This window comes from Lithobates pipiens, unplaced genomic scaffold, assembly GCF_037356315.1.
Source record: "Lithobates pipiens isolate NorthernLeopardFrog02 unplaced genomic scaffold, aLitPip1_a1.2 Scaffold_8, whole genome shotgun sequence".
Lineage (NCBI taxonomy): Eukaryota > Metazoa > Chordata > Amphibia > Anura > Ranidae > Lithobates > Lithobates pipiens.
In genome coordinates, this window is record NW_027507903.1 from 623,129,551 (window position 1) to 623,201,639 (window position 72,089).

Sequence of the window (72,089 nt, forward strand, 5' to 3'; positions counted from 1 at the left end):
TCAACAGAATGCCTCAGGGCCTGTCTGGAGCCCCTGCTACCTTTCAACGCCTCATGGAGAAGACCGTTGGAGGCATGAACCTCATAGAAGTCCTTGTGTACTTGGACGATGTCATTGTCTTCGAGAAGACTTTGGAAGAACATGAGGCCAGGTTGAGAAGACTCAGCGAAGAGGGACTCAAGCTTTCTCCCGAGAAGTGCCGGTTTTACCAATCCTCGGTGAACTATCTGGGACACATAGTGTCTGAAAAGGGAGTGGCTACAGACCCTGAGAAGTTGGAGGCAGTTACCTCTTGGCCAAGACCGACAACAGTCACAGAGCTCAGATCTTTCCTGGGGTTCTGCTCCTATTATAGAAGATTTGTGGATGGGTTTGCCCGGATTGCCAAGCCACTAAACGAATTGCTCAAGACTGAAGGAGAAGAGGATGGCTTGGGACCCAGGAGGGCCGGTGAGTCGGTTCAAGATCAGTGGAACCCAAGGTGTGAAGAGGCTTTCCGAACCTTGAAGAGGAGCCTTACCACGGCCCCAGTCCTGGCCTATGCCGACCCCACCAGACCATATGAGCTACATGTCAATGCCAGTCATGAGGGCCTAGGCGGAGTGCTCTATCAAGAGTATGAAGGGCAGCTGCGACCAGTGGCCTATGTGAGCCGGAGCCTGACTCCCTCGGAGAAGAACTACCCCACTCATAAATTGGAGTTCTTGGCCCTCAAATGGGCAGTAGTAGACAAATTGAAGGACTATCTCTATGGGGCGGAGTTTACCGTAAAGACAGATAACAATCTTCTGACCTACCTCTTCACTACTGCAAAGTTAGATGCAACCGGACACAGATGGTTGGCTGCATTATCCGGATTCAACTTCAGTCTAAAGTACAGACCAGGGGCTGGAAATAGGGATGCAGATGCCCTGTCCCGAAGATCTCATGTCATGGTCAATGACTGGGAAGATTGGACCCAGGTAGCACCGGAAGGAGTGCGAGCACTCTGTCAGGGTGCTGAGTTTCAAGCAAGAGGGGGCCCCAGAGCAGAGGAGATAGGAGTCACCGCAGTGGGAGTCCCTCAACCCTACTGTGGGGTAACTCAACTAGCAGAGGAACTCCTGCCATAGCTGTCCAGAAAGGATCTGAGCTATGACCAATTGGAAGACCCCATGGGGAGATTGGTCCTTGAGGCTTTGGAGAACGAGAATCCAGAGGGGCTTCGACATCACCCTTCCAAGGAGGCTCGCCTGCTGAGGAAAGAGTTGGATAAGCTACAAGTACATCAGGGAGTGGTCTACCGAAGGGGCCCCTCTGATAACTCAGAAGATAAGTGGCAGTTGTTTCTCCCAGAGAAGCACCGAGAGACGGTACTAATTGCCTTACATGACCAGCATGGCCATCTAGGGGCGGAGAGAACTTTCCAGCTTGTCAGATGCCGGTTCTATTGGCCCTGTATGAGGGCAGAAGTGGAGGAATATTGCCGTTCTTGTGCACGATGCATCTAGAGGAAGACTCTACCCCATCAAGCTGCCCCAATGGGCCACCTACAGAGTCAGGGTCCAATGGATCTGGTGTGCATTGACTTTCTCTGCCTCGAACCTGATTTGAGTGGATTGGGAAATGTTCTGGTGGTAACCGATCATTTCACCCGTTATGCCCAGGCTTTCCCCACCAAAGACCAAAAGGCCTCCACTGTGGCCAAGGTGCTCATGGAAAAATACTTTGTCCACTATGGATTACCACAGAGAATCCACTCAGACCAAGGAAGGGACTTTGAGAGTCGTCTGATCCGGAACCTACTGGACTCATTGGGAGTAGAGAAGACCAGGACTCCACCTTATCATCCACAAGGAGATGCCCAACCTGAGAGGTTTAATCGAACCTTACTAAACATGCTTGGAACTCTAGAGACAGAGAAGAAGCAACACTGGAGCCAACACATATCAGCTTTGGTGCACGCTTACAACTGCACCACAAGTGATGTGACGGGTTACTCCCCCTACCGGCTCATGTTTGGGAGGGAGGCAAGATTGCCGGTGGATCTGGCCTTTGGCATTTCCCTAGACCATGCCTCTGCTACCTCCCACAAGGGATATGTGGATCGACTTAGACACAATTTGAAAGTGGCCCATGAACGAGCTCAGGCGGCCTCGGACCAAAGGGGAGCCCGCAACAAGAGGAACTTCGATCTGAAGGTTCGAGTGCAAGACCTGCAGCCTGGGGACCGTGTACTGCTACGCAATCTGGGGATCCCTGGGAAGCACAAGCTTGCTGATAGATGGAGATCGGAGCCCTATGTCATTTGCAGAAAGCTACCTGGATTGCCTGTGTATAAGCTAAAACCAGAGGGGAAAGTGGGGCCCTTGAAGACTTGGCACAGGAATCATTTGCTCCCGCTTACTGAAGCAGTCAGAATACCTCCAGTGAGAAATCCACCTGAATCTGTTTCCATTCTGGATACCCCGGGACCCAGCACTCGGTCTCAGACCTCCCGGGTTAGGGATGGACAAGATCCCCAACGAGGTGAAGGTGGAAGAGGAGAGCTTGAGTGGCTATGGCCTTCATCAACTCCAGAAAATTCTGCCATAGATCTCCCACCTACTGAGGATACACAGGATGGGATACTGAACCCAGAAGCTACAGAGTTCATTCCATCTAGTGGTGTGCCTGAAGGCTGGGAAGATATCCCTAGCATTTACTCAGAAGAGGAAAGGACCAATGTTCCAGAACCAGTGATGCTGTCAGAATGTGTTCCTTTAGTAGAGCCTGTGGCACCAGAGCCTGAAGTCCCAAGAGAACAGAGAGCTCGCCGAGTTGTGAGACCCCCCAAGAAGCTAACCTACTCTCAAATGGGGGAGAGCTCTGAGGACTCTGTTGTGACTGCTAGAAGAAGTGCTGAACGCTCTAATCCCTCCACTGACCATTTGGTGGAGGGCAACCCCAGCTCACTCTCTGGCACAGTTAGGCAGGCCACTCATGCCAGTGTGACCTGTGGGACAGGGAATCCCACCTCTGAGTTCTGGTGGAAATTCCCTGTACCAACATCATACCCAGCACTTTCAAAATTGGTACAGGATATGTGTTAAAAGTTTATCTTTGGGGACCAAAGAGTTTAAGTGGGGGGAGTGTGTAGCGGGGTCTCTTTAAGGAATATAAAACTACTGTTCCCAGAACCCCGCTGGTTAACAGGATGTTTGGAGTTATGCCTCAGAGACTCATGGGGGAGGATATATAAGGAGGGGGAGAGGCCTAGTTCTTTCTCTTTGGACACCCCCCCTCTCCTAGCAAGAGGAGATCTGTGCTGGACTGCTGGTGGCACAAGGCCTGAAGCCTGGGCCTTGTGCTCTTTTCCAAAGAGTCCTCTGCCAGCCTAGCTGTACCTGAGAGACATCTTCTCATCCTCGCTGCAGTACACCAGAAGGATTGAAGACTCGGAGGTCGGTGGATTCCTGTTCCTAGACGAATCGGACTTGGACTTGTCCGGGTGGTGAGAGCTGTTTAAAGACAGATACTTTATCTTTATTATTCGTTTGGATTACAAAGTTGTTCTTCAAGTGCACCACCGAAAGATTGCTCAGGACCCAAACCAAACTTGCGGCCCTCTTAAGTGAGGTTATCGCTATACATAAAAAAAAAAAAAAAAAAAATATCAAAATTAAATAAATTGCATAATACAAAAAAATTATATATAAAGTAGAAACATGTGTGATCAATGAATATGAATCATCATAATATTCCCATCAATCAAAATTGGTTTAATAAAAGTGACTCTTATAAGGCAACAATTCATCCACAAGAAAGGAAAAAAAGTTGCAGGAATACAGTCCTTTATAGTAGTTCTTATCAGGACACCACAGTGATTCCACACAAAAATAGCAAGCAAGTGCCCGTCACCGAGAAGTGAATGCGCTTACCAGACAACAAAGCGAATGAGGCTTTTAAATGTGAACCATCTGTATCATTAATCATACACCAGAACTTAGGGATCAGCCTTAAACAGGACCTCTGTGACGTCACTCAGATGTCCCAAAGTCAGCAATCCAAAACAGATGTTGCACGATTGGTAGCTCAAAAAGAGGAGGAGACCCTCATAGTATAAATCCAATTGGACATTTATTAAAATAAATAAATAATTGCACTTACAAAAAAAACTTGCATCAAACGCATGTAACAAACAGTCAAAAAAGCCGGCCGGCTTTCTTTCGGGAGCCACCATTATTTTCCAGCACTGCCTTAACCCTCTTGGGCATGGAGTTCCCCAAAGCTTCACAGATTACCACTGGAATCCACTTCCACTCCTCCACTGCAGCCTTACTCACATTTATAAAAATATTTGATCCCTCTAATGAAAATCCAGCTCATTGTGTCACCGTTTGATTGTGACACCTACTCCCGGGTTACACCAAAATGGCCGACCGCCGTGCGTTCCACGCCTTCTTATCATGCCATAACACCTACTTCCGGGTTACGCCAAGGTGGCCGCTGGACGTGCATTCCACGGCTCCACATCACATTATGATATGCATTCCATAAGGTGCTCAACTTCTGGTTTCTATAGAAAAGACGGCCAGACTGTGTACCAAGCCTCAATATGAGAACCGAGCCTGCGTTCCAACAGCCTGTCTTTGCATAGAGCTATGTACTGAACCTCACTAATCTATAGCAGAAAAACACACGGTGTCTTAGCCCTTGTACACACGGTCGAAGATTCCGACAACCAAATCCATCGGATTTTGTCAGTCGGATTTTGTCCGACGGATTTTGTCCGAAACTTTTGCATACACACGGTCGGAAAAAGTTGTCAGAAGATCCGACGTGATGACGTTATTTCGTTACGTCGGGACTACGTCCACGCTAGTAGCCAATAGCTTTGATGTAGGAATTTGATCTGAGCATGCGTGGCACTTTGTCCGATTGGAATTCTCTACACATGATCGGAGCATGTCCGATCGGAGCATTTTGTCAGAAAAATTTTCCAACAAGTTGGTAAACTTGGTCCGTTGGATACTCCGACGGAAACAGTCCGATGTAGACCGCACACAGTCGGAATATCTGACAAAATGGTCCGATATGATCACATATACACAGGCTTAGAAGTCCCATGCACATATTCTCATTAGATACAAATTAGATAACTGGAATAAAAATATGAAATATGAGTTACCCAAATATGTAAAGACCCACCACTATGTTATATATAATGTCTGAAAAGTTATAAAAATAAAAAAGAAAAAGGAAAAAAATCCTTGGTAGCTAATTAGTATAAAAATAACAATGCAAATTACAACTCCTAGGATTCATTAATAAAAGCGTTAATGTCCCACTCCACATTCATTCCGAAAGGGGAGTGGGACTGGAGCTCATAAATCCAGAACGTCTCCAAACGAGACACACCTCTGGTCATGGCACCCCCTCGCCATGGAGGAACGTACAGTACTTATCTATAGCAAGAAATTGTGAGCCCGACGGATTACTGTTGTGAAACTCTTTATAATGTCTGGGCACAGTGTGTTTAGAGTCCCTACTTTTAATAAGGGCAATATGTTCACCCACTCTCACAGAAAACATCCTGATTGTGCGGCCAATATATTGTTTGCCACAAGGACAGGTTATTAGGTATACGATATATCTAGTGCTACAAGTGCAGAAATGTTTAATCTTGTACTTCTTCTTCGTTACTGTTGATGTAAATTCTAAGGTCTTACATCTACCCAAAGTGTTGTTGACACACAACACATTTCTTACAAGGAAAATAACCTATTAAATCATGAAAAAAAGAGGGGCAAACAGGCGGATTCACAATATTTGGTGCTATGCGATTTTGCAGAGAGGGTGCTCCCCTTTAGATAATCTTGACCTGCTCAGGTAATGATATACCAAGAGTGGCATCATTTTTGAGAACATCCCAGTGTCTATTAACAATAGTTTTATTTTATTAAAAAATATGCTAAAAATGATAAAAACCGGCCCAAATAGCACACTGCTCCGCGCTCTTGGATGCCAATATGCAAACTTAAATACAGTACTTAAGTGGTACCCCACTTACGTAAAAACCACACTTTAAAGCTGCTGCTTTTAAAACCACAGAAACATAAGCATATATAAAAATTGTAACTTAAATAAAAAGTCCACTTTTCATATATAGCAGCGCATGCACACTTTTCCCAAAAAGTGAGTTAATCAAAGTTCTATTCAGTGTCCAGAAAAGATGGCGCTTGTTCTATCCGTTCCTATTGTGATTTAGGTACAGCTTCCACCATGTAGTTCACCACTTGTGGAACACAAACGATCCCCCTTTGGGGATGCACTCACCGAACACTTGAAATCATAAGCCTTTACACTGCCATTACACCATCCTTCTTTGGCCACTAGATGTCTCCCTTATTGGAATCCGATTTTCTCATATAAAAGAACAAAGATGTCCAAACATAGCGTGATACTGTTTAACATTATTTATTATAAAAACCCAACATATAAATGCGTACCAAATAGAAAAATGTTCAAGCATTAAAACATTAAAATTAATGCTTGAACATTTTTCTATTTGGTACGCATTTATATGTTGGGTTTTTATAATAAATAGTGTTAAACAGTATCACGCTATGTTTGGACATCTTTGTTCTTTTATATGAGAAAACCGAATTCCAATAAGGGAGACATCTAGTGGCCAAAGAAGGATGGTGTAATGGCAGTGTAAAGGCTTATGATTTCAAGTGTTCGGTGAGTGCATCCCCAAAGGGGGATCGTTTGTGTTCCACAAGTGGTGAACTACATGGTGGAAGCTGTACCTAAATCACAATAGGAACGGATAGAACAAACACCATCTTTTCTGGACACCGAATAGAACTTTGATTAACTCACTTTTTGGGAAAAGTGTGCATGCGCTGCTATATATGAAAAGTGGACTTTTTATTTAAGTTACAATTTTTATATATGCTTATGTTTCAATAGTTTTAATTTGCTTGTATTGTGTTGAGAATGTTGTCAACATGGCCCATTTAAAGTTCACATCAGGTTCTTGTTTAGGTTTAACTACAAGAAGAGACTTCCTATCCAAGTTCGTCACTCTCTGAATTTCAGAGTCCAAGGACTTATTGTCATACCCCTTATCTAAGAATCGCTGTCTCAAAATATTAGCCTGTGTGTTAAATGTGTCCGTGTCTGTGCAGTTTCGGCGGAGCCTAAGAAACTGACTACCTGGGACCGAACTCAGTCACGATTTATGATGACAACTGTCATCAATTTTAAAATCCAGAAAATGTATCTTACTCGTACTAGCCTCATATGACAATACAATGCCCCTGTCGTTAGAATTAAGATGATCAAAAAACATTCCAAGAGAATCTGGAGTACCACTCCATAGGAGGAGGATGCCGTCTATATACCTAGCCCAAAGAACCAATGATGGGTTCTGTTGGGCATAGACGACATCCTCCTCCCATTTGGCCATGAAAAGATTCGCAAGGCTCGGAGCGAATTTGGCCCCCATTGCTACGCCCCCTTTGTTGGAGATAGTAGCGTTCATTAAACCAGAAGTAGCTATGTTTAGTAGCAAATTCCAGGAGTTCAATAAGATACTCACATTGAAAGGGCGCCAGAGAGTTCTCGCGACCCAAAAAGTGGCGGACAGCCTCTATGCCTCTCTCGTGCGGTATACAGGTGTATAGGGACTCCACATCTGCTGTGGCTATGATGTAATTGTCCTGTACTTCAATATTCTCTAATAATCTAATAGTAGAGCCTGTATCTTTCAAATATGATGGAGTTTTTATAACCAAGGGCTGTAAATAAAAATCTATGTACTGGCCTATACGTGATGTGACCGAATTGATGCCACTCACTATAGGTCGTCCAGGAGGTTTAACTGGGTCTTTATGGATTTTAGGTAAGTAATATATGGTGGGTATTCGTGGGGCTGTAGGTATCAAAAACGTTTGATTGTGACCTTTAGTAATAAGATCAACAAGTTGTCTTTTGTATGAGCTGGTAGGATTATTGGGAAATTCTTTATATGTACCTGGTTCACTGAGGATTCTGTACATTTCCAATTCATATTGTTTTTTATCTAAAATAACAATGCCACCACCCTTTTCCACAGGACGTATGACCAGATCCTTTCGGTCACGCAAGGATCTGAGTCCCACGTCCGAAACAGGCTGATTGCGAATGGGTTTCTCTGGAAGTTTGGCCAGATCTTTAAGTACAAGATCTTTGAAGATCTTAACAGCTGGTGATAATGGAACAGGAGGGATAAAAAGGGACTGGTTAGACAGTCCAGAATGGACAGTCCCAGTCGCAGCTTGGTAGTTAGTTCTAAAAGGGTTCAATACTAAGTACCGCTGAATGTTAATTTTATGTATAAATTTGTGAACATCAATGAAGGTGTTAAATATGCGCCCCCAAAAAAATTTAACAAATTTAAGGCCTTTATCTAGGACCGATATCTCTTCCTGAGTAAATTATTCGGTACTCAGATTGAAAACACCTTGCCCTGCTATACTCTTCTTCTCTTTCCTCCTTTGTATTCTCCTCCCCCCTCTGCAACCTCTCTTGGGTCTGGACTTCGCTTTTATTATACGGGTCCTGGTGAAAACCCTGATTTACATAGGTGTCTGAATTACGCCGGTTTTGTATATAGCGGTATGGCCCATAATTGTTTCTCATGGGTTCAAAACCACGTGTGTCCCTAAGTGGATAAAAACTATTATGAGTGGAAACCAAAGGTGTATTATAATATTGGGATTCAGTGTGAATTAAGACAACCCCGATCCCTTGATGGAGAGGGGTAATAGGATTAATTATATAATACAATAATGACGTTGGGGATGGGCGCCATAATTATAGGGATTACCCTTAGATTGACCTCTTCTCCCCTTCTTTCCCCAATGGTTACCCCTACCTCTTGTAGAGTTATTCGGGATATGGGGACTGTAATGATGTACCCTTGGTTGTGAATATTGGGAGTCATTACTATGTATATCATTCCTTCCTTGGACTGCTCCACTATAGGAAAGTGACGATTTTAATCCTCCCTGTACAGATGCAGAGCTAGAAGGAAATACAGACTCTGTACCTACAGGGGGAGTCGTGTCCATTGGAGGGGAGATATTCAGAAGTTTTTGCCAACCAAAAACTGTGCCAGTTTTATAATCCCCTACATCTCTAGAATATTTTTTCTGTTACTTACATTTCTGATCTCTGTCCTCTTTCTCGAGATAATTTAACAAGTTAGAGGAGAGAGATTTGTATTCCAGGGAGTTTTCATTTACCGGAAGTTTCTCTTTAAGTTCCTTGATTTTTTATCTAAAGAAAGTAACCTGTTATTTTTCTTTGAAATCAAGAAGCTCAAAAAATTTGTACCGGCAACGTTGAAATACTTGTACCAAGAATAATGGGATTGTAGATGAGGCTTCTTTCAAGCGCTTTACAGGCGCTTTTTTTAACGCTAAAGCGCCTGAAAAATGCCTGAAAAACACCCCAGTGTGAAAGGGGCCTTAGCAAGGCAGTGATCGTCTTGGAGGTGTGTTTGGGGTCATTATGTTGGAATACTGCCCTGCGGCCCAGTCTCCGAAGGGAGGGGATCATGCTCTGCTTCAGTATGTCACAGTACATGTTGGCATTCATGGTTCCTCAATGAACTGTAGCTCTCCAGTGCTGGTAGTACTCATGTAGCCCCAGACCATGACACTTCTACCACCATACTTGACTGTAGGCAAGACACACTTGTCTTTGTACTCCTCACCTGGTTGCCGCCACATACGCTTGACACCATCTGAACCAAATAAGTTTATCTTGGTCTCAGACCACAGGACATGTTCCAGTAATCCATGTCCTTAGTCTGCTTGTCTTCAGCAAACTGTTTGCGGGCTTTCTTTTGCATCATCTTTAGAAGAGGCTTCCTTCTGGGATGACATCCATGCAGATTAATTTGATGCAGTGTGGGGCGAATGGTTTAGCACTGACAGGCTGACCCCCCTCCCCTTCAACCTCTGCAGCAATGCTGGCAGCACTCATATGTCTATTACCCAAAGACAACCTCTGGATATGACGCTGAGCACGTGCACTCAACTTCTTTGGTTGGGCATGGCGAGGCCTGTTCTGATGGAACCTGTACTGTTAAACCAATGTATAGCCACTGTGCTGCCTCTCAGTTTCAGGATCTTGGCAATCTTCTTATAGCCTAGGCCATCTTTATGTAGAGCAACAATTCTTTTTTCAGATCCTCTGAGAGTTCTTTGCCATGAGGTGTCATGTTAAACTTCCAGTGACCAGTATGAGAGAGTAGACATGTGCATTCGTTTTCGTCCGAATGCATTTCCGTCCGAATTTCAGCTATTTTCGTTTTCGTTTTGACAAACGATAACGAAAGCACAAAATCCGAAAAACGAAAGATCCGACATAAATAAATGCTTTATTTTCGTTTTCATTGCTTTATTTTCGTTTTCATTGTTACAACAGTTTGATCTAGAATAGGAGATTCGACATGACTCTGACAACAATGTGTCTATAGAACCTGTGACCTTACCTCTATTAGTCCAAGATTATATAGAGAAAATATCCGACAGAGAAAAAAGATTTGACAGAGAGAAAAGATTCTGCAAGTTACTGTCCTAAAAAGTGTTTGGGGACCCGGGTCCTGCCCCAGGGGACATGTATCAATGCAAAAAAAAGTTTTAAAAACGGCCGTTTTTTCGGGAGCAGTGATTTTAATAATGATTAAAGTGAAACAATAAAAGTGTAATATTCCTTTAAATTTCGTAGGGGGGGGTTGTCTATAGTATGCCTGTGAAGGGGCGCATGTTTCCCGTGCTTAGAACTGTCCCTGCACAAAGTGTCATTTATGCAGGAAAAAAAGTCCTTTAAAATCACTCGCAGCTATAATGAATTGTCGGCTCCGTAATACAGAGAACACTCATTGAAAGTCATTGATAAAAAAATAAATAAATAAATTTAAAAAAAAGCGTGGGGGTCCCCCAAATTCAATTACCAGGCCCTTCAGGTCTGGTATGGATATTAAGGGGAACCCTGCCTCAAATTTAAGAAAAAAATTGACGTGGGGTTCCCCCTAAATATCCATAACCAGACCCTTCAGGTCTGGTATGGATATTAAGGGGAACCCCGCGTCAAATTTAAAAAAAAAATTGACGTGGGGTTCCCCCTAAAAATCCATACCAGACCCTTTATCCGAGCACGCAACCTGGCAGGCCGCAGGAAAAGAGGGGGGACGAGAGAGCGGCCCCCCCTCCCTCCTGAACCGTACCAGGCCACATGCCCTCAACATTGGGAGGATGCTTTGGGGGTCTGTGACCCCTCAAAGCACCTTCTCCCCATGTTGATGAGGACAAGGGCCTCATCCCCACAACCCTGGCCGGTGGTTGTGGAGGTCTGCGGGCGGGGGGCTTATCAGAATCTGGAAGCCCCCTTTAACAAGGGGACCCCCAGGTCCCGCCCCCCCCCCCCTGTTTGAAATGGTAAGGGGGTACAAAAGTACCCCTACCATTTCACAAAGAAAATGTAAAAAATGGTTAAATAAAATAAACACACTTTTGAAAAATTCCTTTATTAAAAATAAAAAAATAAAAAAAAGATTCCAGCGGCGGTAATCCACTCTTGCTATCCAGCGACGGACGGTCATCTCTCCAGCGATGTCTCATCTCATCCAGCGCAGCGATCCATCCTTCTTCTGTCTCCTCCACGGAGACACTACAGGCATTCCGGCGGCTGGCGTTTCTTATATACGGAGGGCGGGGCCACCCGTCACCTGACCCCGCCCCCCTCTGACACAAGGGGAAACCCGGGGTTCCCCGTGGCGTATGGGTGACCCCGCCCCCCTCTGATGTAACGGAAACCTGCCTGTGTTACATTTTTTTATTTTTAATAAAGGAATTTTTCAAAAGTGTGTTTGTTTTATTTAACCATTTTTTACATTTTCTTTGTGAAATGGTAGGGGTACTTTTGTACCCCCTTACCATTTCAAACAGGGGGGGCCGGGATCTGGGGGTCCCCTTGTTAAAGGGGGCTTCCAGATTCTGATAAGCCCCCCGCCCGCAGACCTCCACAACCACCGGCCAGGGTTGTGGGGATGAGGCCCTTGTCCTCATCAACATGGGGACAAGGTGCTTTGAGGGGTCACAGACCCCCAAAGCATCCTCCCAATGTTGAGGGCATGTGGCCTGGTACGGTTCAGGAGGGAGGGGGGGCCGCTCTCTCATCCCCCCCTCTTTTCCTGCGGCCTGCCAGGTTGCGTGCTCGGATAAAGGGTCTGGTATGGATTTTTAGGGGGAACCCCACGTCAATTTTTTTTTAAATTTGACGCGGGGTTCCCCTTAATATCCATACCAGACCTGAAGGGTCTGGTTATGGATATTTAGGGGGAACCCCACGTCAAATTCTTTCTTAAATTTGAGGCAGGGTTCCCCTTAATATCCATACCAGACCTGAAGGGCCTGGTAATTGAATTTGGGGGACCCCCACGCTTTTTTTTTTTTTTTTTTTATCAATGACTTTCAATGAGTGTTCTCTGTATTACGGAGCCGACAATTCATTATAGCTGTGAGTGATTTTAAAGGACTTTTTTTCCTGCATAAATGACACTTTGTGCAGGGACAATTCTAAGCACGGGAAACATGCGCCCCTTCACAGGCATACTATAGACAACCCCCCCCCTACGAAATTTAAAGGAATATTACACTTTTATTGTTTCACTTTAATCATTATTAAAATCACTGCTCCCGAAAAAACGTCCGTTTTTAAAACTTTTTTTTGCATTGATACATGTCCTCTGGGGCAGGACCCGGGTCCCCAAACACTTTTTAGGACAGTAACTTGCAAATTAGCCTTTAAAATTAGCACTTTAGATTTTGAACGTTGGAGTCCCATAGACTTTAATATGGTTCTAAAGTATGCTATATAGTTAGCTCCGTCAAATCTTCTTTATACATTGACAGACACCATAAGCCTTCCAAGACAGATTCGACCGTAATTCATGTGGATTTTCGGACGAATGCAATTTTTGAATGAAAAACGAAATAAATAAAAACGAATTTCGGGAGTAACTAAATAAATTAAGTTTTCGGACGAAAACGAAATTCCGAAACGAAATATTTTACTCTGCACATGTCTATGAGAGAGTGAGAGAGATAACACCAAATTTAACACACCTGCTCCCCATTCACACCTGAGACCTTGTAACACTAATAAGTTACATGACACCGGGGAGGGAAAATGGCTAAAGGGGCCCAATTTGGACATTTTCCCTTAGGGTATACTTTCTTTTGTTGCCAGTGATTTAGACATTAATATCTGTGTGTTGAGTTATTTTGAGGGGACAGAAAATGTACACTGTTATACAAGCTGTACACTCACTACTTTACATTGTAGCAAAGTGAAATGTCTTCAGTGTTGTCACATGAAAAGATAGAATAAAATATTTACAAAAAATGTGAGGGGGTGTACTCACTTGTGTGAGATACTGTGTATATATATATATATATATATATATATATATATATATATATATATATATATATGTATATATGTATGTATGTATATATGTATATATGTATGTATGTATGTATATATGTATATATGTATATATATATATATATATATATATATATATATATATATGTATATATATATATATATATATATATATATATATATATATATATATATATATATATATATATATATATATATATATGTGTGTATATATGTATGTATGTATACATATGTGTATATATATATATACTTTTTTTTATTATCTAAGTTTCCCCACAATTCTTTGGTGATATTTAAGTACTGTGTAATAAAACTAAAGAGTAAATATAAGGCATTGATGCTGATATTGTTAGACATTTATTGCCATCATGCACAAAAGCTATCATCAATTGTAGGCTCTGGGGATAGACACAGAATTATCATAATTACCAATACGTTCCCCAGTCACATCTACCAGTATAAATAGGAGTAACACCTGAGAAATTGTACAATTTACTAGCACACCTTACAGATGAGTAGCCCATGAGAGAGACACATAATATTGTAAAGAAAATATTAGTATTGCTACAAAATAAGTTGCTATTTCTTTTGATTTTCATCCTCGTGCATCTAAAGAATTCTGAAAACATGTAGGAATGTAAATATTGAAATACACGGCATATTTTAAAGATATGCCAGCTGTCAACATCTGAGATGTATTAATATAGGGACAAAATTGGTATTTGTCTCCGGATCCCACAAAGATGCTGTCCTTTTAATGGAGTACAATTATAGAACTCCTATCTCGAACCAAAGGTGCTGTAAGTCAGCAATTATTTTAAAAAGGAGAGTTTAAAATGTCTAATTAATGGGCCTAATGTGATTCAATGTATCTTTTCTGCATTACAAAAATATAGAACAGAGTGATTTATCTATCTAGTCCTACTAAGGATTCTAAATTGATATTTTGTATGATAAAACAGAGCTGTTGTTTGTTAGATGCAATTAAAAAGCAAACTAACAAGATCATTGCCTTGGGTAAGCCCGTGTTTTAGAGCAACACTGGCTATACACTAGTAGAATTTAGGTCAAATTTTTAAGAACTATTTGTTTAATTTTCGTCAAATTGACATTTGAGCAAAATCCTTTTCTCAAACAAACAAATGTATACCAGTATGTGTGGCTTTCATTCATTCCAAAATTGAATGTTGAAAGCAAACAAAATGTTTAACTACTTTTGAATGATATTCCTCAAGCCGTTGTGTGCTGAGAATTTTTGTGCAAACTTTTGTATGAGTTTTTATATAAATTTCCATTTGGAAATATACTAGGGTATAGCCAGCTTCACTCTGGTCAGAATCTAACCTACTAAGCCCTCATACATCTGTGCTTTCCAAATATGCCCTTGTTAGTTCCCAGACATTCTTTTGATACAATCTCACCACCCAACTTGCCCTCTCCTTGGCTGCAGCCCCTTTCTTATTCTTATTTGTTTGTTCCATTCATTTTTATTGAAGAATAAGTGTAGTATCATATGGTACAACAAAAGAATGAGTAAGTAGTACCCCAAGGCGGTGAAGAAGACAAAAAACTTTAAGGAACCCGAAATTGGATCCTAATATCAGGTATGTGGTACATGTTGCACAGGATGTAAACAACAGTCCAGGTGAGGAATGCCAAGAGGATAAAACAGAAATAAAAACACAAAAACAATAAAGCAATGAAAGAGCAGGATAATAAAATAGTGGAACAGCAGAAAACTGAAACATTATGTCTGTAACAAAATTTGGTCTAGCCAGGTGCAGTAAGCAAAGAGCAAGAAGATACTTAGCATATCATACAATGCATATTCAACTATTAACAGTTTTGACGATTAACGGCTTTTGGCCCACAAGGTCCATTGACAGTCAAAGAGACCTTTATTACCGTGTCTGTATGCCAGTAAGCTTTCAAAAGTAAAATGTTGCCTTACCACAGGGGTACTCAACCTTTTGAAGAGCGAGGGCCACTTAAGCAAATTGGTAACTGATCGTGGGCCACAATGAATGGAGCAGGAGGATGACAGGTCCTTGTCCACGGACACAGCCCACTCTACTCTATGGGCCCTCTGATCCAATCCAACTCACACGGAAAGGGGCAAATCCCTTTCTATTTTTTTTAGGTAGGCGGTTGTAAACAGACACAAGTCCGTTTACATCTGCTGCTCCATAGAGTAGTAAGTGCGATTGGGTCGGACCAATCATGTGAAGGGGGGGGGGCTAAGGTTGCTTTCACACTGATGTGCTACGATTTGTCCAAACCGCGGGTGTAACGCAGTGAGCCTGTGGATTTTCTGCGGGTTAGCTACATTTTGCCCTAAACTTCTATTATATCCTGCAGGTGTGTTGCACTTTCTGAAGGAGCAGCAAACCCAAAGGTAATAACAGAAATCTATGGCTCAATGCAGGTAACCCACAGCTGCATTGCACCTGCAGATCAGTTTGAAAGCAGCCCAGTGACCACTGCAAAACAAATATATCCATATATACTATGAATTTAGTAGTGAACTTACCTTTAATAACCGTCTTCCATTCTGGTATCGTTAGCTGTTGCTGTCCCAGGCGGAGTGCATTTGGTATCACTCCGCCTGTGACAGGAGCGGGCACTATGCAGGAAGCATTGGCATATGTGGCTCTGCTCCACAGCCACTTGCTTCCACTACTTCATTCTCAAAACTTCTGCTCTGGGATGGCAGGTCGGCAACCCGTGATCTGGGCTTGACAACCTGCCATCTTAAAGCAGGAGGTCGAGGGCTACATCAGACATCTCCACATGTGGCCCCCGAGCCACTGGTTGGGCACCCCTGCTTTACCTTATCAATCACTTCTGATGCATTAGGTGATAAATAGGATTTTCCTCTTCTAGTAATTAACATCCAAGCAGCTAGCAAGATGTGGGTGACAATTCTGCGACACTCAGGGAAGAAGAGATCTATACCTATGTTAAGAATCACCAAAGCTGGAGAGGCTGAGGTGATGATCCCAGTGATCTCAGAAATCGTACAGAATAATTTGTTCCAGGAACTGGTTAGGTGTTTACGTGACCAAAAGATGTGCATGAGCTGTCCTACCATTACGCAGCCTTTCCAGCATAATGGAGATTTTGACATAAGAAATTCTATATGGGGCAAGGTACATTCGTAGGGCAATTTTGTGGGACAGTTCCCAATGGTTAGCACATTTGGAGGCCTGGTAGATAGATTTAAAAAGCTGATTGCCATTGGTGGATGGTGAAGGATGTCCCTAGGTCTGTTTCTCAATTCAAGTGGGGTGGATTTGTGAAATATGAGTTTACTTTGTAAGAGTTTAAAAAATAGGGAGATTCCTTTAACAGAGGGTGGTGCATTTAGAAAATATTGCCAAACTTGTTTGTATACAACTATTTCAGGAGAGGCAAGAGAGTTCAGCAAATTAGATCATTGGAGGTATAGGTAGTGATCTGTGGACGGGATATTTTGGAGCTGCACCGAGGGTTAAAGGGTTCTATCCTTGAGTATGTGCTCAAAAATTATTATTCCTTTAATTTTTCACTTGTAGAGGGACAAATTAGGAATAAGAATTTCCAATATATTTAGTGGAATAGGTATAGGTCCTCTGTACTTGAGGGAGACTTGAGGGAGACGAAGGAGCAACAAATTCCTTTCCTATTCTTTTATATCCAAGACTTTGCGAAACATCCAGTCTTTGCTGAAATTTATTTTAAATGCTGTTTAGCCCTACACTTAAAAGGCCCACTATAACAAAGTGTATTGTATTCTGATGACTGTAGAGAGTTAATATCTGTAATAATATTATTCGTTGTAGGAACCCATAAAGGAAACTACCACTGTACCAAATCCAAAATGTCAATATGCATCCAAAGAGAAGAAATGCAGAAATGATTATACATCATTTTTTTTTACTTTTAAAATCAATAATATACAAAACATTTTTTTTCCAAGATTAGCAATATCTCCTCATAGTTGGCAACCACCATTTTTGAATATACATTCTTCATTGTATATGGAGAGCAATAATTCTAGGGCCATCATTTACAGCTTACTCTAAGCTGATTAGGTGTAAAGGCATATTAATAATTTTCAATATCATAATTGTTTTCACCATTTAAAAGACACAAGCAGCTTTGCGGCCAGACACATTTGGTATATATTTTTTCTACACTACTTCAAATTGGTGATAAAATTGTGTTTGTGTGCAATAAATTTCATTGTAGTGGTGTTTTTTTCCTCTTAAAATATTTTAGATTTGATAAACAATTGCAGAAATTTCGGGCAACACAAAAAAATTGCAACCACCATCTTTTTTATTCTACAGGGACACTGTTTCCAGAAATTATAGTGTTCTGTAGGTTTTAAGTAATTTTATAGCCAAAAATGTGATTTTAACATGTTAGTGTAGCACCCTGATGTTTAGGTAGGGCTGCTATCAAATTTAGTTGCCAGGTGATAATTGATTAATTGTTAGGATATCAATTGATTTTCCCCTAATTCTGTAATTGCTGCACTTCTCTCTTCTATCACTATGTGGCAATATAGCTGGTCACATTGGATAAGAGAAGGGCATAGCAAGGACAGATTTTGAATGAACGAGGGGTGTCTCAGCCAATGGGCAGGGTTTTTTCTTTGGTCTCTTGGCCTGCTGGGAGCACCTATTTATTTAGGGGGAGTCACGTGATCGGGGTTCTGGGCCACCTGGACGGCTGTCTGGGTGGACGTGTGTTAGGCTTCTAGGCCACAAGCCTGAGGCCTATCCCACAGACATCTGGCTGCTAGGCTGTCTGAGGCCTATCCAGAAGCAGTGCAGGGTTGGGACTGCAGAATTGGTGTCCAACCAAGAGTAAAGTTTCAGCCGGATGGAGAACCAGTTGAGGTCAGAGGTAGAGGGGAAGCTGTCACCACTAAGGGACCATCCACATTGTTACTGGAGACCACTGTGAGTGAGCTGGAAGCAGTACCAGAGCAGTCTTTTCATCAGCTGGGAACGGTAAAGAAGTGGGAAAACTTCAGAAAGTGCCAAGTCAGGGCAGCAAATGTGACACTTAAGGAGCATCAGTGAGTGCCAAGCCAGGGGCTCAGCAGGGAAGGGGGTGACGCTTAAGGAAAATACTGAATAATAGAAGTGGAAGAGCTCAAGGTATCCAGTGGCGATTGGGTCTGAGAGTCTAATGACCGGGGGCTCAGTGAGTGAAGACCTAAAGTGAGAGACTGTAGCGTGTGAGGAGAACTATCTGTGTTACCAATAACAATAAAAGCGCAAATACTGTTAGTGACTGTTACAAGATTTGTTGCCATAGGAGACAGCGGTCCTACCTATACAGACGTGGTATCCGGCTGGAGGCTTTCCACAGTAGTGTATAGCTGTCTACTTGTAGAAATCTTGGAGTCTGCCAAATATTATTGCGTCTATTTAAGGGTCTCCAAACCCTTACCCTCTCTCCAACAGTTCTTATTCAAGAGACAATAAATCTCATTGCATTCAAAAAGTGTCTAACGCCCATCACTTCAGCTTGTATTACACCCACCATGCCTTGTAACCCACTCTACTAAGAAGGATGTCAGCTCTCCCTGACTCTGGAGGTCACCATTAGGCCTCTAGGGGATGCAGGACTTTGTTACATGAGCAAAAAATTAAAAAAATTGCCTTGGAGGGGAATTGGCTAAAGCCTAATTCCTGGACAAATTCAAAGTTACTCTTGTAGAGGGGCTGTCTCAAATAGGTTTTATTTACCTTATGCCTCTCTATCCAAGCAGCTGTTGTCCTCCTCTTGTTTATTAATTGTGGGCAATCCTTTTGTGTCCTCATTTACAATACAGGCCTGCTATTCATGCATTGTGTGGGATCATTTTGGAGTGCCTGTGACCGGTGGAGTAGCAAAGAAAAGCAGCTTTAGATGGCCAGTGGTACAGCTGGGGAGAAGCCTACAGGAGTGAGGGATGAGGTAAGTAAAACAGTTTTTTGATGTTCCCCTAGAAAACAAGAAAGCACATAACCCATAGAGTGTGGGGGAGATCCACTTCAAGGGTCATTTTTTTATGACCTAGAATTCAGCTTTAAAAATTTTTCAAAACTATGATATTCATCTAACACTACCCTGGCCCAGAGGCATAATGCCCACTATGTTAAATTGAAAAATACACCTGTATTTGTGACATAAGTGACATATATAGACAGCACACCTCACCTTAACCTGTCTGGTTAGTGTAAAATATAAAAATGTAATTTATCAGAAAACTACCAATATTGGCTTCTATTATGCACATTGTTTTAAAGGCTAAGTTCACCCAAGCGTAATAAATGCACAATTAGTGGAAAGGAACCTGCAAGGCATTGCGGCCACAATCAGTAGAACGTGGGTGCAATGACATTTGTCAGGCTCCTGTAGACACTTCCTACATATTTCTACCCATACCTTTGTAAGGCATTTCTTTTAAGGAGCTGCAGAAGTGTCAATGGACTTAGAGTGCATTTACAGTATCAGCACTCTCATAGTCTCGTGAAAACTATAAAGTCCATTTTCCACAGTGAGTGGGGATTATGGTTGGAGCTCTTAGGAACATGTAAGCCCCTGTACACATGGTCCGGAATTCTGACGGAAAAGGTCCGATCGGACCATGTTGACGGATAATCCGACCGTGTGTGGGCTACATCAGACTTTTTCCATCGGAATGTCCGACCAACAAAGTTTGAGAGCTGGATATAAAATTTTCCGACAACATGATCCGATCAGACTTGTCGTTTGTAGAGAATTCCGATCGGACAAAGTGTCACGCATGCTCAGATCAAATTACGAGACCACAGCTATTGGCTACTAGCCGGCAAAGGAAGTTCCGTCATCACGTTCCGAACGATTGGATTTTCCGACAACTTTGTCCGACTGTGTTTATGCAGCACAGTTTCAGGCAAAATCCGTCGGATGGATTTTGTTGTCGGAATGTCCGACCGTGTGTACAAGGGCTAACACGTTCCTAAAAGTCAGCCTAGCATTTCATTTCTGTTTTAACATATCCGCAAATAAAAAAATAAATATACAGTATCTCACAAAAGTGAGTACACCCCTCACATTTTTGTAAATATTTTATTATACCTTTTCATGTGACAACACTGAAGAAATGACACTTTGCTACCATGTAATGTAGTGAGTGTACAGCTTGCATAACAGTGCAAATTTGCTGTCTCCTCAAAATAACTCAACACACAGCCATTAATTTCTAAACCGCTGGCAACAAAAGTGAATACACCCCTAAGTGAAAATGTCCAAATTGAGCCCAATTAGCCATTTTCCCTCCCTGGTGTCATTTGACTCGTTAGTGTTACAAGGTCTCAGGTGTGAATGGGGAGCGGGTGTGCTAAATTTGGTTTTATCGCTCTGACTTTTTCATACTGGTCACTGGAAGTTCAACATGGCACCTCATGGCAAAGAACTCTCTGAGGATCTGAAAAATAGAATTGTTGAATTGAATTTGCTCTAAATACAGATGGCCTAGGCTATAAGAAGATTCCCAAGACACTGAAACTGAGCTGCAGCATGGTGGCCAAGATCATACAGCAGTTTAACAGGACAGGTTCCACTCAGAACAGGTCTCGCCATGAGCGACCAAAGAAGTTGAGTGCACGTGCTCAGCGTCATATACAGAGGTTGTCTTTGGGAAATAGACACATTAGTGCTGCCAGTATTGCACCGAGATTGAAGGGGTGAGGGGTCAGCCTGTCAGTGTTCAGACCATACGCCGCACACTGCATCAAATGTGTCTGCATGGCTATCATCCCAGAAGACAGCCTCTTCTAAAGATGATCCAAAAGAATGCCTGCAAACAGTTTGCTGAAGACAAGCAGACTAAGGACATGGATTACTGGAACCATGTCCTGTGGTCTGATGAGACCAAGATAAACATATTCGGTTTAGATGGTGTCAAGCGTGTGTGGCTGCAACCAGGTGAGGAGTACAAAGACAAGCGTGTTTTGCTTACAGTCAAGCATGATGGTGGGATTGTCATTGTCTGGGGCTGCATGAGTGCTGCCGGTACTCAGGGGCTACAGAATGCAAGAATGCCAAGCATGTATAACATACTGAAGCAGAGCATGAACCCTTCCCTTCAGAGGCTGGGCTACAGGGCAGTATTCCAACATGATAATGACCCCAAACACGCCTCCAAGACAGCCACTGCCTTTCTAAAGAAGCTGAGAGTAAGGGTGATGGGCTGGCCAAGCATGTCTCCAGACCTAAACCCCATTGAGCATCTGTGGGGCATCCTCAAATGGAAGGTGGAGGAGCGCAAAGACTCTACCATCCACCAGCTCCGTGATATCGTCATAGAGGAGTGGAAGAGGACTCCAGGGCAACCTGTGAAGCTCTGGTGAATTTCATGCCCGAGAGAGTTAAGGCAGTGCTTGAAAAAATGGTGGCCACTCAAAATATTGACACTTTAGGCCCAATGTGGACATTTTCACTTAGGGGTGTACTCACGTTTGTTGCCAACGATTTAGACATTAATGGCTGGGTGTTGAGTTATTTTGAGGGGACAGAAAATGTACACAGCGCCTAGAGGCGATTCAGTTCGCATTGTGCACTATACAAGTATTTCATTCATTCATTCATTCAGTAATACAAGCTGTACGCTCACTACTTTACATTGTAGCAGAGTGTCATTTCTTCAGTGTTGTCACATGAAAACATATAATAAAATATTTATAAAACTGTGAGGGGTGTACTTACTTTTGTGAGATACTGTAAATATACTTTTTCAGCATTATGAATTCCTTGTACATTACCATTTTTACCATCATACTCCATTTGTATCATACAGGAGAAAAACACATATATCAGGGAGCTGTAGTTAATCTTCTATGTACAAGAAATGTGTGAGGTCAATCAGACTCAGGTCACACAGATTCGTTTACTTGGGTTCCGTGGCCTGGCCAAATATAAAACTCTATTATTTATTGTGTTTCTTTTAACCTACCTTATCATACTTGGTGGAAACCTTCTGATTATCATTTTAGTAACAACTATTGATCATCTTAAAATCCCAATGTTCTTCTTCCTCAAACACTTGGCCACAGCAGATGTCCTACTGACCACCAGTGTTATCCCCATGATGCTGGGCATTATATTCATTGATGAAGGAAGACTATCATTTGTTGGATGCATTACTCAGTTGTACGCCTTTGGCATTTTTGGATTTGTGCAATGTTTTCTGATTGCTGTTATGTCCTATGATCGATACTTGGCTGTTTGCAAACCATTGCATTATGCTTCACTTATGAACCCCAGTGTTTGTCTTCTGTTGGTTTCTGGCTCCTGGTTCTTAGTTTCCCTAATAGCATCAAGTGAACTAATGGTGCTGGTTCAATTTAAGTTCTGTGGAATTAATTATATTGATAATTTTTTCTGTGATTTTGGACCAGTCATGGAGCTGTCCACCTCAGACACGTCCAGTTTGATACTACATGACTTTGTTAATTCCATATTCTTGATATTTTGCCCTTTCACTTACATAATCATAACCTACATGTACATTTTCTTCATCATCCTGAAGATATCTTCTGCTGATGGTCGAAGAAAGGCCATCTCCACATGTAGCTCCCATCTGGCTACTGTCTGCATATATTATGGGACTTTGATCACCGTATACCTGGTACCAGGAGATGACAGCACAGCGAGCATGAACAAATATAGGTCTTTGCTGTACACTGTGGTGACACCACTGCTAAATCCCATTATCTACAGCCTGAGGAACCAGGAGATCAAGAAAGCCTTGCTCATATTTGCCATAAAACTCAAAAACACACAGCTTTAACTTTTGAGAATATACTTTTTGTTTCAATTCTTTATGTATTTTATTTATATTTTTTAAAGTGAATGAGGACACAAGCAAAAGTCTAGAATATGTTATTTTCAATTGAAAGGATGCAAGTGTGAAAATTGAAACAGCTTTTTATTTTGTCCCATTGAATTCAATAGAATTGTATAGGTTGTAATAAAAGTTAAAATATTTTTTAGGTACCGTAGTTTGTCACCATTCTACATGTGTGTGCAATTTCAAAACATTACATGTTAGGTATCTACTTACTCGGTTTAACATCATCTTTCACATTATGCAAAAAAATGGGGCTAACTTTACTGTTTAGTTTTTTTAAAATTCATGAAAGTGTATTTTTTCCCCCAAAAATGCGCTTGAAAGACTACTGTGCAAATACCATGTGACATAAAATATTGCAACAATTGCCATTTTATTCTATAGGATCTCTGATAAAAAGAAAAAAAATATATAATATATATATATTACTAGAGATGGGCAAACTTCCGACGGGACGTTTCGCGAATGCGAAATGCGAACACGGGCAAAAGTTTGCAAAACGCAAAGTTCACGGAGGGCCCCATTGACTTCAATGGCAGGTGAACCTTAAAAACCTACAGGTCATATTTTCAGCCACAAAATACTTACTAGCTGTGCACACATAGTCCCACCACATGGCCACTGACATAACAAAAGTATGAAGTGAATCTGGGATCGACAATGACAAGCATTCTTTTTTTATCTGTGAAATTTGATAATTCAGGACTTAGGAGCGCATGAAGGCAATGAAGGAGAGGAAAGGTCAGGGTAGGCTATGAAGAGGGTGCAGGAGATGATCACCAGCCCCGTGATAGAGAGCACTGACACCAGCACCATGATAGAGAGCACTGACACCAGCACCGAGATAGAGAGAGAGCACTGACACCAGCACCGTGATAGAGAGCACTGACACCAGCACCGAGATAGAGAGCACTGACACCAGCACCGAGATAGAGAGAGAGCACTGACACCAGCACCGAGATAGAAAGCACTGACACCAGCACTGTGATAGAGAGCACTGACACCAGCACCGAGATAGAGAGAGAGCACTGACACCAGCACCGAGATAGAGAGCACTGACACCAGCACTGTGATAGAGAGCACTGACACCAGCACCAGCACCGAGATAGGGAGAGAGCACTGACAACAGCACCGTGATAGAGAGCACTGACACCAGCACCGTGATAGAGAGAGAGCACTGACACCAGCACTGTGATAGAGAGAACTGACACCAGCACAGAGATAGAGAGCACTGACACCAGCACTGTGATAGAGAGCACTGACACCAGCACCAGCACCGAGATAGAGATAGAGAACTGACACCAGCACTAAGATAGAGAGCACTGACACCAGCACCATGATAGAGAGCACTGACACCAGCACCGAGATAGAGAGCACTGACACCACACCAGCACCGAGATAGAGAGCACTGACACCACACCAGCACCGAGATAGAGAGCACTGACACCAGCACCGAGATAGAGAATACTGACACCAACACCGAGATAGAGAGCACTGACACCACACCAGCACCAAGATAGAGAGCACTCTATGAGTATGAAGTATGAAGTGAATCTGGGATCGACAACGACAAGAATTCTTTTTTTATCTGTGAAATTTTGACAATTCAGGACTCAGGAGCGCATGAAGGCAATGGAGGAGAGGAAAGGTCAGGGTAAGGCTATAAAGAGGGTGCAGGAGATGATCACCAGCACTGTGATAGAGAGCACTGACACCAGCACCGTGATAGAGAGCACTGACACCAGCACCATGATAGAGAGCATTGACACCAGCACTGAGATAGAGAGAGAGCACTGAAACCAGCACCGTGATAGAGAGCACTGACACCAGCACCATGATAGAGAGCACTGACACCAGCACCATGATAGAGAGCACTGACACCAGCACCATGATAGAGAGCACTGACACCAGCACCGAGATAGAGAGAGAGCACTGACACCAGCACCATGATAGAGAGCACTGACACCAGCACCGAGATAGAGAGAGAGCACTGACACCAGCACGGAGATAGAGAGCACTGACACCAGCACTGTGATTGAGAGCACTGACACCAATACCAGCACAGAGATAGAGAGAGAACACTGACACCAGCACCGAGATAGAGAGCACTGACAACAGCACTGTGATAGAGAGCACTGACACCAGCACCAATATTCGGAGAGAACACTGACACCAGCACCGTGATAGAGAGCACTGACACCAGCACCAGCACCGAGATAGAGAGAGAGCACTGACACCAGCACTGTAATAGAGAGCACTGACACCAGCACCAGCACAGAGATAGAGAGAGAGCACTGACACCATCATTGTGATAGAGAGCACTGGCACCAGCACCAGCACCGAGATAGAGAGAGAGCACTGACACCAGCACTAAGATAGAGAGCACTGACACCAGCACCGTGATAGAGAGCACTGACACCAGCACCATGATAGAGAGCACTGCCATCAGCACTGAGATAGAGAGAACTGACACCACACCAGCGCCGAGATGGAGAGCACTGACACCAGCACCGAGATAGAGACTACTGACACCAGCACCGAGATAGAAAGCACTGACACCAGCCCCGTGATAGAGAGCACTGACACCACACCAGCACTTAGATAGAGAGTACTGACACCAGCACCGAGATTGAGAGCACTGACACCACACTAGCACCAATATAGAGAGCACTGACACCAGCACCGAGATAGAGAGCACTGACACCACACCAGCACTGAGATAGAGAGCACTGACACCACACCAGCACCGAGATAGAGAGCACTGACACCAGCACCGTGATAGAGAGCAGTGGCACCACACCAGCACCAAGATAGAGAGCACTGACACCAGCACCAAGATAGAGAGCACTGACACCACACCAGCACCGTGATAGAGAGCACTGAGACCACACCAGCACCGAGATAGAGAGAGAGAGAGCACTGACACCAGCACCAAGATAGAGAGCACTGACAGCAGCACTGATAGCAGCAACTCGCTGCGGGACCCAAAAATATGACACCACTCAACCTCTTCAAACAGGAGGGTACGGGCATTTAGTACAGTGTGCTTTTTTTGTACAAGGAAGTGAGCCAAAGGTAGAAAAAAGGTCTGTGTGCTCGATTAAATAAATTGTTTATAGAGATATACATGGTCTACTGGTCACATGTGTTGAATTCCTCCGAGATCCATGCCTCATTAATTTTTAATGTGAGGTAGTCAACACTGTCGTGAGCTAAGCGAGTGCACTTATTGGTCACGATCCCCCCTGCTGCGCTGAACGTCCTTTCGGACAGGACACTGGATGAGGGGCAAGCCAACAGATCAATTGCAAATTGGGCAAGCTCTGGCCAGAGGTCAAGCCTGCCCACCCAGTAGTCTAGGGGTTTATCACTCCTCAGAGCATCCACATCGGCCGTTAACCCGATGTAGTCGGACACCTGTCGGTCTAGGCGTTCCCTGATGCTGGATCCGGATGAGACCTGTCGATGGGTCGGCTGAAAGAATGACCTCATATCAGAAGTCACCAACACATCTTCAAACCGCCTTCTTCTGGCAGGCGCTGTTGGATTGGTACCCGCAACTCTTTCTCTGGGAGTGGGAATTCATCCTCTGCCAGCACACGCAAAAGCAGAATGCAGCATTTCTTGAAGCAAGGCCTGGAAGTGCTCCATTCAGACAGCCCTCTGTGACGGTGGTAACATTTCCGCCATTTTGTGTTTGTACCGGGGTCTAAGTACGTTGCCACCCAGTACTGGTCCTTGACCCTTATGCTTTTTATACGGGGTCCCTGTTAAAACACTGGAACATGAAGGCCCCCATTTGCACTAAACTGGAAGCGGTGTGGTGGCCTGGCTCCTGCTCATCATCCAGGATAATGTCGTCCTCCTCATTCTCCTCTCCCCATCCACGCACAACAATGGGGATCCCAGAAAGGTTTAAAACATGCTCTTCTTGCTCCTCCTCATCCGCCCCGGCACCATCCTCCTCTGACTCCTCTTCAGACTCCTGTTGTTGACTTATCTCAGATAGAGTAGCCCCCCTGGGAATTCATCCAGCATTGCGACTTCCTCTTCTTCCCGCTCCTGCTCCTCCATGGCTTGATCAATGACACGATGCAATGCACGCTCCATAAAGAATGCATAAGGTACCATGTCACTGATGGCGCCATGGCTGCGACTGACCAATTTGGTGATCTCATCAAATGGCCGCAGAAGTCTGCATGCATCGCGCATGAGCAACCACTGGTGCGATGAAAAAAAAAACAAGCTCCCCAGAACCTGTTCTTCCTCAGAGATCGTACAGGTAGACGTTAACTGCACGTTTCTGCTGGAGCAGCCTATCAAGCATATAGAAGATTGCGTTCCATCGCGTTGGGCAATCGCAAATAAGACGTCTGATCGGCAGATTGTGTCGCCGCTGAATGTCAGCAAGACGAGCCATGGCCGTGTAAGATCTTCTGAAATGGGCCGAGATTTTCCTTGCCTGCTGCAAGATGTCCTGGACCCCAGGGTATTTGACAACGAATCGCTGCACGATCAAGTTTAAGACGTGTGCCATGCATGGCATGTGCATAATTTTGTCCTGTTTCAATGCGCTAAGCAGATTGGCACCGTTGTCACACACCACTTTACCAACTGTCAAATTGAGGGGTGTTAGCCACTGATCTGCCTGTGAACGCAAAGCTGAAAGGAGTGCAGGGCCAGTGTGGCTCTTGGCTTCCAGGCACAACAGACGCAGCACAGCATGGCAACGTCTCACCTGGCATGTCAAATTGGTTCTGGGGAGCTTGGGCGGCGCAGCGGAAGAGAAACTAGCAGCGGAAAAGGAGGAGTCAGCCATGGAGGAGAGGGAGGAGGATGGAATAGGAGGAGGAGAAGAAGAGGCAGGCCTGCATGCAATCCGTGGCGGTAAAACCAAATCTACACGGGTGCCACAGGTTACATGCTTGACGGCCGTCAGAAGATTCACCCAGTGGGCAGTAAAAGTGATATACCTTCCCTGCCCGTGTTTGCTAGACCACGTGTCTGTGGTCAGATGTATCTTGGCACTGACACTGTGTGCCAGAGATACATTCACTTGCCGCTGAACATGGCCATATAGCTCTGGGATGCCCTTCTGTGAGAAATACTTCCTTCTTGGGACCTTCCATTGTGGTGTTCCAATGGCTACAAATTTTTGAAAGGCCTTCGAGTCCACCAGTTTATATGGCAGTAGTTGGCGGCCTATCAGTTCTGACAAGCCAGCCGTCAACCGTTGGGCAAGAGGGTTATCCTGCCTCATCATTTTTTTAAACATTTGGCCCTCGGAAGCCTGCCTTTTTCCAGAAAAACGTGAGGATGGCATGATGCAAGGTGGAGTGGAGGACAATTGTGAGGAGAGAGGAGAAGTAGAAGACAAGGCTGGACGGTGATAGCCTGGAGTGTGGCTTTGTGTGTTCCGTTGCTCCCACTGGGCTCGTGATGGCAGCTCATGTGCCTTCTTAAGGCGGTTGTCTCTAGGTGAGTGTTGGGCTTACCGCAACTTATGCGTTGACTGCAAATATTGCAGATGGCAACACTATTGTCAGCAGCTGACATGTTAAAAAAAGCCCACACTGCGGATCCATGTGCTGGCGTCCTGGGAGCGCCAGATGTGACCGTACATGGTTGATGCCTCGCTCCTGATACATTAGCAGTCTGCTTTGTCCCTCCTGTGCAATGTAAGTTCTTCCTACTTCTCCTCCCTATCTGCTGGTCCATATCTCCTTCTGAACTCCCCTCCTCTTCCTCTCTTGTGGGCACCCACATGACATCACTAGACACGTCATCATCAACGTCACCTTCCCCACCGCTATAATTAGAGATCTTGGAGTAGGCAGCAACAGCGGGGACCAACCTCCTTGGGCTGATCTGGGTACTGTCGTCAGACTGCTGAGTAGCGGTTGTTGCTACCTCCTCTTCCTGATCCAATGGCAAGAGTGGCTGCGCATCGGCAATGTCTTGTGATGGATCGGAAAATAATTCCTGTGACTCAAGCCGAAGGTATATGGTGGTGGTGTTGGTGGTAGTGTCTTTGGGAGTGCACACAGCAGAGAGTGAAGAAGAGGGTGCAGATCGAGAGGATGAGGAGGGTGCAGAAGAGTAAGGCTGAGTGAGCCACTCAACCAAGTCTGGTGCGTTCTTTGATGTAATCGCACGCACCTTCTGCAATTTTCCACTTTAGCTCAAGCCTGTTGCTCCTGCCCTACCCCTACTACCCCATGCGGAAGGGCATGCCCCTTCCTCTGCCTGTCATTTTTTAAATAACCCTGTGACAAAAGTCTCTAGAGAAGTGCAGTATGTATGTGGAAGAGGGTATATAACACCCCGCTTCAATCTGTCGTTTTATGGGGGCCACTGATCTATCACACCAGTTATAATACTTTTTTTTGATTGCGTTTGTCACTCTTTGTAGTATCGCTGCAGAACCGCTCAGCAGTCACAATGCTGCACAGTGGAAATGCACTATACTATGCTTTCTATATGTGCAAGTATTTTATACGTGTATTTAAAAATCAAATAAATGGTGTTGCACTACCTGAAAAGGTTAAGCTAAACTATACTAAACTAAAAATAAAGTGCCTTAAGCTTATATAAATAATACCAGTGTTACTAAATAACACACTCCCGAGAGCGATGTCTCCTCCTATTAGGTGATATCTCCTCCTATTAGGTAAATGTGATAAAGATCTCCCGATACTATACAATTAAATATTATACACGGTAAATATAAAACTAATCCAAATATATGAAGTGTCTCCAGCAGATTAACCCGTGAATAATCAATAAAATAAAGTGTCCAATATGTCACAAATAGCCAAACAATAAAGTGTCATGTGCTTTAAATATTCAAGTGAATATCTCCAAGGTAATAAACTCATAGGATTCTTCTTATAGTAAAACGTGCAACACACAATGCATGCTTAAACAAAGGGACTAAATAATAAAATCTTTTTGTGAATTTAAATGGAATAAAGTGACCAGTGGCTATTTTTCAGTGCTCCTCTTAGTAAAAAAATAAAATGATGAAGTCTTTATGTGAACTGAAATGGGTAAAGTGACCAGTGGCTTATTCAGTGCTTCTCAAAAACAGGTGCCAGCAACCGTGTTTTTAATTCTTATATCTCCAGTGTTCACGGTACACTGTAAGGTAAACAGCAGAGCAACCAAACGGCAAGGTCCAGGGGTTGTGACCTAATTCCTGGCAGGTGAGTACTGGCCCCCTCGGCTGGAATTTTGCACCTCAAATAGTTTCCACATAGATCTTAGGCCTCAATATTATCCACAAGGGTCTCATAGAAAAGAGAGAGGTATGCTCCGATGGTGAAGTACGTACATACATTTATGTAAAAATGTATTGAAAAGGTACTCACAATCAGGTAGTAAAAAACAGCTCTAAAAACGAACGAGCGTTCCGCTCATGGTGTGAACGTCACTTCCGAGAAACCTAGTTCCTCCTATTCCAACGCGTATCGTCACCAGTCACGTGACTTCCTCAGGGAATGGAATACTGTTTCATGGAAGTGTCTTTTATATTAACGTATATAGCGGCCATTTTTTTGGAGTCTCTCATAGACTAACATTGGTGCGGCCATTTTTTAAGTCTCTCATAGACTAACATTGGCGCGGCCATTTTTTTGAAGTCTCCTATAGGTTAACATGGTACGGCCATTTTTTAGCAGGTCAAGCTACACCCACCACCATTTTCCGGATAACCAGGCTACACCCGCGGCCATTTTTTGTGCGTCCAGTCATCGGCCATTTTCCCATAGTCATCCCATGAGCTACGTCCGCGGCCATTTTTTGTGTGTCTATATAGTATAGCGGAGATTTACCTCAGCCTACTATGTTTACATTTATATTACCCTCGTATATCTCCTGTTATTAATTTAGTCCGCAACTCCATTGATTCAAGCCCAGCTTCAGCCGGAGGAGAAGAGAGAGGGAGGGGGGGGGGAGACGGGGAGGGGTTTTATCAGGCTAAGTGTCAGATATCAAGTGTCTGCTTACTTAGAAAAATATCAACTAGTATCAACCCTAATTTACTATATTTTATACGTGTATTACACACCTATATACTGCACACCAAATAGTAAACCTATACCAGTCCTTAGAAGGACCTTTGTGGACCTAGTAGCTAGTGATTTGCAGACTGTCCCTCAGTCCCTACACTGATAAAAGACAGCTGCAGAAACGAGCAGTAATGTGCAGCACAGCAGTGCACCACAACCCTATATATTGTACACCTACACCAGTCCTTAAAAGGACCTTTGTGGACCTAGTAGCTAGTGATTTGCAGACTGTCCCTCAGTCCCTACACTGATAAAAGACAGCTGCAGAATTGGGCAGCAGTCAGCAGCAGTGCACCAGCACCCTATATACTGTACACCTATGCTGCACAGTGGAAATGCACTATACTATGCTAATGCATATGCAAATAGTACACCTATACCAGTCCTTAAAAGGACCTTTGTGGACCTAGTAGTAATAACTAGCTAGTGATTAAACTGACTGTCCCTGCTGCACACAGCATCCTGTCCCTACACTGACAAAAGACAGCTGCAATCACCAGCACAGCAGTGCACTGAACCCTATATACTGTACTACACCTATACCAGTCCTTAACCACTTCAATACCCGGCCATAGTCATATGACGGCCACAGATGGGATCTCCCATCCTGGGTGGACATGATATGACGGGCTTGGTATTTCGTCGCTCCTGCGGGGCCCCGGGGGCCCGCAGCACGGCGATCGTGGATGATCTGTGTCCCTCGGACACAGCCCATCCCCGATCTGTGGGATTTTCCTCCCCATTGAACCCCCGGATACATGTGACTGGCTGTGTCCAATCACAGCCAGTCACATGTACTGTGCCATTATAGGGCTCGTGCATACGCCTAGGGCACGTGCAGAGCGCTGATCGGGGATGTGGCTTGTCACCCTGACACAGCCCAACCCCGATCGCAGTAAAGAGCCAATGAAATTGGCTCTTTACCACGTGACCGGCTGTGTCCAATCACAGCCCGTCAAAGAATGTAAACAAACCGCGGTAACGAGATGTTACCGGGTTCTCCTCCTTACACACTGATCGTGTATGAGGAGGAGATTGCGGTAACATCTTGTTACCGCTCAGTGTACACACCAATCACACTGATTACACCCCCCAATAAAGAGGACCTGTCACCACCCATCAAAGTACCTGTCATCACCCATCACAGCCCATCTGAGTACCTGTCAGCCCATCTGAATACCCGAATACCTGTCCCAGCCCATCTGAGTACCTGTCCCAGCCCATCTGAGTACCCGAGTACCTGTCCCAGCCCATCTGTGTACCCGAGTACCTGTCAGCCCATCTGAGTACCCGAGTACCTGTCCCAGCCCATCTGAGTACCCAAGTACCTGTCCCAGCCCATCTGAGTACCCGAGTACCTGTCCCAGCCCATCTGAGTACCTGCCCCAGCCCATCTGAGTACCCGAGTACCTGTCCCAGCCCATCTGTGTACCCGAGTACCTGAGTACCTGTCAGCCCATCTGAGTACCCGAGTACCTGTCCCAGTCCATCTGAGTACCCAAGTACCTGTCCCAGCCCATCTGAGTACCCGAGTACCTGTCAGCCCATCTGAGTACCCGAGTACCTGAGTACCTGTCACAGCCCATCTGAGTACCTGAATACCTGTCAGCCCATCTGAGTATCTGAGTACCTGAGCACCTGTCAGCCCATCTGAGTACCCGAGTACCTGTCCCAGCCCATCTGAGTACCCGAGTACCTGAGTACCTATCCCAGCCCACCTGAGTACCTGTCCAAGCCCATCTGAGTACCCGAGTACCTGTCACAGCCCATCGGAGTACCCGAGTACCTGAGTACCTGTCTCAACCCATCTGAGTACCCGAGTACCTGTCACAGCCCATCGGAGTACCTGAGTACCTGTCACAACCCATCTGAGTACCCGAGTACCTGTCACAGCCCATCGGAGTACCCGAGTACCTGAGTACCTGTCACAGTCCATCTGAGTACCTGTCAGAGTTCATCTGAGTACCCGAGTACCTGTCAGAGTTCATCTGAGTACCCTAATGCCTGTCACCAGCCCGTCGGAGTACCCAAATACCTGTCACCAGCCCGTTGGAGTACCCGAGTGCCTGTCACCAGCCCGTCGGAGTACCCGAGTACCTGTCACCAGCCCATCGGAGTACCCGAGTACCTATTTGCAGCCCATGCCTCATAGAATACACATTGGGGTATTTGCTTTCCAAAATGGGGTCATTTTGTGGGTAATTCTATTGTCCTGGTGCTTCAGGACCTTCAAAAGTGTGATAGGTAGGAAGGAAATGAGATTTGTAATTTATGCTCCTAGAACGTCTGAAGGTACCACTTCAATGTTGGACCTCTGTATATGGCCAGGCTGTGTAAAAGTCTCACACATGTGGTATCGCAATACTCAGGAGGAGTAGCAGAATGTGTTTTGGGGTGTAATTTTTGCTATATACATGCTATGTGTTAGAAATATCTTATAAATTGACAACTTTGTGTAAAACAAAAGATTTTAATTTTCTATCCACGTTTTCTGAAGACTTGTGTAAAAAAATTAACCGCTCAAAAGACTCATAATGCTTCATAGAATATACTTTGGGCTGTTTGTTTTCCAAAATGGGGTAATTTCATGGGTAATTCCATTGTCCTGGTGCTCCAGGGCCTTCACAAATGTAATAGGTCGTTGGGAAATTAGAGGTGTCATTTATGCTCCTAGAACGCCTGACGGCGCTCCCTGCATGTTGGGCCTCTGTATGTGGACACGCTGTGTAAAAGTCACACACATGTGGTATCGCCATACTCAGGATGAGTAGCAGAATGTATTTTGGGGTGTAATTTTTGCTATGTACATGCTTTGAGTTAGAAATATCTTATAAACTGACCACTTTGTGTAAAAAAAAATATGATTTCATTTTCTTTCCACGTTTTTCGAAGACTTGTGGAAAAAAATTAACTGTTCAAAAGACTCATTATGCCTCATAAAATATATGTTGGGGTGTTTGCTTTCCAAAATGGGGTCATTTTGTGGGAAATTCTACTGTCCTGGTGCTTCAGGACCTTCACAAATGTAATAGGTCGTTAGGAAATTAGAGGTGTAATTTATGCTCCTAGAACCCCTTACGGTGCTCCCTGCATGTTGGACCTCTCTGTGTGGCCAGCCTGTGTAAAAGTCCCACACATGTGGTATTGCCATACTCGGGAAGAGTTACAGAATGTATTTTGGGGTGTAATTGGAAGTATGCATATGCTGTGTATGAGAAACAACTTGTTATTATGACAATTTTGTAAAAAAAAAAAAACATTCTTCTTTTTCCCAAGAATTGTGGGAAAAAATTACAACTTCAAAAAACTCACCATGCCTCTTACTAAATACCTTGTACTGTCTAGTTTTCAAAAAGGGGTCAGTTGGGGGGTATTTGTACTTTCCTGACATTTCAGAGCCTCAAGAAATGAGATAGGCCGTCAGTGCATCAGGTGTGATCAAATGTGATCAATTTTCAATGATTTGCACCATAGCTTGTAGACTCTATAACTTTCAAAGAGACTAAATAATATCCACTAATTTGGTTTATTTTTACCAAAGAGATGTAGTCGTATAAATTTATGAACAAAAATGACTTATTTGCAAAATTTTATCATAGAAACTAAAAAAAAGTGTTTTTTTTCAAAATGTTCTTTTCTTTTCACTTATGGTGCAAAAAATAAAAAAACCCAGTGGTGATTAAATACCACCAAAAGAAAGCTCTATTTGTATGAAAAAAATGATAAAAATTATGTTTGGGGACAGTGTTGCATGACTGAGTAATTGGAATTCAAAATGTGAGAGCGCTGAAAGCTAAAAATTGGTCTGGTAAGGAAGCTGTATAAAGGCCCTGTATTGAAGTGGTTAAAAGGACTTTTGTGGACCTAATAGCTAGCGATTTGTGTCACTACAGTCTCTCCCTGCTCCACACAGCGTCCTGTCCCTAAACTGACATAAGACAAAATGTAAAATGGCCGCCAGATCAGGTTTATTTATAAGGTAGGGGGTATGTCCAATTGTCCATGTGCTGAAATATTTCAATTGGCTGTCCTGTACCCCATGATGGATGTGTCATCATGGGTCAAAGCTCTTTCACACAGTAAATGCTTATGTCCACCGGGCGAACAGCGCCAATAGTCCGCCAGTTTGGCGAATCGTGAATACGCAAAATTTGCCACGAACCGACCACCGGACGAACTGCGAGGCCATCCCTATATATTACAATGTTTGGGGGTTATAAGTAATTTTCTAGCAAAAAATAAGTATTTTAACTTGTAAGTAGGGATGAGCCGAACACCCCCCTGTTCGGTTCGCACCAGAACCTGCGAACAGACCTAAACTTCGTGTGAACTTTAGAACCCTATTAAAGTCTATGGGACTCGAACGTTCACAATCTAAAGTGCTCATTTTAAAGGGTAATATGCAAGTTACTGTCCTAAAAAGTGTTTGGGGACCTGGGTCCTGCCCCAGGGGACATGGATCAATGCAAAAAAAAGTTTTAAAAACGGCCGTTTTTTCAGGAGCAGTGATTTTAATAATGATTAAAGTGAAACAATAAAAGTGTAATATTCCTTTAAATTTCATAGCTGGGGGGTATCTATAGTATGCCTGTGAAGGGGCGCATGTTTCCCGTGCTTAGAACTGTCCCTGCACAAAGTGAAAAAAAGCATGGGGGTTCCCCTAATAGTGATGGCCGAACAGTTCGCCCGGCGGTTGTTACGCGGCGAATTTCGGCTGTTCGCGGTCCGCCAGTTCGGCGGACTATTAGCGTCGTTCGCCCGGCGGACTTCCGTGTTTTTACTGTGTAAAGGAACTTTGACCTGATGACACATCCATCATGGGGTACAGGACAGCCAATTGAGACATTACAGCACAAGGTCACTTGGACATTCCCCCTAACTTATAAATACACCCGATCCGGCGGCCATTTTACATTCTTTCTTCTGTCACTATAGGGAAAGGTTGCTGTGTGGAGTAGGGAGAGATAAATCGCTAGCTATTTGGTACACAAAAGTTTTCAGGACTGGTATAGGTGTTAGGTGTATATAGGTTTGCTGTGCTACTGATTCTTGCAGCAGCCTGAGTGTCTTTTGTCAGTTTAGAGAAAGGGACAGGACGGTGTGTGCTACAGGGAGAGTCAGTTTAGTCATCATCATCATCATCATCATTAGCTGTTACTATCAGGTCCACAAAAGAGCTAATCCAGTAACCAGTAATTGTTCCAGGCTCCTCTTTTTTGCCAGTTTGTATAGGGACAGGAAGGAAGCAGTGTGTCAGGCAGTGAGGGTCAGTTTAAAGAGTTGCTGTTACTATTAGTTCCACAAAGGTTCTTCTCAGGACTGGTATCAGTGGTATGGTAATAGGCTTGTACACGTATATTATTCTTTCTTCCAAATATAGAAAGAATATTATACTTGACTGCTGCCCTTCTGCTGCAGTCTGCTAATCATTCACAACTCACTTGTTCCACAAAGCTCTTTATCAGGACTGGTAACTTGGTCTGTGTAGGGTGCTACAGTACATAGGGTTGAGTGAGGTACAGTCTGCTGTTCTGTAAGGACCGCTATCGGTCCACAATAGATAGGGTTGAGGTGCACCACTGCTGACCGCTGCCCTATACTGCAGCAGTCCTTCAGCAGTATAGGGACTGACGTACAGTCTGCTAATCACTAACACACAACCTGCTTGGTCCACAAAAGTTCTTATAAGGACTGGTAACTTGGTCTAGGGTGCTACAGTACATAGGGTTGAGTGCGGTACAGTCTGCTGTTCTGTAAGGACCGCTATCGGTCCACAATACATAGGGTTGAGGTGCACCACTGCTGACCGCTGCCCTATACTGCAGCAGTCCTTCATTGGTATAGGGACTGATGTACAGTCTGCTAATCACTAACACACAACCTGCTTGGTCCACAAAAGTTCTTATAAGGACTGGTAACTTGGTCTAGGGTGCTACAGTACATAGGGTTGAGTGAGGTACAGTCTGCTGTTCTGTAAGGACCGCTATCGGTCCACAATAGATAGGGTTGAGGTGCACCAATGCTGACCGCTGCCCTATACTGCAGCAGTCCTTCAGCAGTATAGGGACTGACGTACAGTCTGCTAATCACTAACACACAACCTGCTTGGTCCACAAAAGTTCTTATAAGGACTGGTAACTTGGTCTAGGGTGCTACAGTACATAGGGTTGAGTGCGGTACAGTCTGCTGTTCTGTAAGGACCGCTATCGGTCCACAATACATAGGGTTGAGGTGCACTACTGCTGACCGCTGCCCTATACTGCAGCAGTCCTTCATTGGTATAGGGACTGACGTAAAGTCTTCTAATCAGTCACACACAACCTGCTTGGTCCACAAAAGTTCTTATAAGGACTGGTAACTTGGTCTAGGGTGCTACAGTACATAGGGTTGAGTGAGGTACAGTCTGCTGTTCTGTAAGGACCGCTATCGGTCCACAATAGATAGGGTTGAGGTGCACCACTGCTGACCGCTGCCCTATACTGCAGCAGTCCTTCAGCAGTATAGGGACTGACGTACAGTCTGCTAATCACTAACACACAACCTGCTTGGTCCACAAAAGTTCTTATAAGGACTGGTAACTTGGTCTAGGGTGCTACAGTACATAGGGTTGAGTGCAGTACAGTCTGCTTTTCTGTAAGGACCGCTATCGGTCCACAATAGATAGGGTTGAGGTGCACCACTGCTGACCGCTGCCCTATACTGCAGCAGTCCTTCATTGGTATAGGGACTGACGTACAGTCTGCTAATCACTAACACACAACCTGCTTGGTCCACAAAAGTTCTTATAAGGACTGGTAACTTGGTCTAGGGTGCTACAGTACATAGGGTTGAGTGCGGTACAGTCTGCTGTTCTGTAAGGACCGCTATCGGTCCACAACAGATAGGGTTGAGGTGCACCACTGCTGACCGCTGCCCTATACTGCAGCAGTCCTTCATTGGTATAGGGACTGACGTAAAGTCTTCTAATCAGTCACACACAACCTGCTTGGTCCACAAAAGTTCTTATAAGGACTGGTAACTTGGTCTAGGGTGCTACAGTACATAGGGTTGAGTGAGGTACAGTCTGCTATTCTATAAGGACTGTTATCGGTCCACAATACATAGGGTTGAGGTGCACTACTGCTGACCGCTGCCCTATACTGCAGCAGTCCTTCATTGGTATAGGGACTGACGTAAAGTCTTCTAATCAGTCACACACAACCTGCTTGGTCCACAAAAGTTCTTATAAGGACTGGTAACTTGGTCTAGGGTGCTACAGTACATAGGGTTGAGTGAGGTACAGTCTGCTATTCTATAAGGACTGTTATCGGTCCACAATACATAGGGTTGAGGTGCACTACTGCTGACCGCTGCCCTATACTGCAGCAGTCCATCATTGGTATAGGGACTGACGTAAAGTCTTCTAATCAGTCACAGGTCCACAAAAGTTCTTATAAGGACTGGTAACTTGGTCTAGGGTGCTACAGTACATAGGGTTGAGTGAGGTACAGTCTGCTATTCTATAAGGACTGGTATCGATCCACAATACATAGGGTTGAGGTGCACTACTGCTGACCGCTGCCCTATACTGCAGCAGTCCTTCATCGATATAGGGACTAAGAGTTTTGTCACAGGGTGATTTAAAAAATGACAGGAAGAGGAAGAGGCAGGCCCTTCCGCAGGAGTGGTAGGGGTAGGGCAGGAGCACCAGCCTTGAGCCAAAGTGGGAAGTTGCAGAAGGTGCGTTCAATTACTTTAAAGGACGCACCAGACTTGGTTGAGTGGCTGACTCAGCCTTACTCTTCTGCACCCTCCTCATCCTCTCGATCTGCACCCTCTTCTTCACTCTCTGCTATGTGCACCCCCAAAGACACTACCACCAACAACAACACCACCACCATCACATACCTTCCGCTTGAGTCACAGGAATTATTTTCCGATCCATATCAAGAGGACATTTCTGATGCGCAGCCACTCTTGGTATTGGATCAGGAAGAGGAGGTAGCAACAACCGCTACTCAGCAGTCTGACGACAGTACCCAGATCAGCCCAAGGAGGAGGTTGGTCCCCGGTGTTGCTGCCTACTCCGAGATCTCTACTTATAGCGGTGGGGAAGGTGACGTTGATGATGACGTGTCTAGTGATGTCACGTGGGTGCCCACAAGAGAGGAAGAGGAGGGGAGTTCAGAGGGAGATATGGACCAGCAGATAGGGAGGAGAAGCAGGAATAACTTACATTGCACAGGAGGGACAAAGCAGACTGAAAATGTATCAGGAGCGAGTCATCGACCATGTACGGTCACATCTGGCGCTCCCAGGGCACCGGCACATGGCTCCGCAGTGTGGGCTTTTTTTAACATGTCCGCTGCTGACAATAGCGTTGCCATCTGCAATCTTTGCAGTCAACGCATTAGTCGCGGTAAGCCCAACACTCACCTAGGGACAACCGCCTTAAGAAGGCACATGAGCAGCCATCACCGAGCCCAGTGGGAGCAACGAAACACACAAAGCCACACTGCAGGCTCTCACCGTCCAGCCTCGTCTTCTACTTCTCCTTCTCCTCTCTCCTCACAATTGTCCTCCACTCCACCTTCCATCACGCCAAGCTCACGTTTTTCTGCAAAAAGGCAGGCTTCTGTGGGCTTAATGTTCGAGCGTAAAAAAATGATGACGCCGGATAACCCTCTTGCCCAACGGTTGACGGCTGGCTTGTCAGAACTGATAGCCCGCCAACTACTGCCATATAAACTGATGGACTCGGAGGCCTTTCGCAAATTTGTGGCCATTGGAACACCACAATGGAAGGTCCCAGGAAGGAAGTATTTCTCGGAGAAGGGCATCCCAGAGCTATATGGCCATGTTCAGCGGCAAGTGAATGTATCTCTGGCACACAGTGTCGGTGCCAAGATACATCTGACCAAGAACACGTGGTCTAGCAAACACGGGCAGGGAAGGTATATCACTTTTACTGCCCACTGGGTGAACCTTCTGACGGCCGTCAAGCATGTAACCCGTGGCACCCGTGTAGATTTGGTTTTACCGCCACGGATTGCATGCAGGCCTGACTCTTCTTCTCTTCCTCCTCCTACTCCATCCTCCTCCCTCTCCTCCTCAGCTGCCTCCTCCTTTTCCGCTGCTAGCGTCTCTTCTGCTGCATCGCCCAAACTCCCCAGAACCTATTCCACATGCCAGGTGAGACGTTGCCATGCCGTGCTGCGTCTGTTGTGCCTGGAAGCCAAGAGCCACACTGGCCCGGCACTCCTTTCAGCTTTGCCTTCACAGGCAGATCAGTGGCTAACACCGCTCAATTTGACAGTTGGTAAAGTGGTGTGTGACAACGGTGCCAATCTGCTTAGCGCATTGAAACAGGGCAAAATCACGCACGTGCCATGCATGGCACACGTCTTAAACTTGGTCGTGCAGCGATTCCTTGTCAAATACCCTGGGGTCCAGGACATCTTGCGGCAGGCAAGGAAAATCTCGGCCCATTTCAGAAGATCTTACACGGCCATGGCTCGCCTTGCTGACATTCAGCGGCGACACAATCTGCCGGTCAGACGTCTTATTTGCGATTGCCCGACGCAATGGAACTCAACCTTCTATATGCTTGATAGGCTGCTCCAGCAGAAACGTGCAGTTAACGTCTACCTGTATGAACTCTGCGGCAGAAACGGTTCTGGGGAGCTGGGTTTTTTTTCACCGCGCCAGTGGCTGCTCATGCGCGACGCATGCAGACTTCTGCGGCCATTTGAGGAGATCACCAAACTGGTCAGTCACAGCCATGGCACCATCAGTGACATGGTACCTTATGCCTTCTTTATGGAGCGTGCATTGCGTCGTGTCATTGATTAGGCTGTGGAGGAGCGGGAAGATGAGGAAGTCGCAATGCTGGATGAATTCCCAGGGGGGGCTACTCTATCTGAGACAAGTCAACAACAGGAGTCTGAAGAGGAGTCAGAGGAGGATGGTGCCGGGGCGGATGAGGAGGAGCAAGAAGAGCATGCTTTAAACCTTTCTGGGATCCCTGTTGTGCATGGATGGGGAGAGGAGAATGAAGAGGACGACATTATCCTGGATGATGAGCAGGAGCCAGGCCACCACACCACTTCCACTTTAGTGCAAATGGGGGCCTTCATGCTCCAGTGTTTTAATAGGGACCCCCGTATAAAAAGCATAAGGGTCAAGGACCAGTACTGGGTGGCAACGTACTTAGACCCCCGGTACAAACACAAAATGGCGGAAATGTTACCGCCGTCACAGAGGGATGTCAGAATGCAGCACTTCCAGGCCTTGCTTCGAGAAATGCTGCATTCTGCTTTTGCGTGCGCTGGCAGAGGAGCAATTCCCACTCCCAGAGAAGGATTTGCGGGTACCAATCCAACAGCGCCTGCAAGAAGAGGCCGGTTTGAAGATGTGTTGGTGACTTCGGATATGAGGTCATTCTTTCAGCTGACCCATCGACAGGTGTCATCCGGATCCAGCATCAGGGAACGCCTAGACCGTCAGGTGTCCGACTACATTGGGTTAACGGCCGATGTGGACGCTCTGAGGAGTGATGAACCCCTGGACTACTGGGTGGGCAGGCTTGACCTCTGGCCAGAGCTTGCCCAATTTGCAATCGAACTGTTGGCTTGCCCCTCATCCAGTGTCCTGTCCGAAAGGACGTTCAGCGCAGCAGGGGGGATCGTGACCGATAAGCGTACTCGCCTAGCTCACGACAGTGTTAACTACCTCACATTTATAAAAATGAATGAGGCATGGATCTCGGAGGAATTCAACACATGTGACCAGTAGACCATATATATGTCTATAAACTATTTTTTTAATCAAGCACACAGACCTTCTTTCTTCTTTTGGCTCACTTCCTTGTCCCAAAAAAGCACACCGTACTATATGCCCCTACTCTCCTTTTTGAAGAGGTTGAGCAGTGTCATATTTCTACTGGGGCTGCTTATGAGGGGATCACACCATCCCTGTGCTGTGCTGACTTCCTCCTGGGGGTTCTTATTATGAGGGGATCACACCATCCCTGTGCTGTGCTGACTTCCTCCTGGGGGTTCTTATTATGAGGGGATCACACCATCCCTGTGCTGTGCTAAGTTTCTCCTGGGCCTGCTTATTATGAGGGGATCACACCATCCCTGTGCTGTGCTGACTTCCTCCTGGGGTTTCTTATTATGAGGGGATCACACCATCCCTGTGCTGTGCTGAGTTTCTCCTGGGCCTTCTTATTATGAGGGGACCACACCATCCCTGTGCTGTGCTGACTTCCTCCTGGGGGGTTCTTATTATGAGGGGATCACACCATCCATGTGCTGTGCTTAGTTTCTCCTGGGCCTGCTTATTATGAGGGGATCACACCATCCCTGTGCTGTGCTGACTTCCTCCTGGGGGTTCTTATTATGAGGGGATCACACCATCCCTGTGCTGTGCTGACTTCCTCCTGGGGGGTTCTTATTATGAGGGGATCACACCATCCCTGTGCTGTGCTGAGTTTCTCCTGGGCCTGCTTATTATGAGGGGATCACACCATCCCTGTGCTGTGCTGACTTCCTCCTGGGGGTTCTTATTATGAGGGGATCACACCATCCCTGTGCTGTGCTGAGTTTCTCCTGGGCCTGCTTATTATGAGGGGATCACACCATCCCTGTGCTGTGCTGACTTCCTCCTGGGGGTTCTTATTATGAGGGGATCACACCATCCCTGTGCTGTGCTGAGTTTCTCCTGGGCCTGCTTATTATGAGGGGATCACACTATCCCTGTGCTGTGCTGACTTCCTCCTGGGGGTTCTTATTATGAGGGGATCACACCATCCCTGTGCTGTGCTGACTTCCTCCTGGGGGTTCTTATTATGAGGGGATCACACCATCCCTGTGCTGTGCTGACTTCCTCCTGGGGGTTCTTATTATGAGGGGATCACACCATCCCTGTGCTGTGCTGACTTACTCCTGGGGCCACTTACGGTGCTGCTGTCAGTGCTGTATATCACGGTGCTGGTGTGAGTGCTTAATGTCACGCTGCTGCTGTCAGTGCTAAATATCACGGTGCTGATGTCAGTGCTTAATGTCACGCTTCTGATGTCAGTGCTCTCTATCACGGTGCTGCTGTCAGTGCTGTATATCACGGTGCTGATGTCAGTGCTTAATGTCACGCTTCTGATGTCAGTGCTCTCTATCACGCTGCTGCTGTCAATGCTGTATGTCACGGTGCTGGTGTTAATGCTTTATGTCACGCTGCTGATGTCAGTGCCCTCTATCACGGTGCTGCTGTCAGTGCTGTATATCACGGTGCTGATGTCAGTGCTTAATGTCACGCTTCTGATGTCAGTGCTCTCTATCACGGTGTTGCTGTCAATGCTGTATGTCACGGTGCTGGTGTTAATGCTTTATGTCACGCTGCTGATGTCAGTGCCCTCTATCACGGTGCTGTTGTCAGATGACTCTATCACGGTGCAGGTGTCATTGCTGTATGTCACGCTGCTGGTGATCATCTCCTGCACCCTCTTCTTTGCCTACTCTGGTCCCTGACCTTCCGTCTGCTCCATTGGCTTCATGCGCTCCACAGTCCTGAATTGTCAGAACAATTTCCCATATAAAAAAAGAATGCTTGTAGTTATCGATCCCAAATTCACCTCATACATGTATTATGTCATTGGCCATGTGGTGGGACTATGTTTGCCCAGCTAATAATTATTTTGTGGCTGCAAATTTGACCTAAAGGTTTGCGAAGTTCGCCTCCCATTGAAGTCAATGGGGCCCGCCGCGAACTTTCGGTTTCGCGAACTATCGGCCGCGTTCGCGGTCCGCGTTCGCGAAACGTCCCGTCGGAAGTTCGTCCATCACTATCCCCTAAATTCAATTGCCAGGCCCTTCAGGTCTGACATGGATATTAAGGGGAACCCCGTGTCAAATTAAAAAAAAAAATTGACGTGGGGGTCCCCCTAAATATCCATACCAGACCCTTCAGGTCTGATATGGATATTAAGGGGAACCCCGCATCAAATTTAAAAAAAAAATTGACGTGGGGGTCCCCCTAAAAATCCATACCAGACCCTTTATCCGAGCACGCAACCTGGCAGGCCGCAGGAAAAGAGGGGGGGACGAGAGAGCGCCCCCCCTCCCTCCTGAACCGTACCAGGCCACATACCCTCAACATTGGGAGGATGCTTTGGTGGTCTGTGACCCCTCAAAGCACCTTGTCCCCATGTTGATGAGGACAAGGGCCTCATCCTCACAACCCTGGCCGGTGGTTGTGAGGGTCTGCGGGCGGGGGGCTTATCAGAATCTGGAAGCCCTCTTTAACAAGGGGACCCCCAGATCCCGCCCCCCCCCCCTGTTTGAAATGGTAAGGGGGTACAAAAGTACCCCTACCATTTCACAAAGAAAGTGTCAAAATGGTTAAATAAGACAAACACACTTGAAAAATTCCTTTATTAAAAATAAAAAAAATATTCCAGCGGTGCTAATCCACTCTTGCTATCCAGCGACGAATCTCCGGGGTCCAGCAATGGATGATCATATCCAGCGACGGGGGATCTCTCAGTCCAGCGCTGTCCATACATCCTTCTTCTGTCTCCACTGCGGAGACTGCGGAGATCCCAGCGCTGACGTTTCTTATATTAGGAGGGCGGGGCCACTCGTCACCTGACCCCGCCCCCTCTGACGATGGTGAAGGGAGCCAGGGGTTCCCCAGTGACGTGTGGGTGACCCCGCCCCCTCTGATGTAACGGAAACCTGCATTACATCAGAGGGGGCGGGGTCACCCACACGTCACTGGGGAACCTCCCTGGCTTCCCTCTCCAGCGTCAGAGGGGCGGGGTCAGGTGACGGGTGGCCCCGCCCTCCTAATATAAGAAACGTCAGCGCTGGGATCTCCGCAGTCTCCGCAGTGGAGACAGAAGAAGGATGTATGGACAGCGCTGGACTGAGAGATCCCCCGTCGCTGGATATGATCATCCATCGCTGGACTCCGGAGATCCGTCGCTGGATAGCAAGAGTGGATTAGCACCGCTGGAATCTTTTTTTATTTTTTTTATTTTTAATAAAGGAATTTTTCAAAAGTGTGTTTGTCTTATTTAACCATTTTGACACTTTCTTTGTGAAATGGTAGGGGTACTTTTGTACCCCCTTACCATTTCAAACAGAGGGGGGGGGGGCGGGATCTGGGGGTCCCCTTTTTAAAGGGGGCTTCCAGATTCTGATAAGCCCCCACCCGCAGACCCTCACAACCACCAGCCAGGGTTGTGAGGATGAGGCCCTTGTCCTCATCAACATGGGGACAAGGTGCTTTGAGGGGTCACAGACACCCAAAGCATCCTCCCAATGTTGAGGGTATGTGGCCTGGTACGGTTCAGGAGGGAGGGGGGCCGCTCTCTCGTCCCCCCCTCTTTTCCTGCGGCCTGCCAGGTTGCGTGCTCGGATAAAGGGTCTGGTATGGATTTTTAGGGGGACCCCCACGTCAATTTTTTTTTTAATTTGATGCGGGGTTCCCCTTAATATCCATATCAGACCTGAAGGGTCTGGTATGGATATTTAGGGGGACCCCCACGTCAATTTTTTTTTAAAATTTGACACGGGGTTCCCCTTAATATCCATGTCAGACCTGAAGGGCCTGGTAATTGAATTTAGGGGAACCCCCACGCTTTATTTTTTATTTTTTTATTTTTAATCAATGAATGAATGAATTGTCGGCTAATACAGAGAACACTCATTGAATTTTCTCTGTATTACGGGGAGCCGACAATTTAGCCGCAAGTGATTTTAAAAGACTTTTTTTCCTGCAGAAATGACACTTTGTGCAGGGACAGTTCTAAGCACGGGAAACATGCGCCCCTTCACAGGCATACTATAGATACCCCCCAGCTACGAAATTTAAAGGAATATTACACTTTTATTGTTTGACTTTAATCATTATTAAAATCACTGCTCCTGAAAAAACGGACGTTTTTAAAACTTTTTTTTGCATTGATCCATGTCCCCTGGGGCAGGACCCGGGTCCCCAAACACTTTTTAGGACAGTAACCTGCATATTACCCTTTAAAATGAGCACTTTAGATTTCTCCCATAGACTTGTATAGGGTGTTCCGGCTTTTCGAATTTGCTGCGAACAGCCCAAATTGTTCACTGTTCGCTGAACAGGCGAACAGGCAATGTTCGAGTAGAACATGAGTTCGACTCGAACTCGAAGCTCATCCCTACTTGTAAGCAAACAAATGTCAGAAATAGGCTTAGGTATGAAAGGGTTAAGGAGGATTAGTGTTATAACTCTAGGACAGGAGGTATATTGGGACTACAGAAAACCTCCCCCACTCTTTTTTTCAATAACATAAACTCAGATGTTCTGTAGTTCACGAAGAGAACCTAACAATGCTGATAATGCGGTTTTATATTTCAGCTCAGCGTGCTCAGATCACTACAGGAAGTAAGTAGCTCACTAGATTTTTGGCAAGACCCCTCTATGCCCTAGATATCCCCCCAGTACTCTGACCCCTTTACACCCCAGATATCCCCCTCAGGACTCTGACCACTCTACACCTCAGATATCCCACCCAGCACTCTGAACCCTCTACATCGCAAATATCACTCCAGCACTCTGACCCCTCTACATCCCAGATATCCCTCCAACACTCTGAACCCTCTACACCCCAGCTATTCCCCCAGCACTTTGATCCATCTACCCCCCACATATCCCCCCAGCATTCTGATCCCTCTCTGCAACCCAGATATTCCCCCAGCACTCTGATCCCTCTCTGCAAACCACATATCCCCCCCAGCACTCTGAACCCTCTACACCCCAACTATACCCCCAGCACTCTGATCCTTCTCTGCACGCTAGTCATTCCCCCAGCACTGTTACCATATACCATAATATACCCCTTGTATTCTGACCTCACTACATCCCTGATACCCCTACACTGTGGCCTCTCTACATCCCTGATACCTCTAACACTATAACCACCCAATATAGCCCCAAGCATTGCTACCCCTATGCACCCCAGATCCCCCCTCAGCATTGTTTGCCCCCATACACCCTTGATATCCCCCAGCACCAATATTCTATCCATGTAGTACCCCCTTTTCCATTGGAGATACAGTGCATGTGAACTTTGGCTATGTGCCCACCTCCAGGACTGTGACAAGGACTCACCTATACCAATCAATTCATGCAGGCAGAAGGAGGGGCGGAGGAGGGAGCATACCTCCAGGCATTCCATGCCCTTCGTTGCAAACAGTACTGAACAGCTGGGCTCACCATGGCGCCATCCACAATGCCACTTCCACTCAGCAGCTCCCACTCCAGCTCCTACCCCACAGCCTCCAAGTCCCAAGCATTCAAGCTGCATAGGGTGGGGTCAGAGCATCACTGGGACTTGGCCCCGCCCCTCCCTGCTGGCTGTGAAATAGGAATCGTTCTGCATGGCACGGCACACCGCTGCCAGCCTGCCTCCCCTGTGTATCCATTACTCTCAGTGCCATCATGGGGTTCCTAATTTCCAGGCAGCGTGGGCTCAAGGCGCAGCTTCTTTTGGGAAAGTGCAGGGGCCCCCCATGCACCTCATCAAGACGACCCTAGCGGCCAAAACTTTTTTTTTTTAAATGGAATATTTATTATAGTAAAAAGTAAGAAATATTCTGTTTTTTTTTTCAAACTTGTCACTTTTCTTTTGTTTATAGCGCAAAAAAGAAAAAACGCAGAGGTGATCAAATACCACCAAACAAAAGCTTTATTTGTGGGGAAAAAAAATTATAAAAATGTCATATAGGTACAGTGTTGCAGTTGTCATTCAAAATGTTACAGCGCTGAAACCTGAAAATTGGCCTGGACAGGAAGGGGGTGAAAAAGCCTGGTATTAAAGTGGTTAAATACACTATACACATACATTATGAAAACGAAGCACCGCGTCCACGACCAGCACTGTTGTCTCTAGACACAGAGCCTGCTTGCCCTCTTTTATCGGCTCGTGCTTGTCTGCCTCTCCTTGTTGGCCTTCCAGACATGGTAATGGCCTGAAGGGAGATGAGAAAATCAGCAATTGGGTAGTGTATATTGTGCTGGAGGCACACAACACCCACTAACTCCTGCAGATGCCTTTATTATAGAACAACAGGAATTAAAGGGTAGATACTGGTGTATACTGTGCTATGCTGGAGGCACACAACACCAACTAACTCCTGCAGATGGCAGATGGCTCAATTAGAGAAGAGCTATATAGGTGGATAATGGTGTATACTGCAGTCAGGGCATGCAGACAACACCCGCAAACTCCTACAGCTGACTGAAAGCTCAATTACAGAAGAGCAAGAACGCTAAATTGGTGGATAATGGTGTATACTGCGCTCAGGGCACACAGACAACACCCACAAACTCCTGCAGATGGCTGAAAGCTCAATTACAGAAGAGCAAGAACGCTAAATTGGTCGATAACGAACGGTGTATACTGTGTTGAAGGTACACAGAGAACACCCACTAACTCCTACAGATGCCAACACACTACACAAGGCCACCGCGCTGGAGGCCTTATATAGTGTGGGGCGTGTACTACACAGCCTGAGCTATGATTGGCCACAAGCATCCTGCCCACAATCATGGCTTTCCTTGCTGCCGGCGCTGTGATTGGCCAAACATGCGGGGTCACAGTGCATGCTTGGCCAATCATGAGCCGGCAATGCACAGCGATGGCGCAGTGCATTGTGGGCTGTGAGCACCACACGAATTTGGCACGAACGGCCCATAACGGCCCATCGGACGAATGTCCTACGTTTTAGTCGACTAAAATCTCCAGTATATTTTAGTCGACTAAAACTCATTTTAGTCGTCTAAAGTCTAATGGGTGTGATTCAATTGTGATACATTACTGAACAATTCTCTACAATTTGCAAACTTATTATATACTGCTAGAGTGAAAAATCTAATGTTATTTATTATTACATTGAGGTATGACCAGGCACTACAGACCAGTGTTAATTTTGAAGTCAAATTTCAATTTAGTTTTAGTCTGATGCCCTGTACACATGGTTGGACATTCCGAACCACAAAATCCGTCAGATTTTTTCCCACGGATTTTGCCCCAAACTTGTCTTGCATACACTTGGTCGCACAAAGTTATCAGAATTTCCAATCGTTCGGAACGAGGTGATGTCAAACACGTACGGCGGGAGTATAAACGGGCCAGTAGCCAATAGCTTTCGTCTCTTAGTGTTTATTCTGAGCATGTGTGGCACTTTGTCCGTCGGAATTGTCTACACACGATCGGAATTTATGCGATCGGATTTTGTTGTCAGAAAATTTTAGATCCTGCTCTCAAACTTTGTGCGTCAGAAAATCCGACAGCAAAAAAAAGATGGAGCCCACAGACGGTCGGATTTTCCGACAACATGATCCGATCGCACATTTTCTGTCGGAAAATCCGACCGTGTGTACAGGGCATACGTCTTGACTAAAATTTTAGTCCCATTTTAGTCTTTTGACTAAAATGGCAATTTAGTTTTAATTGTATTTTAGTCATCTCAGTTGTTTCCGTTTTAGTCGTATAATATTCGTTTAGTCAACTAAAATGTTTTAGTAGTTTTAGTCGACGAAATTAACACTGATAAATAGTCCATATCTCATTCTAAAGAAACATTTAAAAAATTTAAAAAGGAAAAAATAAAAAATGAAAAAAGTGACAGGTGCTCTTCAGATTTGCGCTCCATGCTCCTTATAGATCCCATATAGGAATTGCACTCACCCGAACCAATAACCCCACGCAGGGGTATCTCCCTTTCACAGTATCTGCCACTGTGCAGCAATCATGAGATCTTATTTCCGCTGTGTCAGCTGTATGTTTCCGTGCTTGCTGTATAAGATATGTATTTCTCCTTTAGATCTCCCTCCATATCTGTTGTATCCATGGTAGTTCACAGAGGTGCAGAGCCAATGACTCTGCTTCATGTGTGAACTACCATGGATTGGCTGGACAGTTTTTAACCAGTTCTCGACCAGTGCATGCCGATGTACGTCGGCAGAATGGCACGGGCAGGCATATTGGCGTACAGGTACGTCCAATCTTTAATGCCGCCCTGCTGGTCGGGACCCCCGTGAGTGCAGTCGCAGGTCCCGCGGACTCGATCGCCGCGGGCATACCCGCGATCGTCTCACGGGGGGCGGCTGAACGAGGAAATGCCGTTGTAAACAGCATTTCCCCGTTCTGCCTAGCAACTAGTGACGCTGATCTCTGCTCCATGTGATTGGAGCAGAGATCAGTGTTCACTAAATTAAAGCCCAGCCCCCAACAGTTAGTAACACACCCCTAGGAACACTTAACCCCTACACTGCCACCCACTGGTTAACCCCTTCACTACCAGTTTCATTTACACAGGAATCACTGCATTTATATAGCAGTGAATGCTGTATAAATGACAATGGTCCCAAAAATGTGTCAAAAGTGTCCGATGTGTCCGCCATAATGTCACAGTCACAATAAAAATCGCTAATCGCCGCCATTACTAGTAAAAAAAAATATATTAATAAAAATGCCATAAAACTATCCCCTATTTTGTAAACGCTATAACTTTTGCGCAAACCAATCAATAATCGCTTATTGCGATTTTTTTTACCAAAAATATGTAGAAGAATACGTATTGGCCTGAACTGAGGGAATTATTTTTTTTTATATATATTTTTGGGGGATTTTTATTATAACAAGAAGTAAAAAATAATGTGTTTTTTTCAAAATTGTCGCTCTATTTTTGTTTATAGCACAAAAAATAAAAACCAAAGGGGTGATCAAATACCACCAAAATTCTATTTGTGGGAAAAAAAGGACGTCAATTTTGTTGTGGAGCCACGTCGCACGACCGCGCAATTGTCAGTTAAAGCGTCGCAGTGCCGAATCGCAAAAAGTGGTCTGGTCTTTGACCAGCAAAATGGTCCCGGGCTGAAGTGGTTAAATATGTGCTTTTTACTCCCTCCGATTGCTATGATTAAGGCCTGCTGAGGGCTGTAACATGCAAGTGTGGAGGACTACATGTTGTATTCCTTTTTATGAAGTAAGATATTGCATGTGTCTCGGAAACAGGTGCCGGATACATCTATGCATACAGAAGAATTGCAAGCTGTCAGGAGCTTTGCATTGCACTGCGTCTAATGCCACATACACACGATCAGTCCGCCGGACAATTTGATCGTGTGTGGGCACTGGCGGACTTTTTCTTCCCAAAAGTCCGGTGGACTTTGAAAGAAGACTTGACTCAAAATTGTCTGCCAGACTAGGCTTTCAAGCTGATAATCCGCTCTTCTGTATGCTGGTCCCCTGGATTTTCCAAATGAATGGACTTGCCCACACACGGACTAAAGTCCGTTCATTTTGAACATGACTTCAGGTACGATGGGACTAGAGAAGGAAGTCAATGTCGCCGCCTCCATCTGCGAGATTGACACCTTGCGAGCCCCGTCGCCTGGTATAGGTTTTAAGGGTAACCCCTAAAACAGCGTGGGGGTCCCCCCAAAGTCCATTCCAGACCCTTATCCAAGCACACAGCCCGGCCGGTCAGGAAACGGGGTGGGGACGAGCGAGAACCCACCCTCCAGAACCTTACCAGGCCCATGCCCTCAACATGGGGGGTGGGTGCTTTGAGGAAGGGGGGCGCCCTGAGGCCCCCCACCTTTTCCCCATGTTGATGAGGACAAGGCCGTTCTGGCCATTGGTTGTCGGGGTCTGCGGGCAGGGGGCTTATCGGAATCCCGGAGCCCCCTTTAATAACTCCGGACCTGAAGTCACGTTCAAAATGAATGGACTTTAGTCCATGTGTGAGCAAGTCTGTTCATTTGGAAAGTCCGGCGGACCTCTGCCAAAAGTCTGGCGGATTGCCCAACAGGGCTGTACCTGGAGCCTGTTGTTCGCCCACTCAGCCTCTTCACAGCCACCCATTCTTTTCACGGCATGGGTGGGAGGCAGAGACTAGAGGTCAGCTGACTGGTGAGGAATGTGAAGTGGGAGGGGCTGGAGGAGACCCTATCTTCTGATTTCGGCATAGGTGTCATTGCTCCGAGACACCACAGAGCTGGAGACACAGTGACACTACCTGTGATTAGAGTTGCCATTAAAAGTCTGCACTATAGTTCTCAAATCAGCAGATGACTGCCAGCACTGCCAGTCATCCCAGTCCCCCACCAGCACTGCCACTCATCCCAACTCCCCACCAGCACTTCCACTCATCCCAGTCCCCCACCAACATTGCCACTCATCTCAACTCCCCACCAGCACTGCCACTTATCCCAACTCCCTTGCCAGCACTGCCCCTCATCCCAACCCCCCGCCAGCACTGCCACTCATCCCAACTCCCTGCCAGCACTGCCACTCATCCCAACTGCCCGTCAGCACTGCCACTCATCCCAACTCCTCCGCCAGCACTGCCACTCATCCCAACCCCCCCTATGCCACTCATCCCAACTCCCCGCCAGAACTGCCACTCATTCCAACTCCCCGTCAGCATTGCCACTCATCCCAACTCCCCACCAGCACTGCCACACATCCCAACCCCCCCAACAGCGCTGCCACTCATCCCAACTCCCTACCAGCACTGCCACTCATCCCAACCCCCCACCAGCACTGCCACTCATCCCAACTCCCCGTCAGAAATGCCACTCATCCCAACCCCCGCCAGCAATGCCACTGAACCCAACCCCCCACCAGCAATGCCACTCATCCCAACTCCCCGTCAACACTGCCACTCATCCCAACTCCCCACCAGCACTGCCACACATCCCTTCTCCCCCGCCAGCACTGCCACTCATCCCAACTCCCTACCAGCACTGCCACTCATCCCAACCCCCCCGCCAGCACTGTTACTCATCCCAACCCGCCCCCCCAGCACTGCCACTCATCCAAACCCCCCCCCCCACACTTCCAGTCGATTGCCTAGGTGAATCGACTGGAAGTGTGAGGCAAAACCAGGTACCCCCTCCCCCAAAAAAAGTTCCAAGAGAAGGAGAGCGGGGTAGGAAGGGCATAAAGTGGAATTTCCCCTTAAGGTGATGTTCCGCTTTAGGTATCTATCAAATGAAGTAATGTGGGCAATACAGAATGGATAAAGTGGTATTTTATTTTTACTATAATTTATTTCTCTTATGGGAAAACTACATTGTGTACATGCTGTCATTAACCTCCTCCCACCCACGCTGTAGCCAAATGACGGCTACAGTCCAGGTCTTAATTGTCAGGAGGCCTTAATTGTGGGGCACGTGCTGCGCACTCTGTGATCACTGAGTCTATGACCCGACCCCTTACCACCTGAACAGTTGTCAGCCAATGACAGTTGATCACGTGATGTAAACAGAATATCGGTAATTATTTTTTTTCACCGACTTCTGTCAGAAAGCCGCGGCTGCCTCATCTGTGCCCACCAATGCCACCTGTTAGTGCCACCTACCTTTGCCCAACAGTGCCACCTATCAGTGCCCACCAGTGCTGCCAATCAATGTCCATCAAGCAAACAATAAATAAATGTAAACTTAAAAACAAAAACAAGCAAAAGAAAAAAAAAATATTTAGAACCTAACAAAAAGCAAACAAACGAAATGTATAAAAGTGTGTTTTTATCCAAAACTTTTTTTTTTTGTTTTAGTAAATTCCCTCTCACTGTCTGCCCCAGAGACAAAGCAGGAAGTAAAGGGAAATATTTCCCGGCTAGGAGTGGTGTCATTCAAACCAGAAGAAGATCAGAGCTGAACTGCAGAGGGACAGTGGGCAGTGCCAGAGGTGAATATCGCAGTAAGACCCCTTTCACACTGGGGCGCGTTAAAGGCACTATTTCGCTAAAAATAGCGCCTGCAAAAACCTGTAAAGCTCCTCTACCAATCACTCCACTATCGACTATTAAATTCCAAGGTTGAAATGCATAGGGGTATAATGTCAAAGGCCATGTCATTTATATTGTAGGGACTATCATTTCAACCATAATCTCAATGTATTGAAAGCCTATTATATATATGTACGTGTTTTTCCGTATCCATTTTCCCGCACTAATGTTCATATTTTACATTTTTTATACTGTAATGTCTTCTGACAAGTAATCTTGATAATAAAATTAGTTGATTGATTTTTGTTATAAAAAAAAGAGTGATTGTCCTTTTGTTGCTGCCAAAAAAAAAAAACATGGGAAATTCCTTCCTTTCTTTTTTCACATTTTTAAAGATGCTAACCTGTTCAGTTAAAAACTACAAAGCTGGAGTTGGGCTTTAATCTGAATGCTAATCCAGTTTTAGTTTGCCACTCTCATTAATGAACAGTTAACTAGTGTTTACATTTTTATTTTTATTGTTTTACACTTTTACTTTAATATTGCTATGTATGATACTTGTATATTTTTCTTTATCTTAGCCTAGATAAAATTAAACAAATAAAACCAAGCATTGCCTTTTTCATTACATAATCAACAGCTAACTAGACACAGAGAATAGCAACTAGGTCCATTCTCAAGGCATTTATAAATCTCTATGGACATCATTCTACATTCTATGAAAGTGATTGCATCATCAGCTTGTTATTGATACATTTGTCTCCTTATTGAACAAACATCGGCTAATTAGAGATGCCTCATTATTTTCAATGAATGTGGATATCTTATCCATATGGAATTAATTAGGCGGGATTGCCAAGAGAATAATTAAAAGCCTGAATTTCCCAGTGATAAACTAATTTTACACAACACAACCAAGCTCTTATTTTCTTCTGGCTTCTGTAATCTCATGTATATAAATATTCCCAGAGATAAGACCTAAGAGCTTTCTTCAGGATAAGCAATACTAATTAGCCATAAACATACCATTTTTTTTCTTCAAAACTCTTGCTATTTTTTCTGAGTGTTTAAACAAAAGAATAATAAAATAAATCAACTGATTATGATCAAAACAAAGTATATTATAATACATAGTAACCAAATTTGGTGTATATTATAATACATACATTTTAAGAAATAATACTAATAATAATAATAATAATAATAATTCATACAATGTAGTAGAAAATATATATTTAATAAAATCTAAATGATCTATCTATCTATCTATCTATCTATCTATCTATCTATCTATCTATCTATCTATCTATCTATCTATCTATCTATCTATCTATCTGTCTATCTGTCTATCTCTATCTATCTATCTATCTATCTATCTATCTATCTATCTATCTATCTATCTATCTATCTATCTATCTAGTATCTATCTGTTATTCGTACATTTATTTTTGCTTTCAACTGTGTACAATGACATTTCTATAACTTAAAGTAGAAATATCCCTTTTTTTTATAAATACGTATATTATTATACATAGTAACCAAATTTGGTGTATACTATAATACATACATTTTAAGAAATAATAATAATAACAATAATAATAATTCATACAATGTAGTAGAAAATATACATTTAATAAAATCTAAATTATCTATCTATCTATCTATCTATCTATCTATCTATCTATCTATCTCTCTCTCTCTCTCTCTCTCTCTCTCTCTCTATCTATCTATCTATCTATCTATCTATCTATCTATCTATCTATCTATCTATTTATCTATCTATCTCTCTCTTACTCTCTATCTATCTATCTATCTATCTATCTATCTATCTATCTATCTATCTATCTATCTATCTATCTATCTATCTCTCTCTCTCTCTCTCTCTCTCTATATATCTATCTATCTATCTATCTATCTATCTATCTATCTATCTATCTATCTATCTATCTATCTATCTATCTATCTATCTATCTATCTCTCTCTTACTCTCTATTTATCTATCTCTATCTATCTCTCTATCTATCTATCTATCTATCTATCTATCTATCTATCTATCTATCTATCTATCTATCTATCTATCTATCTATCTATCTCTCTCTCTCTCTCTCTCTATATCTATCTATCTATCTATCTATCTATCTATCTATCTATCTATCTATCTATCTATCTATCTATCTATCTATCTATCTATCTATCTATCTATCTATCTATCTATCTCTCTCTTACTCTCTATTTATCTATCTCTATCTATCTCTCTCTCTATCTCTCTCTCTATCTATCTATCTCTCTATCTATCTATCTATCTAGTATCTATCTGTTATTCATACATTTATTTTTGTTTTCAACTGTGTACAATGACATTTCTATAACTTAAAGTAGAAATATCCCTTTTTTTTATAAATAAGAGAAGGGGGTTATAAGCTGCAACCTCTTTTTTATTGTTTTACCTATCTTCTTTTTTGGAGAGATTTTAACTCACTTCCGGATCAAGGTGATACCAGTAAATAAATGGAAGTACCAGGGTTACAGACAGAAAGAAAAGGTGATTTTATAACTCTTTTCACTGAAATAGAAAACAAAAACGTAAATTTAATTCCTTTCCTTTTACTTCCTGTCCTAAGTGGCAGAAAAATAAATAAATAAGGGAAATCACTTGCACAGATAGCATTAAAAGCATTATAAAAAAAAGTAATTAATATATACAGTATCTCACAAAAGTGAGTACACCCGTCACATTTTTGTAAATTTTTAATATATATTTTCATGTGACAACACTGAAGAAATTACACTTGTCTACAATGTAAAGTAGTGAGTGTACAGCTTGTATAACAAAAAGTGAGTACACCCCTAAGTGAAAATGTCCAAAGTGTCAATATTTTGTGTGGCCACCATTATTTTCCAGCACTGCCTTAACTCTCTTGGGCATGGAGTTCACCAGAGCTTCACAGGTTGCCACTGGAGTCCTCTTCCACTCCTCCATGATGACATCACAGAGCTGGTGGATGTTAGAGACCTTGTGCTCCTCCACCTTCCATTTGAGGATGTCCCACAGATGCTCAATAGGGTTTAGGTCTGGAGACGTGTTTAGCCAGTCCATCACCTTTACCCTCAGCTTCTTTAGTAAGGCAGTGGTCAACTTGTAGGTGTGTTTGGGTTATTATCTTGTTGGAATACTGGCCTGCAGCCCAGTCTCTGAAAGGAGGGCATCATGCTCTGCTTCAGTATGTCACAGTACATGTTGGCATTCTTGGTTCCCTCAATGAACTGTAGCTCCCCAGTGCCAGCAGCACTCATGCAGCCCCAGACCATGACACTCCCACCACCATGCTTGACTGTAGGCAAGACACACTTGTCTTTCACCTGGTTGCCACCACACACGCTTGAGACCATCTGACCCAAATAAGTTTGTCTTGGTCTCATCAGACCACAGGACATGGTTCCAGTAATCCATGTCCTTAGTCTACTCGTCTTCAGCAAACTGTTTGCAGGCTTTCTTGTGCATCATCAAAAAGAGGCTTCCTTCTAGGATGACAACCATGCAGACCAATTTGATGCAGAGTGCAGCGTATGGTCTGAGCACTGACAGGCTGACCCCTGACCACTTCAACCTCTTCAGAAATGCTGGCAGCACCTATAAGTCTATTTCCCAAAGACAACCTCTGGATAAGATGCTGAGCACCTGCACTCAACTTCTTTGGTTGACCACAGTGAGGCATGTTCTGAATGGAACCTGTCCTGTTAAACTGCTGTATGGTCTTGGCCACCATGCTGCAGCTTAGTTTCGGGGTCTTGGCAATCTTCTTTATAATCTAGATCATCTTTATATAGAGCAACAATTCTTTTTTTTTTCAGATCCTCAGAGAGTTCTTTGCCATGAGGTGAAATGTTGAACTTCCAGTGACCAGTATGAGAGAGTGAGAGTGATAACACCAAATTAAACACACCTGCTCCACATTCACACCTGAGACCTTGTAACACTAACAAGTCACATGACACTGAAGAAAAATGTCTAATTGGGCTCAATTTGAACATTTTCACTTAGGGGTGCACTCACATTTGTTGCCAGCGGTTTAGACATTAATGGTTGTGTGTTAAGTTATTGAGGGGACAGCAAATTTACACTGTTATACAATTTGTACACTCACTACTTTACACTGTAGCAAAGTGTCATTTCTTCAGTGTTGTCACATGAAAAAATATAATAAAATATTTACAAAAATGTGAGAGGTGTATTCACTTTTGTGAGCTACTGTATTTGAACTGGTATCCCTATCTGTCCTACCCTCCTGTTTAGTGCTAGTTAGTTTAGCCCTACCTAGACACTCACTGTTTCCATATTCCCTCAGTCATTTTTAGTTCAAAGCTTAGACAGGACTTAGCAAAGTCATTAACTTCTTAAGCCGCGTACACACGGGCGGACTGTATGGCCTACTTAGTCCGTCGAAACACATTTCAGCGGACAGTCCGCTCGTGTGTGGGCTTCAGCTGACTTTTTCAGCGCGCAGTCTGGCGTACTAAGTATTTCGGAATTTCCGTAATTCTGTCCGTCATACTTTGGTTTCAGCGGACAATCCGCTCGTGAGTAGGCTAGTTTGACGGACTAAGAATGGCGCATGCTCAGAAAAGATTTACACGGCGGAAGGTTGCATTGCTGTGTATTGGACTTCCTATTTCTAGTCCCGTCGTACGTGCTGTACACGTCATCGCGCAAGCTTTCGACTGACTGTTTGTGCATCCGTGTGTGGTCAAGTCCGTTCATTCGAAAGTATGATGGACTGTCCGTCGGATTGTATGACGGACTAAGTAGGCCATACAATCCGCCCGTGTGTACGCGGCTTTACTCTTCAAAAGAAATCAAGAAAACCATCCTTTGTACTTCAATTAGCTGAAATAAAATTGGATTTAACTTCTGTGTCTTATTGAAGTGTTAAGCTGCCTGTGGATGTGTCAAGACTAGGTCTAGGAAGGTATGTCAATACATAAAATTAGAAAAGCCACCCCTTCACTATAAAAGGAGCCTCAGCCCCCACCTTCATGGATTAATTCACATAAACCCCTGTAAGGACTATTATTATTATACATGATTTATATAGCGGCAACGGTCTATGCAGCGCTCTACAACTTGAGGGTAGACATTACAAATACAATACACTTTTATTCAGTATGTGACATTACCCGTGACCCTGCCCCATGCCTATATAAGTCGCCGCACACCTCGCCCACAGCTTTTCAGTGGGAGAGAGAGCCATGTCAACATCGGAAGAAGAAAGAAGTGAGAAGAAGGAAGAAGGACGGAGGAGATCGGACACTTCCGCTAGTAAAAGAGCTGGAAGAAGATAGCGGAGGAGCCCAGAAGAAGAACCGGAGAGCGGGAGAAGACACTGGAGAGAGCGGGAGTGCAAAGGAGTCAGAAGAGACCCAGAAAGTCGTAAAAAGACCACCGGAGCTGTCTAATAAATGACTTTAAAAACCTGTGTAGTGTGTTTTTTTTTATTGACTCTTTTCCCCAGGTGAATGGGTAGGGGTACGATGTACCCCTTACTCTTTCACATAGGGTGCGGGGCCGGGATCTGGAGGCCCCTTACTAAAAGGGGGGTCCCGGATTCCGATAAGCCCCCCACCCGCAGACCCCTACAACCAAAGGCCAGGATGGTTGGGAAGAGGCCCTTGTCCTCATCAACATAGGGACAAGGTGCTTTGGGGGTGTGGGGGCCGCAGGGCACCCCCCTTCCCCAAAGCACCCACCCTCCCATGTTGAGGGCATTCTGCCTGGTATGGCTATTTTTTTCGGCGTACGGGGGTTCCCCTTAAAATCCTTACCAGACCTAGGGGCCTGGTATGCTCTTGGAGAGGGAGCCCATGCCATTTTTTTATTTAAAATTTGGCATAGAGTTCCCCCTCAAGATTCAAACACATTGCCTGGCATTGACGGGAATCCAAGTCGGTTCCCCGCACCAGTGTGAACCCGGCCTCAATGTCAGCGATGCATGTCGCTCATTGGGAAATGAAAAAACGAATTTGTCCTTTCCTGATGAGGCTCGGCGCTGGCTCCCGCAACGGGGCTCGCAAGGTGTCAATCTCGCCAATAAAAGCGGCAAGATTGACACAATATCACGGGCACCTACTGTACGTTCGTGGCATTGCCTCAGGTAGGGTGCCGCTCCCGTATGCGAGTGTCATCGTGGCTCTGGCCAATCACAACGCTGGAGCCTGCTACACCCAGAAGTAACTCCTGAAGCCATGTCGACAGCCGAAGCGGTGTACTGGGACCGCTATGGGGGCTTCGATCTAAGGTATTTCATAATGAGCTAGTATGCATACTACTACTACTAGCTCATTATGCCTTTGTCTTGCAGATTTTTTTTTTTTTTTTAAGTGGCTCTACAATCACTTTAAGTCAAAAAAGCTGTCCAAACTTGGATTTATGTGAAAAAGTAATTGCCCTCTAAACCTAATAACTGGTTGTGCCAACCTTGGCGGCAACAACTCCAATCAAGCACTTGCGATAACTGGCAATGAGTCTTTCACATTGCTGTGGAGCAATATTGGCCCACTCTTCATTGCAGAATTGTTTTAATTCAGCCCCATTGGAGGGTTTTCCAGCATGAACGGCCTATGTAAGGTCATGATACAGCACCTCTATTGAAGTTAAGTCTGGGCTTTGACTAGGTCACTACAAAGCCTAAATTTTGCTCTGTTTGAACCATTTGGAGGTGGACTTGCTGTTGTGTTTCTGATCATTGTCCTGCTGCATAACCCAAGTGCACTTGAGCTTGAGGTCACAAACTGATGGCTGGACATTCTCCTTTAGGATTTTCTGGTAGAGCTCAGAATTCATGGTTTCATCAATCATGGTAAGTCATCCAGGTCCTGAAGCTGAAAAGCAGCCCCAAACCATCACGCTACCAACACCATGTATGACTGTTGGTATGATGTTCTTTGTTATTAAATGCTGTATTAGTTTTATGCCAGATGTAACGGGAGGCACGTCTTCCAAAAAGTTAAATATTTGTCTCATCAGTCCACAGAATATTTGTCTAAAAGTCTTTGGGATAATCAAGATGCTTTTTGGTAAATGTGAGATGAGCCCTCTTATTCTTTTTGGTCAGCAGTGGCTTTGACCTTGGAACTCTCCCATGGATGCCATTTTTGCCCAGTCTCTTTCTTATTGTTGTATCGTGAACACTGATCTTACCTGAGGCAAGTGAGGCCTGCAGTCCTTTAAGGAGGAAGTAAACCCTGATGGGTTTACTTCCTCTTTGTCTACCTGCAAAGATAAAGCATTATGGGCTACTATGCATCGCATAGTAGCCCATTTTGTGTCCTTTACCTGACACAGGAGTCAGCGATGTCACCGCTGTCCCCTGTAGTACAGAGCGTCCATCTTCTTCTGGGTATCGCTGCTCCGGCCATTCACAGTGCTGGAGCAGCGGTGACGTCACCCCCGCGCATGTGCATGGGAGCCATCACTAGCGGCATATAGCCGTTAGCAGCAGCATACTCAGTGCGCCTGAACGCCGCTGTCTACGGCGCATGCACCGTAGACTGTGGTGCCTGTCTTTTTGGAAATATCTCCTAAACTGCGTAGGTTTAGGAGATATTTCTTGGACCTACAGGCAAGCCTTAATCTAGGCTTACATGTAGGTCAAAGTGGTTTGTAAGGGTTTACAACCACTTTAAGCTGTTGTTCTGGGTTCTTTTATGACCTCTTGGGTGAGTCATCGTCATTCTCTTGGAGTCCTTTTGGTTGGCCAGCCACTCCTGGGAAGGTTCACCACTGTTCCAACTTTTCTCCATTTGTGGATAATGGCTCTCACCGTGGTTCTCTGGTGTCCCAAAGCCTTGGAAATGCCTTTGTAATCCTTTCCAGACTGATACATGTCAATGACTTTGTTTCTCATCTGTTCTTGAATTTCTTTAGATCACGGTATGATGCGTTGCTTTTTGAGATTTATTAGCGTACTTCACTTTGTCAGACAGCTTCAATTTACGTGATTTTTTTGTTTCAACAGCTCTGGCAGTAATCAGGCCTGGGTGTGGCAAGTGAAATTCAACTCAGCTTTCCACAAAGTTGGGGTTAATCACAGTTCACTCATGATTCAGCATGGGAGGGGGCAATTACTTTTTCACACAGGACCAGGCAGGTTTGAACATGTTTTTTCCCTTAAAGAGGAAGTAAACCCTGATGAGTTTACTCCCTCTTTCATTCCCTGCAAAGGAAAAGCATAATGGATTACTATGCATCGCATAGTAGCCCATTATGTGTCACTTACCTGACACAGGAGCCAGCGAAGTCACCGCTGTCCCCTGTAGTCCAGCACATCCATCTTCTCAGTGGGGTCTCGCAGCTCCGCCGCTGTCATTCGCGCATGCACACGGGAGCCGACACGGGAGCGCGGCATCTTTGTCATTGACGATGCCGCACTCAGTGCGCCTGCATGCCGCTGTCTACGGTGCCTGTCTTCAGGCAAATATCTCCTAAACCGTGTAGTTTTAGGAGATATTTCTTGGACCTACAGGTAAGCCTTAATCTAGGCTTACATGTAGGTCAAAGTGCTTTGTAAGGGTTTAAATAAATAAATTAAATAATAATTTAAAAACTGCATCTTGGATTTACTCGAGTTATCTTTGTATAATATTAAAATTTGTTTGATGATCTGAATCATTTAAGTGTGAGAAATATGCAAAACAAAAAAAACAAAAAATTAGGAAGGGGGCAAATACTTTTTCACAGCACTGGGTGTGTGTATATATATATATATATATATATATATATATATATATATATATATATATATATACACACACACACACACAGAATAGTATGACTAACTTACTTTCAGTCTAACAATTGCACTGACAATGTAAGAAAAATAAATTGACTTCAAACCTAAGTTGCTTGGTCCATAACAAAGATCACATAGGTTCAGGTTGCATTACTCAACACTGAGAGTTTCCAAGTACAATTAAGCCCCATACACACTATTAGTTTTTCTGCTGAGTTTTTCCTTCAGATTTACCAAAACCATATAATATGAGGTCAAACCTTAATGCCGCGTACACACGAGCGGACTTTTCAACATCCAAAGTCCGAAGGACTGAGTCCGTCAGACTATCCGATCGTGTGTGGGCTGCAACGGACTTTTGACTCGCCAAAGTCCGAAGGACTTTAGAATATGGAACATGCTTCAAATTTTTCCGAAGGAACTCCGCCGGACCCGGTCCCCTTCGAAAAATCCGCTCGTGTGTATGCTACTCCGACGGACTAAAACCGACGCTAGGGCAGCTATTGGCTACTGGCTATGAACTTATTCAAGCCGAGTCGTACGTCATCACGTTCGAATCCGTCGGAGTTTAGTGTGATCGTGTGTGGCCAAGTCCGCTCAGCCGAAAAGTCTGTCAGAACTCCGTCGGAATTCCAGCAGAACTCCGACGGAACTCCTTCGGAAGTCTGTCGGACATAAGTCCTCTCGTGTGTACGGGGCTTAAGAGTTTCAATTTGTATGCAATCAGTCAGGCCCATGCACTACATGGTTTTGGTAAACCTAAAGGAAAAACTCAGCAGAAAAACTGATAGTGTGTATGGGGCTTTAGAAAGCAAAACAGATCTGTGGACATGAAAGCCATGTTCACTTATCTCTCAACTGACATCCTGAAAGAAAGCCAGCAATGAGACCAGCGTGAAGACAGGGATCTGGTCTCATCATTGGCAGTGGCACAGAACATATAAGCATAGAATAGTCAAACACCATGGGGCAGAGGAGACACTGGGGGAGGAGATGGCATTGGGACATTGGGCATTGGGCCTGACATTATGCAACAAAGGGAGGAGGAAGTAATTTGTGAATGATAGTGATCAGGAGCTTGTCTGCCAATGATCATATCCATTGATGAATTTGCAGACTCCGAGGTACAGTTCTGCTGTAAGTTCATGGTTACTGTAGCAGTCATGAGCTTACAGCCTAAGAAAATGCTGCCGCCATGAGGGTTATGGACATGGTGGGCTACAGGCGGTTGTGCTCCACTATAAACCTTATATCTGCTGCATAAAAAGTGGTAAAGCATTCCCGTCTCACATATTTGTTTTTGAACATTACCCTTAATCACACCTAAATTAAACAATCTTCTGGCTGGTCTATGATGTCCTGGATCCTCTTCTCCTTGTGACTTTCTTCAATATTGCAGAAAGCAGCATTATTGTTATGAAGTCAGCAGCACAACTTTCAGCATTATTGTTTTGTAAACCCAGAGCAACATGGTGGTCCACCCTAGGTTTCTGGCAGGACAGTGCTGGAGACAAGTTGAGTACTTGTGTTTTTTTTGTTTTTTTTTAACTTGATCTGCTATTTACTTTTCATTAACTTTTTTTTTTTTTTTAACTGGAGTTCTTTTTTAAGCATATTAGCATTTTAAAAGAAAAACAAAGTAAAAAAAAAATAGAAAAAGAGAAAATAACACACTTTCAGTTGTTAATAATGATAATATAATTATATTGCTGCTTGTTTTATTTTCTATCATGAAGAAAGGACAAGAAAGGAATAGAAGCATCAAGGGCTTTGGCTTCCCATCGGACTTAAACATGGCTCTGGGTACTATAAATAGAGGGGAGCTTTGAAATCACAATAACTTATTTCTACAATGCTTAGTGAAGAACTGCCGTGTCAAAGAAATCTAAACCAGACTCTGGAACTACTGCTATAGATGGTATGTGGATGATATTAAAGGATTGTAGTGTCTCTAATGCCACATACACATGGTCGGACTTGCCAACAGGATAACCTCCATCGGCATTTCCGACTGAAAAATTTAGAACACGTTCTCTATCTAAGTCCATTGGAAATTCCGACAGAAAAAGTCAGATGGGGCATACACACGGTCGGAATAGCCAACCAAAAAGCTCCCATCGGACTTTTTATGCATTTTAAGTTCTTTTTGCATTTTGCTGATTTACTGAAAGTCCATTAAGGCTGGATTCACACCTATGCATTTTTTAATACTTTTTGCATTTTGCAGATTTGCACTACAGTCCATTTAACATGGTTTCCTAAGGAACACGTTCTGTAGTGCAAATCTGCAAAAAGCCCTAAAAATGCATAGGTGCTAATCAGGCCTTAGGCCCGGTTAACATCTATGCATTTTTGAGTGCATTTTCAGTTTTGCAGAAACACACTACAGTCCATTTAACATGGTTTCCTATGGTTCACGTTCACACCTGTGTATTTTATGGAACGGGCCAGGGACTTTTTTCTGGTTTTTGGTTCAAAGGATCAAACACGTGTATTGAAAAACACAAAATGCACCTGGAATATGCAAATTGCAACCTGCAGAGATGTGAACCAGGCCTAAAGATGAAGTGCACCATTTATGCTTTATGTGAACCTGTCACAAAGGTCACAGAATAATGCTTGACACTAAGACATAGAAAACTGGAGGCTGTGGCAAAACTTTTGATCGTGTTAGGATTTCCGAGGCCTCTCTGAACCTGGATTCTTTACTTAGTTATTTAAAACTTGCTGGTTGTTATTACTAACAAAAGTTCATTATTATTTATTTTTTATTTATTTTTTGGGGATTGTGATAAGCTTAAAGGGGTTGTATAGGTTTAAAAAAAAAAAAAAACATATCATATTTACCTCCACTGTGCAGTTCGTTTTGCACAGAGTGGCCCCGATCCTCGTCTTCTGGGGTCCCTCAGCGGCTGTCTCGGCTCCTCCTCGCAAGAGCTAACCCTCCTCTGGGAAGCGTTTTCCCAAGGGGGTTAGCTTGCGGGTGCTAGGGTTGCCACGTTTTCTTTAAGCCAAACCCGAACACTTTTGTGGCACAGGGCACACTTTTGTTTATTGCAGTAAACACTATAGACCTGGGACACATTTGGGTGCCCCAAGGAGGGTAGCCATGTAGCGCACAGAGAGCGCCAGTGGGTGTGGCCAAATTGCTCTTGCTGACATCATCACCTCACCCTTCAGTGATGCCAAACCGGCCCCCAAACAGCCGCCCACAGTGGCAATAGATTTGTTTATGACTAGCTCGGTTACTTGGGGAGCCAGAGCCTGGTCTGAATAATGTGTCCGGGTTTCAGGTGGACTGAAACACAAATACATGATTCAAAACCGAACTGTTCGGGTGAATCCTGGACAGGTGGCAACCCAAGCGGGCGTGCCCCTGTGTGATAAACTTGGCCCCACCCCCAGCGTGCCACGTCATTGATTTGATTGACAGCTGCTGGAGCCAATGGCTGCGCTGCTATCAATCATCCAATAAAGAGCCCACAGGAGCTGGGGGAAAGCAATACAGGATCGTGCCCACGGAGATTCGGGGCTCAGGTAAGTAAAACAGGGATGAATTAAGGTGAAAAAACACAAAGCTTTACAACCCCTTTAAAGTGTAGCTATGGTCAAAATAGAAAGTAACATACATTATATAGTCATGTAAAAAATGTAAGCACATTTTTATTAAAATAGTGCCTACTGATACTGTATATTGAAAAATTAGATATAAAATTGACTTGGTGTATTCCTTCTCACAATCTTAATTTACCAATTTGCAGATTTGTCACAATAAACAAAACAATAAGCACACCTCTACATTTATCACCACTTCCAATCTATAAAAGTAGAATCTGGTGTTCCAGATAAGATGCCAATGGTTTGAGCCTTTTTTTAGAGGCAATACCAGTCTTATTTGACTCTCAGATATCTTAAAAATGTTTTTTTGTTTTTGCTACTGATGTGTCTGGGGTGGGGTCATCATTCTGAGATTAATAGAGCTCTCTAATGCCACGTACACACGATCGGAATTCTCGTCGGAGAAAGCTCTGATGGTTTTCCCGACGGTAACCCGATGGAATTCAGCTCTAGCTGTCTTGCCTACACACGGTCACATCAAATTCGTTTATAACGTGGTGACGTACAACACGTACGGCAGGACTAGAAAAAGGAATTTCAATAGCCAGTAGCCAATAGCTTCTGTCTCGTAGTTGAATCTGAGCATGCGTGATTTTTGGCGTGTCGGAATTGCATACACGCGATCGGAATTACCGATAGAAAGTGCTATCAATTTTTGGCTGGCGGAAATTTGGACAGCTAAATTCCGATGCAGCATACACACAGTCCCATTTTCCGATGAAAAGCTCTCATTGGTCTTTTTCTGGCCGGAATTCCAATCGTGTGTACGCGGCATAAGGCCCGAAAAAAGAAAGAGACAAATGCTTTAGTCTGGGAAAGGATTTAAAAAGATCACCTATTTATTTATAATCTATTATTCCATGGAAAAAAAATCTACAAGAGTTGTGGAAGTCAAATGATTGCTAATTTGTTCAGGCCTGTCTGACCCAGAAAATTCAACCTAAGAGCTGAGCATTTAATTATAAAATATTATAGAATAGAATGGAAAGGAATAAAATAATACAATAAAACAGAATAAAATAAAATAGGATAGAACAGAATATAGCCGCCTTCCAAAATTCGAATTTTTAATTGATTAAGTTAAAAAATAATGAATATACAAAGCAAATAGTTATATAGTTAGTCAAAAAAGACACAAGTCCAAAAAAAAATAAAAAATACAATCCCATATACACAATCCTTCACCCACAGTTGATCCAGAGGAAGGCAAATCATAATATGCAGAACAAATTCTGAAGACAAATCATTCTAATAAAATGAATATGATGAAATTAAATGATTAAAGTAGAACTATAGGCAACACTTTTTTTTCCACTTTGGATTAAGAGAGGAAGAGTTGTAACCCCTGTGAATTTATTTTCCACCATCTGTGTCCCATTGTGGAGATTTCCCTTCACTTCCTGCCCCATAGCCAAACAGGAAGTCTTTGAAAATTAAGGGATTTTCTTGGGGACCCCCAGCTCACCAGAACTAGTGTCCCCATCGTTAGATTTCCACTCTATTACTTATCTCGGGACAACCCAAAATGTGAGCTTTTCTTTAACGTTCAATGATAATTAGGGATGAGCCGAACACCCCCCTGTTCGGTTTGCACCAGAACCTGCGAACAGACCTAAACTTCGTGTGAACTTTAGAACCCTATTAAAGTCTATGGGACTCGAACGTTCACAATCTAAAGTGCTCATTTTAAAGGGTAATATGCAGGTTACTGTCCTAAAAAGTGTTTGGGGACCCGGGTCCTGCCACAGGGGGCATGGATCAATGCAAAAAAAAGTTTTAAAAACGGCCGTTTTTTCAGGAGCAGTGATTTTAATAATGATTAAAGTGTAATATTCCTTTAAATTTCGTAGCTGGGGGGTATCTATAGTATGCCTGTGAAGGGGCGCATGTTTCTGGTGCTTAGAACTGTCCCTGCACAAAGTGTCAGTTGTGCAGGAAAAAAAGTCTTTTAAAATCACTTGTGGCTATATTGTCGGGTCCCGTAATACAGAGAACACTCAATGAGTGTTCTCTGCATTAGCCGACAATTCATTCATTCATTGATAAAAAAAAAAAAAAAAAGCGTGGGGGTTCCCCTAAATTCAATTACCAGGCCCTTCAGGTCTGACATGGATATTAAGGGGAACCCCGTGTCAAATGTAAAAAATTTTTTACGTGGGGGTCCCCCTAAATATCCATAACCAGACCCTTCAGGTCTGATATGGATATTAAGGGGAACCCCGCATCAAATTTTAAAAAAAATTGACGTGGAGGTCCCCCTAAAAATCCATATCAGACCCTTTATCCGAGCACGCAACCTGGCAGGCCGCAGGAAAAGAGGGGGAGACGAGAGAGCGGCCCCCCCTCCCTCCTGAACCGTACCAGGCCACATACCCTCAACATTGGGAGGATGCTTTGGGGGTCTGTGACCCCTCAAAGCACCTTGTCCCCATGTCGATGAGGACAAGGGCCTCATCCTCACAACCCTGGCCGTTGGTTGTGAGGGTCTGCGGACGGGGGGCTTATCAGAATCTGGAAGCCCCCTTTAACAAGGGGACCCCCAGATCCCGGCCCCCCCCTGTTTGAAATGGTAAGGGGGTACAAAAGTACCCCTACCATTTCACAAAGAAAGTGTCAAAATGGTTAAATAAGACAAACACACTTTTGAAAAATTCCTTTATTAAAAAAAAAAAAGATTCCCGCCCCCTCTGATGTAACGCAGGTTTCCGTTACATCAGAGGGGGCCGGGTCACCCACACGTCACTGGGGAACCCCTAGCTTCCCTCTCCAGCGTCAGAGGGGCGGGGTCAGGTGACGGGTGGCCCCGCCCTTCTAATATAAGAAACGTCAGCCTGGGATCTCTGCAGTGTCTCCAGGGTTGTGAGGGTCTGTGGGCGGGGGGCTTATCAGAATCTGGAAGCCCCCTTTAACAAGGGGACCCCCAGATCCCGGCCCCCCCCCTGTTTGAAATGGTAAGGGGGTACAAAAGTACCCCTACCATTTCACAAAGAAAGTGTCAAAATGGTTAAATAAGACAAACACACTTTTGAAAAATTCCTTTATTAAAAAAAAAAAAGATTCCCGCCCCCTCTGATGTAACGCAGGTTTCCGTTACATCAGAGGGGGCCGGGTCACCCACACGTCACTGGGGAACCCCTAGCTTCCCTCTCCAGCGTCAGAGGGGCGGGGTCAGGTGACGGGTGGCCCCGCCCTTCTAATATAAGAAACGTCAGCCTGGGATCTCTGCAGTGTCTCCAGAGTGGAGACAGAAGAAGGATGTATGGACAGCGCTGGACTGAGAGATCCCCCGTCGCTGGATATGATCATCCATCGCTGGACCCCGGAGACCCGTCGCTGGATAGCAAGAGTGGATTAGCACCGCTGGAATCTTTTTTTTATTTTTTTTATTTTTAAATGGCCAGGGTTGTGAGGATGAGGCCCTTGTCCTCATCAACATGGGGACAAGGTGCTTTGAGGGGTCACAGACCCCCAAAGCATCCTCCCAATGTTGAGGGTATGTGGCCTGGTACGGTTCAGGAGGGAGGGGGGGGCGCTCTCTCGTCCCCCCCTCTTTTCCTGCGGCCTGCCAGGTTGCGTGCTCGGATAAAGGGTCTGATACGGATTTTTAGGGGGACCCCCACGTCAATTTTTTTTTTAATTTGATGCAGGGTTCCCCTTAATATCCATATCAGACCTGAAGGGTCTGGTTATGGATATTTAGGGGGACCCCCACGTCAATTCTTTTAAAAAATTTGACACGGGGTTCCCCTTAATATCCATGTCAGACCTGAAGGGCCTGGTAATTGAATTTAGGGGAACCCCCACACTTTTTTTTTTTTTTTATCAATGAATGAATGAATTGTCGGCTAATGCAGAGAACACTCATTGAGTGTTCTCTGTATTACGGGACCCGACAATAGCCGCAAGTGATTTTAAAAGACTTTTTTTCCTGCACAAATGACACTTTGTGCAGGGACAGTTCTAAGCACCAGAAACATGCGCCCCTTCACAGGCATACTATAGATACCCCCCAGCTACGAAATTTAAAGGAATATTATACTTTTATTGTTTCACTTTAATCATTATTAAAATCACTGCTCCTGAAAAAACGGCCGTTTTTAGGACAGTAACCTGCATATTACTCTTTAAAATTAGCACTTTCGATTTCTCCCATAGACTTGTATAGGGTGTTCCGGCTTTTCGAATTTGCTGCGAACAGCCCAAATTGTTCACTGTTCGCTGAACAGGCGAACAGGCAATGTTCGAGTAGAACATGAGTTCGACTCGAACTCGAAGCTCATCCCTAATGATAATGGTAAACAGAACAAATAGAGAAGGTGAATCTTGTTAATGGGGGCACAGACAGCAATAAAAACTGACAGAGGGGCTGTTCCCTCACTATTCTGTCTAAAACAAACAAAAAAAGTTTTGATTATACTTTTGATTAACAAACTAATCCGAAACAAAACACATTTTTCCATTGTGTACATCTCTAATTGAAAGAATCCTTCATCTCATTCTGATCTTTCCTTCTACCAATATGTTCCTTATGGTACTAGTGTATGCAGAAAAGCCTTAAAGCCCCATACACACTATATGATATTTTATGCAGATTTTTGTCTTCGGATTTACCAAAACCATGTAGTGCGAGGGCCTGCCTCATTGCATACAAATTGAAACTCCTAAGGTTTGACCTCATATTATATAGTTTTGGTAAATTTGAAGGAAAAAATCAGCAGAAAAACTGATAGCGTGTATGGAGCTTTATGTCGCGTACATATTTCCGACAACAAATGTTCAATGTGAGCTTGTTGTCAGAAAATCCAACTGTGTGTAGGCTCCATCGGACATGTTTGAGATTTAGTTCTCAAATATTCCGACAACTTGTCGGAAATTTCAAGCGTGTGTATATAATTCCGATGCACAAAATTCCACGCATGTTCGAAATCAAGCCGAAGAGCCGCACTGGCTATTGAACTTAATTTTTCTCGGCTCGTCCTAAGTGTTGAGCATCACCGCGTTCTTTGAGATTCGGAACTTCCGACAACATTTGTGTGACCGTGTGTATGCAAGACAAGTTTCAGCCAACATAATTTGGAAAAAAATCCAGGATTTTGGCTTTGGAAAATCCCATTGTGTGTCCGGGGCATTATTGATGCCTCTCCCATTGTCAGTCTGAGTTCTAGTATAGCGGATTAATTTCTGGCAAGATCAACAGGTATTGTCTGTAAAAATGTAAATAAATGCAGCCACCACATTCAAGGACTAGTAAGCTTCATATCTTAAATTTTGGTTATTGGAGGGCGTGGCTTAGCGGCTGATGTAGGAAGACGTGCTTACCTTGAGCTCCGCCGGCCATCCGTGATTCCATCCTTCCAGTCTGCCCTGAAACGCAGTTTTCGGGGCCCCTACCTCCTGCCACGCTAGGTGAAGCATCCCGGACCACCGCGGTACATCCCGGGACCCCCGCTGTGATGTCCAGACGCCATACCGGAGGGAAGGGGCTGGCGGACCCCCC

General features: G+C 44.5%; 2 protein-coding genes across 2 annotated transcripts in view; both read left to right on the top strand.

The window, feature by feature from the left end:
• Positions 1 to 18,199: 18,199 nt before the first annotated feature.
• LOC143963907 (olfactory receptor 1f45-like) lies at positions 18,200 to 23,379 on the top strand. The gene is made up of 2 exons (XM_077473643.1): positions 18,200 to 19,443; positions 22,310 to 23,379. The coding sequence occupies exon 2, from the start codon at positions 22,361 to 22,363 to the stop codon at positions 23,300 to 23,302; it is 942 nt and encodes a 313-aa protein (XP_077329769.1). The 5' UTR covers positions 18,200 to 19,443; positions 22,310 to 22,360; the 3' UTR covers positions 23,303 to 23,379.
• Positions 23,380 to 64,823: 41,444 nt separating this feature from the next.
• The window catches only part of LOC143963911 (olfactory receptor 6N1-like), a 27,483-nt gene continuing 20,217 nt past the window's right edge, over positions 64,824 to 72,089 (top strand). The window contains exon 1 of the mRNA XM_077473647.1: positions 64,824 to 64,892. The gene's annotated coding sequence lies outside the window, so the exon portion shown is untranslated. The remainder of the gene's footprint in view (positions 64,893 to 72,089) is intronic.

Coding starts and splice junctions, on each gene's coding strand:
- LOC143963907 (XM_077473643.1), top strand. CDS start 22,361: ATGTGTGAGGTCAATCAGACTCAGGTCACACAGATTCGTTTACTTGGG.